Here is a 70,167-nt window from a genome sequence, read left to right as displayed (position 1 = left end):
ATGAGTTTGGAGAAACTGCTTTTCTTTTAACATTCAATCTAGATGAAGTTGCATTTAATTCATAATTTTGCATTTGATATGAGCTAAGAGTTAAAACATACAGATTATCTTTCAATGCACCAGAAGTTATAACACAACCATTTAATTTAATTAAAACATTTTTTTCAAAAGTAAAAATATAATTTTTGCAAACCAACGAAAAAACTGAAATTAAATTGTGCCTAACATTTGGCGCATAAAGACAATCTTCTAAAATAAGACTCCTCCCACTATCAAACTGCATATGAACCACTTCCACTGCTTTAGCTTCCACCTTGGCATTAGATCCCATATGCAAGTATATCTCTCCTTCATTGAGGCTTCTGGACTCCTGGAATCCCTGCAATGAATTACAAATATGATTAGTGGCTCCAGAATCTATGCACCAAGAATCTATAGATTCAACCACATTACATGCCTCAACAATGAATATACCTTTTCCTTTGCCTTGTGTGCGAAGTATTGGGCAGTTAGGTTTCCAGTGACCCGGTTGACCGCAATGGAAGCAATTTCCTTCGCCTTCAACCCGCACTTTCTTCTTTCCCTTATCCTTTTGGATTACTTTGTTTGGCACAACCACAGTTTTGGCACCATCCTTCTTCTTTTTCTTGCCCCTCCTCTTGGGCCTAGAAGTGGATGGTCCAGCAGACTGAGTGTAGTTGATAGATGCACCCTTACTTTTGTTTATCCCTTCAAAGGTTACCAACTCATTCAATAGTTCAGCGAGTGTGTACTCAAGCTTATTCATATAATAATTAACCCTAAAAGAGTTAAATGAGTCTGGCAATGAAGCGATAATCATGTCAACCTGAAGTTCACCATCCAAGTTGCATCCAAGGATCTCCAGTTCATTTAAAAAACCAATCATTTTTAAAGCATGTTCCCGAACTGAAGTACCTTGGACCATCTTAATGGTCATCAAATTTGTCATAGTATTTTGGCGTGCGCTCTTACCAATTTGCCCAAACATTTCCTTAAGGTTAAGCATGATGTCTGCAGAAGTGAGATATTGAAGATGTTGACTTTGGAGTACATTCGAGAGTGAAGCAAGAATGTAGCACCTTGTCATCTCATTTGCTTTATTCCATTTCTTAAATACTTCATGCTCCTCAGGAGGATCCTCAGGCAAAGGTGGAGAATGTCTAGGAGTAGTAAGCACATAATTTAACCCCTCATATGTGAGTACAATATCTAGTTGCCTTTTCCAATCGATATAATTAGGTCCAGTTAAAAAATTAATTTCTTTTAGTATGTTTGCAAGTGGACTGAATGGACTAGTCATGATAAATCTGAAAATAAAAGCATTCATACAATAAATAAAGTGAATAATAATAATCATGCAAGTATAAAATAATTAATTAATTGTGGGTCCCTTAACCACATTGCATGAAAAATCGGACAATCAATATGCCAATAACTTATCCGATTGGCGGAATTCATTATTGCTTATTGAGGAGAACAACTCATTATTTCCATATCTCTTTAGACAATGCCTTATCTATATATGAAATAATTCCCGATTAGATTTAGCCTTTCTAAAATCACCTATTATAGACCACTCCGTTGGGGAGCTAATACTATTGATTTTAGATTGAGTGTATAACATAATTAATGCTCCAACGGAAAAACAAATATTAAATATATTGTCATTAATAGCTTAGACTCTTTAAATCATGCGTAGGGTCTTATTTTTAAAGATTTAACTATAATGGTAATTTAATAAATATATTTTTGTGAGACAACCATTCTTGTAATCTAGACTCTTTAAATCATGCGTGGAGCCTTATTTTTAAAGATCTAATCATAATGGTTATAATTACGAAGGCCATGGGGTAATGTATAAAAAATCCCCGCTCCCACTCAATTTTTAATAATATAAAATTAGGGTTTTCAATTCATGATTTAATGCATGCAAAACGCCTTGATTTTAATCCAATTAAATTTAGAAAATATATGAATTTTAAATGATTCACTAATCTTTAATTTGAGGCAAAAAATAATTTACAAAAATAATTTTTCTGTTTCCCAATAAATGCTCTCAAATTAATTAGCAATCTGATCCAATTTATCTTCATAATTTAATTAATATAAATTAAGCCATTTAATTAAAAATCATGGATCCAATGCATGAATAATTATAATAAGCATTAAATTATTCCATGCATCAAATAATTGACAGAAGCAATATAAATGGCCAATGGATTCAGCTTTTAACATTTAAAAACTATTCTTGTTGTACGGGCGTCCTTCAACTGTCTGTAAACACCCATAGGAAGCTTGTACGCGTCAGGAGAAGCAAATCGCTGCTTGGAACGAGCCCGGAGAACCCCACACGCACTGGCACGCGCCTAGGGCAGGCTGCAAGACTCAGCACGTGCACCCACGCGCCCCCACGCGCCGGCACGCGCTTGGGGCTCGTGGGACGAGCTCTCACGCGCTCCCACGCACCTGGGGCGCGTGGGACGCGCCTCCACGCGCCTTCACGCGCGTGGAAGGCAAGCTGCCTTGGCTGGCGTGTGCAATGCACGCGCCAGCATGTGTATTCTCCTGGCCCGTGTGGAACACGCGCCAGACTCACCATATTGATGCCACACCTGATCCGGGCCTCCTCCGACGCCCCTTCTCGCCGCCGGCGAAGCTCCGGCCACCGGAAAAACGCCGAAAAAATTCCAAAAAATCCCAGACTATTAAATTAAGCCTCAAAAAATTCCCGAAAAATTCGGAAAAATTCTAGAAAATTATTGAAGCATAATTTAACCCTTTCAGACCCTCTTGAAGCTTCATAGCATCCTTTGATGAATATTACATGGCTTTAATAAATACTTACAATTTGAAATATAATGGAAAAATTAAATTACATCATTGAATTTTCAAACGGCTAAAATAAAGCCTTAATTACATTCATCCAAGAATAAAATTACATTTTATATACCTATAAGCTTCATTCATGGCCCAAACACACATCATCATCCATTCACAATTATACATACATCATCATGTATTAATATATATCAACATAATAAATCATACATCAACATATATCAATAATTTTATATATGTATATACGATTTGGATCCATGAATATGATTTTTATAAACACATGTTCTCTAGTAATGAATCAAACCATGTGCTCTGATACCACTGTTAGGAAACGTGCAAGTTTTTAAAACTTTTGAGAGATTTGCAATCACGGATCTTGATTCATCACACAGAGACAAGTTTTATGCAAAGATAAATAAAAAATGATGCATAATTTAATAAACAGATTGAATACTTACATCAAAGGTCTGAGTAAACCTTTTGAACTTTCCTCTAAAGTAAATGTTCTCACTTATTGTAGATCCCTTTAGCAAGATCCTTTCTCCTTCCGTTCGATTATTATCTTCCCTTTAGGAATCACCAATATGCATTGATGAATGACCTTGGAATCTAGGCTGGTGGTAGCCTCCTCTAGAAGAGAAAACAAAACCCTAAAATCTAGAGAGAGAAAGTGTATTCCTTTTTCTTGTTCTCCAAGTCACACCTAAAATATACATGAACTCATATATATATAGGCAAAATAAAAATAAGAATAAGGAAACAATAAATCATTCTCCATCTCTAATTCAACTTTCTCAATCCTAACATGACTCCAATATCAACTTGGGCTATTGGTGAGAATCCTTTTGGGCTTACTATTTTCTTGGCTCCTATAAATTAATAATTGGTCCAGTCCATTAAACCATGGACCCAATTCAATTAATTCATAAATTAATTTCTACTCCACTCAAAGAAATTAATTGCACTCCAATTAAATAGTAAATAACCTCTAAGTCAATGTTGCACTTTGACCCCTCTGTGCTTAATTATTTATCGAATAATTAAAGTCATCAATCCGACAACATAATTAATATAATTATTTTGTTACCTTTGATTATTTCCGGCTCGATCACAATAAAATATTTATTTGACAAAAAATAATAATAATTTATTAAATAAATATATATAGAAAACATTTGTCTAAAACATACGATGGCCTTCGAATTTAATTTATGATCAACCATAATCAAAACAAAATAAATACAAATAGCACTGATACAAATATTGAGAATATAGACCTCTAATTATTAATTACATAACTACCCAAAGTGTCGATCTAAGGATCCCGAGGTATCCGCCGAACAAATCAAAGTAATTATTAATTAATAAAAGAGTCTATACTTCTCTCATGCTTGAGAGTCAAAAGCCATGACTGTGATAAAGAGCAATTGCATACGACATCTCTCGCAATATATCTCAATCTATCGTGGACTCGGTTTAAGTCTTAACTAATTAAATGTCCATCCATAATTACCGACTTTAAACCATTTATGATTACTAATTTATATCATAGTATTAATTGTCATTACATACATATATAAATATATTTTGTAATCAAGCAGACACCATCAATTCCATAAAGAATCGAAAAATAATACATTCCATTCACCAATTGTATAATGCTTTAATAATAATATCCAAATAAGAAATCATGACTTTTATAATCCAAAATTAGAATTTTCTATGTTAGGGCACAAATATCCTAACAGATTGTATATACTCGTTTACCATAAACATTATAGTATATAGATTCAATGATAGAAAAGGCAAGTATGTAATTGAGTAACATCGATGACTACCTAATAATTGTCAAATTGTTTCTTATCTTTGCATTGGGCGGTAGGTGCAGACCTAATGAACTATTTATTGCACAACTGTACATTACTATTTTTTGTTATAAAAAAGTAACTAATCTTCCAATCTTGTAAAAAACAACAATTTTTTCATGATTAATCTCCGATCATTGAATGTTTCATGTAACGAACAAAATGATCCAGTTTCTTTTACTTCTGTTCAACCCACTTATTTTTCATTAAATTGCAGCATCTGATGCAAAAGGATTAACACCCACCTAGTCTTGATGCAACAGAGTTCTTGAACTGCTAACTGATTAGCTCCTGGAAAATCTATAATGTCGAATGCTATAGCTAATGAACAGAATGTTGAATTTTGTTTATTTGTTTAATTTCCACTAAATCAAAGTATTTAACATTTTGCTCATATAATTTATTTCTGTATACCATGAAAGTCTATATAGGCATAAGGTAGTGTAGAATTCAAATTCGGTTCGATTTAGGCTTTGATTCAAATGGATCAAATTAATTATGCAGGATAGGTAATCGACCTGTTTTAATTGAAGCAAACTAAATCATGCAACTGCATCTGGTTGGTCGATCCTTGTTCCACTTGACCCATCTAGTTGACCCAGCTTGCTTAAACTTGCTTCTTTATTCAATGTATTTTTTGCTTTCTGGTGAAAGAGCTCTGGTAGTTTATTAAACCTTTTAGAGTTTAAATAAATTATAAATATATTTTATGTATTAATATTTTGATGTTAGAGATTTCTTTGCTCAATCTTAAGAGAGAAAAGAGAAACATGTTGAAATCCTTTGTTTCCACTTATTTATTTTCACAAGGGGATTCTTTCGAAGAAATGGTTATACCTTTGAGGCAAGTATTTGACTTGTAGAGTTACCGAGTCTAGTTCAAATCTGTTTGCTTTTTCATGTTTTCTTATATTTTGTAGTCAAGGGTATTCTCATTATTTCTATTTTTTTGGGGTGGTGCAAAGATCTAATTAATTTTCATTTGATTAGGTCACTGTATGGTGTCTTTAGAATAGTCTTAATGGTCAAATTTTGTTTTCTGGAATCTTTGTCCTAATAGAAGTAGTAGGACTACGGTAGACTATGAATATGTGTGTGATTTCTCTATTTTATTATGAATTAAAGTTGTAAGAATGTGATTATCCGGCATTTTATGTTTTCAACCTTATCTTAAGGGTTGAGTGTAAAGGAATTCTCCATGAAATTTCTTCTTCTGCTTACCCTTTCACCTTTAATTTGACTCTTAACAGTGAAATATTTGCTGTCTAACATTTCTAGCTACTATATGTTTTATAATATTCTTGCAACTATATGTTTTAGTCCCAACCATAAACCTTTTCTATACCAAGCAATTTCTAGCCCCTTTTGATTAACAAGCCGTACAACTTTTCTTATACCTTTTTCAACCATAAGTACAATATTTCCTCAACTAAGCCGCTAAGCCTATGATTAATTCAGTCTTAGGCTGCATTATCCAGAGTGTAATAGTTCTGCTCTATGCTAACATTGTTTTACAGTGGTCTGCAGCCAGCAAATACTGACTCCTTCCCCTCTCCCCTCCTACCCCCACCCCCTCCCCTTCTCCTTCTCTCTAGTGTTAAGGATAAGCATTCAATTTAAATAAAAGTCTTTTTTACCCTTTTTTTAAAGTTCCTGTTAGTACAGAATCCTAATAAAATTTTAATTATTTTGGATGCAGAAATTGGAATGTCCTCCTAAAGTTAGGACGACTTACTACTGCACTCGTAATGGTATGTATCACTGAGATTTTTATTTTTATTTTTATTTTTAATTACAATTCAACAGTGGCAGAGATGTTTTCTTTATCTAATACACACACAAAACCACACATTTTCTTTATAATTATGAATGTCTTTTTATGTGAACCTCTTGCATAATACATCAGCTTCAGGCCTCTAAGTTGATGAAAACATTAACTCTTAACTCTCTGCAACAGATGGGCAGGTAATGTGAGATATGTCATTGAACACATCTGCTCAATGATTCTTGGCCATTTGTTTGTATGACATTGTCTGGCCGGCCAGTTAAGGAGATCGAATGATTATTGAAACCAATTGGACAGTGGAAAACCTAATTTTGAGTTATAGTGTGGTTTTAGTGTAATGTTGTTAGTTCTTGTTCTTTTTTTTAATTATTGTTTGTGTTTGAAGATTTTGGAAAATGTGTTCATTGCACAAGTATTTTATAACTTTACCTTAATATGGAATGAAGCATTCACATTAATCTTGATATAAAGCTGCACTGAATTTCCTTAAAAATGTTTGGGGGCAAGGATTTGGTAGATTTCTGATAAAACTTAGTCGATTTCCTGTAAAAACCATGCATTTTTACCCTTAATTCTATAATTTTTTCTGTTTTCAACTTTAAATCCATCAGCGAGTCCTAATGTGAAGATATATTGCTGTATTAGTTCTATCGGTATTCAGATATTAGTTACAATTTTCTTATCACACATCTTTAATTTTTTATTTTTTATTTTTTAATTGTTGCGATTCTGTTTGGATATTATTATACTGAGGTTTAAGTATCTTAAATTGTTTGTTCACTGTTGTTGCTTTATTAAAGTCTTTCACATCAAGCTATATTTGGTGTGAGGAACATGCTACTTATCCTAAAAAGAAAAAAGAAAAAGAAAGAAGAATGCAGACATGCTGAGCTTAGTTTGCTGCATTTGGCATGTTATTCTCCTTATGCAAAGTCTGCAAGAAGTCTTTACAATTTTTAAATTTAATACAGCAACTTTGTAACAAGGATTTTTTTGGAGAAATTGAGAAATATAAAAGATGGTTGTACCCTGGTATGATAGCCGATAACTAAGCCAAATTGCTTTTGATGTCTATGTTTTTATTTATTACATCTTGAGAAAATTTTGGGTGGGTTTTTTGTTTTCCTTAATTTTTAGGTCTAATTTGGGGGTTTCAATTTGATGGACTAGTGTTGTTGACCACAACGTTTAGTGCGCTAATTGGCTTTAGTGATTGATAAGGAAAGATATACTCCCTCCCTCTCATAATTTTTTTTCATTTTTAGGATTCCAATTCTTTAAGAGGACATGCATTGATTGTCCACTTTGAAAATTCCGAAATTAACCATTTGAAGTTTAAAAGTTCGTGCAATCATGCAAAAAAAAAAAAAATTGCATGAACATTCCATTATAGGACATTGTTGTAAAATTAGTATTAGAAGTTCATTAAAATATTATGTAACGACCCAAAACTAATACTTTTTAAACAAAAAAAATTCGGCATGACCTTCCCTAAAAATAGGCCTATCACAACCTGTTTAATTGCATTTTTTTAACCTGTCATGGCTTAAATTCCGAATTCACAACAACAAAAGATAATGATACAACCAACTAATCTAGACAATGCTTCAAATTAGGATTATCCATCCATTCATCAACAAGTTGCATACTATCAAATCCCCATCCAAAACATCATCAATACTTTAGTTATATTACATGACAAAGTTCCACAAAATAATTATACATCTTTGCACTTCTAGTGTTTTACAAAATAATGGGGAATATACAAAGATACAAAAGTGGACTTCTAACGCCGTTCAAGCTTGAGGTGGGTTGTCATCCACCAGTTCCTTTCTAAGACCTGAAAAAAATATATATAAATATAGGAGTGAGCATATAGCTCAGCAAGTGACACTTAAGACACAATTCTTGTATCCTAGTGAATCCAAATAAAGCATAGGCCAATGAGAGATTGGGAACATGCATTGAAGGGAAAAAATAATTACAAGTACAAGTCAAATTCAATCACATACAAATGCAAATGGAGTGAGATGCAATGCATGCTAAAGTCACTCCCCATTTTCATTCTCAAAACCATCACGTTCAAAGTTAATGTAACCCCCTTTGGTAACCCCGTCGCGACGAGAGGAGGATTGGCTACCGTCCCTAGGCCCTTGGTGACCCCGTGGCGCCGTCGAGGGGCCCGAATAGCTCAACCACGCTAGGGTACTCTCCTTAGTCCTCCCTAGGCTACATTAACCTCCGGCCCGTTGGTAACCCCGCAGCGACCGGGTTTGTCAAAACTAATTTTTTTCCAAAACATTCATTCCCAAATCCCCATTTTCATTTCAAGACAACCACTTCCCTTTTTCATGCAACCCAATGAGATATAGGCTCATGTCATGATCTCAATATAATGACAAATGGGAACTTAGCACAATAATAAATAAGCATGTTCTCATGGCATCATTATAGCATGTTAGTAACCTTAAAAAAAAAAAAAAATGTAAACAACCATCACATAGACATACTTTTCATTCAACTATGTTATACACATTTACATAACTAGCATGTTGTCAATTAAATCATTTTAATCAAAATCAACAACAATTAAATATGCTATAACACACATAGAGGAGCATGATTCATTATAGAGCAAGATTCCATGGCTTAAGATGTCCCTACCTCACAATCCAAGCCGAAATCCCTAGAATAGGTCCTCCAAATTCGAGCTCCAAGGAAGACTCAAAACTGAAAATTGATAGTATGGATGCGTAGAGCTCGCTACAAGCTTCGTTTCGCCTCAAACGGTTCCTAAATCCGATGAAAGATGATTGAGTAATCAAACCTCAAAGTTTTTGTCTCCAAAATGAAAGAAAAAGAGAAGGAACCGAGAGGGAGAGAGAGCATACGGGAAAGAGAAAGAAAATGAGAAAGAAAAGAAGATTTCTTGGCCAAATAAGTTAGTGGTGGGCCCCACTTGAAATTATTTTCCTTTTCTCTTTATTTTTTTGTCTCTAATTACACCACAAATACACAATTGCACCATACAAATGCTACATCACCACATAAATTAAAATGTAGGAAATGTAACTGGACCCAACCACAAACCCGGATGGTAAAGTGAAAAGACGAAAATGCTCTTGCATTAACGAATTTTCAGAAAATTCTAAAATGCTAAAAATTAGAATTATCACAATCGCCCCAACTTATAAGGATTTCGTCCCCGAAATCAAGACATACCTGAGGAAGAAAACAACGCTGGGTACTTGGACCGAACCTCCTGTTCGAGCTCCCAAGTAGCCTCCTCGACTCCGTGGTGTCTCCAAAGGACTTTCACCATTGGTATCGTCTTGTTCCTCAACACCTTCTGCTGAGTGTTAAGGATCTGAACTGGTCCTTCCTCGTAGGAAACATTCTCATCAATATCCACATCAACCCAACTCAAAATGTGAGATGGATCCGGCTCGTACTTTCGTAACATCGATACATGAAAGACATTGTGAACTCTATCCATCTGTGCTGGTAAAGCAAGTCTGTAGGCAACCTCTCCTACCCGATCCAAAATCTCGAATGGTCCAATAAATCGTGGCGATAACTTGCCACTCTTCCCAAATCTCATCAACCCCTTCCGTGGAGAAACCCGTAGAAAAACGTGGTCTCCCACCTCAAAGGATAACGGTCGTCTCCGCTTATCCGCATAGCTCTTCTGTCGGCTCTGAGCTGTAAGTAACCTCTGTCTTATCAACTTAATCTTCTCAGTAGTCTCGAGTACAATGTCTGGTCCTAAGACGGCTGTCTCGCCTACCTCAGTCCAACAAACAGGAGACCTACAAGGTCTACCATACAACGCCTCAAATGGAGCCATCTGGATGCTCACCTGATAACTGTTGTTGTAGGCAAACTCAATAAGTGGAAGGTGATCCTCTCAACTACCTCCCAAATCAAGTACACATGCCCGAAGCATATCCTCCAAAATTTGGATAGCACGTTCTGACTGACCGTCTGTCTGTGGATGGAATGTCGTACTAAGATGCAACGTTGAACCAAACGTTGCTTGAAGTCCTTCCCAGAACTTCGAAGTGAACTTAGCATCCCTATCTGACACAATGGTTACAGGGACTCCATGTAACCTTACAATCTCTTTCACATAAAATACACCAAGCTTCTCTGCATCGTCTGTTGCCTTAATAGGCAAAAAGTGAGTCGTCTTGGTCAATCTGTCAATGATGACCCATACGAACTCATTGCCCCTTCGTGACCTTGGAAAACCTGTCACAAAATCCATAGCGATATGCTCCCATTTCTATTGCGCTACAGGTAATGGTTGCAACAAACCTGCTGGCCTCTGATGCTCGGCCTTCACCTGTTGACAGGTAAGGCATCTAGCCACAAACTGTGCAACATCATTCTTCATCCCGCTCCACCAATACTGACGTCTCAAATTGTGATACATTTTAGTACCACCTGGATGAACTGCAAAACGGGAAGTGTGAAACTCCCGTAGGACATCCTCACGACATACTGTGGGAACCACCAACAAACCCCTGAACCGTAGACCCCCATCTGCATGCAAGGCCCAATCTTTCACTGTCTCACCACTAGAGATCAAAGCGTGGATGGCATCTAAGTCCGGGTCCTGTCTCTGTGACTCAATCACTCGTACAACAAGAGTAGGCTGAGCCACAAGACTAAATAAAAATGCCGACTCACTGTAACCATCATCATCAAAACATTGTAATCCCATCTCTGCCAGATCTTCAAGCATCTTCCACTTCCGAATAGCTAAACTGGCCAAAGTTCCATGAGATTTTCGGCTTAAGGCATCAGCTACAACATTTGCCTTGCCCGGATGATACTGCAAATCAAAGTTGTAATCTTCTAAGTACTCAACCCATCGTCTCTGTCTGTTGTTCAAGTCCTTTTGGGAAAAAAGGTACTTGAGACTTTTATGATCCGAGTATACCTCGAATCTCTCACCATACAAATAATGTCTCCAACACTTCAAGGCAAATACAACTGCCGCTAACTCCAGATCATGAGTATGGTAGTTAAGCTCGTGAGTCTTCAACTGTCGAGACCCATAAGCCACTACTCTACCATCCTGCATCAACACACATCCCAACCCGTCACGTGAAGCATCACAATAGATCACATAACCCAAGCCTCGCTCAGGTATCACCAACACTGGAGCTGTAGTCAATCTCGTCTTCAACTCTTGAAAAGATGAATCACAGGCCTCATTCCAAACAAACTTGATCCCTTTCCGGGTCAAACGGGTCATAGGAGCTGCCAAACGGGAGAAATCCTTCACAAATCTCCAATAGTAACCCGCTAAACCAAGAAAACTGCGGATCTCAAACACATTCTTGGGTCGCTCCCAAGTCAAAACTGCTTCAACCTTTGATGAATCAATTGATACTCCACCTTCTGAAACAACATGCCCCAAAAACTTCACCTCCTGTAGCCAAAACTCACATTTCTCGTATTTAGCATACAATCGGTGCTCCCGCAAAATCTATAAAACAATACTCAAATGGACCTCGTGATCTTCCCGAGTCCGTGAGTACACAAGAATGTCATCCACGAAAACTACCACAAGCTGGTCCAAGTAATCGTGAAAGACGCGGTTCATCAAGTCCATGAATGCCGCTGGCGTATTAGTCAAGCCAAAAGGTATAACAAGGAACTCATAGTGTCCATACCGTGTACGGAATGCTGTCTTCGGGATATCCTCATCCCTAACCCGCAACTGATAATAACCAGACTTCAAGTCAATCTTCGAGAAACAACTGGCTCCCCTCAACTGATCAAATAAATCATCTATCCTTGGCAAAGGATACTTGTTCTTGATGGTGGCATGATTCAACTTCCGGTAATCAATGCACAACCTCAAAGATCCATCTTTCTTCTTAGCAAATAAGACCGGTGCGCCCTACGATGACACACTCGGTCGGATGAAACCTTTCATCCTCAAATCATCAAGCTGCCTCTTCAATTCTTCCAATTCAACTGGGGCCATTCGATATGGTGCCATAGAAATCGGCGCGGTACCTGGCATCAAATCAATAGAGAACTCCACTCCTCGGTGTGGAGGCAACTCTGTCAAATCCTCCGGAAACACGTCCAGAAAATCACAAACAACCGCAGGATAATCCTCTTTCCCAACATCATCTTCTTCGGCTATAAGGCTATCCAAGAAGTAATCACCATGACTTCGTCCACGAACTCCATAAAACAATGAAATATGGGAATCACTCCGATCTCCCACGAAAAAGAAACAGTCTCCCTCGGGAGTGCAAACTGTAACCCTTCCTCTGTAACAGTCGACCGTGGCATGAAATGAAGCCAACCAATCCATCCCGAGAATGACATCAAAGCTAGTCATCTCCAGGAGGATAAGGTCAAACACGAAAGTCCGCCCGACTATCAGAATGGGACACTCCCGCACAATTCGGCTCAAAGACAATGAAACCCCAACTGGCGTATCAACACTCAACGCACATTCCAAGAAACTAACTTCCAACCCCGATGCAAGTACAAATGATGATGAAATGAAAGAATGAGATGCACCAAAGTTAAATAAAACACGGGCCCAACAACCAAACACTGGAAATATACCTCGAAGAACTGACGGTCCAGAAGATGCATCGGTCTGTGCTAGTGCAAAAACACATCCCTGTGGTACCTGTGCCTGAGGACTGCCAACCTGAACACCTGACTGCTGCACTGACATAGTAGGAGTATCCCTCCTAACTGACCGTGAAACCTGTGAAGACATGGCAGGCTGTGGTGGTGGCGGTCTGAAACCTGACTGAACTGTAGCCGACTGAGACGGCCTCTATCGTGACCCCCTGCCACTACCTGTGCCTGCTCCTTGGCCTGAACAATCACGAATCAAGTGACCCTGCTGGCCACACCCATAACAAGCCTTCGGAGCTGACGAAACTGAAGACGATCTCATCGGACAACTGGACTTGTAATGCCCAGGCTGCTGACACTGATAATAAACAACTGCACTCCTGTCAGATCCAGCTGGCATGGGAGTGGTAGGAGTAGATCTTGTAGACTGTTGTCCCTGAAACTGAGATGAACCACCCTTATTCTTCTTCCAAGAAGATCCCTCTGAAGATAGCCCTGCACCCCTCTTTTGCTTCCATTGTTCTTTTCTTGCATCTTTTTCTTTATTATCAGCCTCCAACATCAAAGCCCTTTCCACTGCTTCAGAATAAATCTTAATGAACTGTGCCATGATCAACGGCCTCATCCGATCATTAAGACCGGAAACAAACTTCCGAGTCTTATTAGCTTCATCTCTCACCACTTCTGGAGCAAAATGGGAGAGTGAGGTGAACTTGTTCTCATACTCCGCCACTGACATGTTCCCTTGAATAAGATTATGAAACTGGTCTTGTAGCTCCCATCTTTTGGAAAGCGGAAAGTACTTTTCATAGAACAGTTCCTTGAACCTATCCCAGCTATTCTCTTCAATCTTGTACTGGTTGGTGACTGACTTCCACCAAATCTTAACATCCTTAGCAAACTTATACGTAGCTAGGATGATCTTTAGATGATCCTCTGTCACATCCATTGAGGTTAGTTGGGTTTCAACTTGATCCAAGTAGTCATCTGTTACCATTGGATCCGCACTGCCCTCAAACACTACTGGCATCAACTGAGAAAACCCTTTTATGATCTTGAGACGCTTCTGAGCTGGCGTCTCCTCAACTTGAACTGTAGGTTGTGGTGCCGACTGCGACTGAGCAGCAATCGTTGCCCTCACGATATTTTGCAACAAACGATTAAACTCCAGTGCCACAGAACCTTTACCCACTTCTACGGGTACGGGTGTTTCAACATTCTCTCTTTTTGGGGGAACAGCTCTTGGGGGAATCAAGTCCCTAAGAAGCATGTTCTCATCATTTAGCTCCTCCGGATTGGAGCTGGAGCTCTCACAAACATCACCCCTTATTGGCCTAGGGCCAACTTCTCTAGGTTCCTCACGCCGTGACATCGTGCTATAAAACGAGAAAACGATTCAAAAACATGACACTAAGGCTGTGGACGACTCAACAAGAATTGATACCGTACAACACTTAGCATGGAAGACTATGCAAGAAACATTTTAACATAAACAAGTAAGCAGTAAGCACATAGGTAGTTAAGCATGCTCATTTAAGTAAAATATCACGTAGCAAGTAGTCAAGTAAGCAACACAAACAACATTCCATGTGACCCTAAGTAGGCCTCTACCCGTCGTCTTAAAGGTTTTCGAACCTTTGCTCTGATACCAAATTTGTAACGACCCAAAACTAATACTTTTTAAACAAAAAAAATTCGGCATGACCTCCCCTAAAAATAGGCCTATCACAACCTGTTTAATTGCATTTTTTTAACCTGTCATGGCTTAAATTCCGAATTCACGGCAACAAAAGATAATGATATAACCAACTAATCTAGACAATGCTTCAAACTAGGATTATCCATCCATTCATCAACAAGTTGCATATTATCAAATCCCCATCCAAAACATCATCAATACTTTAGTTATATTACATGACAAAGTTCCACAAAATAATTATACATCTTTGCATTTCTAGTGTTTTACAAAATAATGGGGAATATACAAAGATACAAAAGTGGACTTCTAACGCCGTTCAAGCTTGAGGTGGGTTGTCATCCACCAGTTCCTTTCCAAGACCTGAAAAAAATATATATAGATATAGGGGTGAGCATATAGCTCAGCAGGTGACACTTAAGACGCAATTCTTGTGTCCTAGTGAATCCAAATAAAGCATAGGCCAATGGGAGATTGGGGACATGCATTGAAGGGGAAAAATAATTACAAGTACAAGTCAAATTCAATCACACACAAATGCAAATAGAGTGAGATGCAATGCATGCTAAAGTCACTCCCCGTTTTCATTCTCAAAACCATCACGTTCAAAGTTAATGTAACACCCTTTGGTAACCCCGCCGCGACGAGAGGAGGATTGGCTACCGTCCCTAGGCCCTTGGTGACCCCGTGGCGCCATCGAGGGGCCCGAATAGCTCAACCACGCTAGGGTACTCTCCCTAGTCCTCCCTAGGCTACATTAACCTTCGGCCCGTTGGTAACCCCGCAGCGACCGGGTTTGTCAAAACCAATTTTTTTCCAAAACATTCATTCCCAAATCCCCATTTTCATTTCAAGACAACCACTTCCCTTTTTCATGCAACCCAATGAGATGTAGGCTCATGTCATGATTTCAATATAATGACAAATGGGAACTTAGCACAATAATAAATAAGCATGTTCTCATGGCATCATTATAGCATGTTAGTAACCTCAAAAAAAAAAAAAAATGTAAACAACCATCACATAGACATACTTTTTCATTCAACCATGTTATACACATTTACATAACTAGCATGTTGTCAATTAAATCATTTTAATCAAAATCAACAACAATTAAACATGCTATAACACACATAAAGGAGCATGATTCATTATAGAGCAAGATTCCATGGCTTAAGATGTCCCTACCTCACAATCCAAGCCGAAATCCCTAGAATAGGTCCTCCAAATTCGAGCTCCAAGGAAGACTCAAAACTGAAAATTGATAGTATGGATGCGTAGAGCTCGCTACAAGCTTCGTTTCGCCTCAAACGGTTCCTAAATCCGATGAAAGATGATTGAGTAATCAAACCTCAAAGTTTTTGTCTCCAAAATGAAAGAAAAAGAGAAGGAACCGAGAGGGAGAGAGAGCATACGGGAAAGAGAAAGAAAATGAGAAAGAAAAGAAGATTTCTTGGCCAAATAAGTTAGTGGTGGGCCCCACTTGAAATTATTTTCCTTTTCTCTTTATTTTTTTGTCTCTAATTACACCACAAATACACAATTGCACCATACAAATGCTACATCACCACATAAATTAAAATGTAGGAAATGTAACTGGACCCAACCACAAACCCGGATGGTAAAGTGAAAAGACGAAAATGCTCTTGCATTAACGAATTTTCAGAAAATTCTAAAATGCTAAAAATTAGAATTATCACATACTAGTTACCAAAACAAATTAAAAGTGCTTTAGTTGGGAATGGTACTTTATAAAATGTATCACCAAACCCCTAGCTTGCCTTTTATTTACAACAATTTTATAACAACTCTAGTGAGAGCGATTTTTTCGGCAAAACTGCAATGCCAAATGGCCCTTGTTCCTTCTATCTTTATATTTCTTTGTCTGTCTACTCATCCCTTCTTCTAGTCTCACCTCTTCTTCTATCTTCTCATCCCAATTTTTATTTTTTATTTTTTTTCTTCTGGTCTTGCATCACGAATTTTTGGTATGGATGAGGTATTTGATTATCTTCTTGTGTAGTGCTCTATCAGTATAATTTTTATTCTTTCATGTCTTCACTTGTGACCAATATTACATGAACTCTTCAAAAGTATGTAAAATACCAATGTCAGACCCCAATACTCGGATATGGCTATGAAAACGCGTCTAATACTTTTGGTGGACATGCACCTCAAAACGTATCCAATGATTCAATTTTATTATATTATTGGTGAAATGTCTATATTATTATTAATTTAGTTTTTATGTGGTTGTTCGAAAATTTGATGTGTATACATACTACCCACACCCGACAAACGTAGTTGAACTGGGAAAAATAAATTATGAGTGGTATGATGGTTTGGTATTTGTATAATCTTTTGGAAAGCGAGTAACTACTGTGGGCATTAAGCAGAATAAGGAGAGAGATGAGTCTCTAAATTTTGGTGTTTGTCCATGACAGGAAATCTTGATTCTTCTGGAGTTGTGGCTTCTAGCTCTTCTTAGTGTTGCAGCAGCTTGTAGCAACATCATTTGACAAGCAAACACAAGGGTAAAATTTTAGTTGGTTGGATTAGAGTCTTCAGATATTGGCACATAAGACCTTGTTTTTATAATTGTGGGATTTGTGAACTCTTTGAATGTTGAAAATTACATGTGATTAATGCAGCACGCGGTGTGCTTCATACGGTAGAAGTTTTATAGTTGATGGAATTTGACTGTTTAAGCGTGTTAATTAATGGGTTGTTTATCTATATGGTTTGATTGGTAGTATTATTGGATACTCCCTCCATTTCAAATACATGACCGCTAGTTCACAAAGCGGTTATGTATTTTGGGACGAAATGATCACCACAATTTTCAAAACGGTCATGTATTTTGAGACAAAGGGAGTATTATTTATTTACAAGTAGTCGGTTTGCTCAAAATTACTTTATCAATGATGATATTTAGCATGTATGGATCACAAGTCTAGTCATACATTTGGCTTATTGTTGCAAATTCATTCCAGTAGTTCAACAGACTCTATTAATTGAAAGGATAGAAAATCAATGTTGGTTTACTTCTTTTAAATGGAGTGGAATTGGGCAAACAGTTGTGGGCAAACAGTTGCCAGTTCAAAATAGCGAACGTCTGCAATTCGGATTCATTTGAGTTTGCAGATTCGGATTTACTTGAGTTTGTATTATGCAAGTAGTATCCCCGTCTAATGCACAATCATAATTACTCTCTCAAAGGGAGAATAATACATATTTTGAATATGGAAATATACATTTGTTGCGACTGCGACTGTCACAACAAATAGGAAAGTTCTTTCAAGAAATATGTATAATTTCAAAGGCTAATTTTTTCAATAATATCTTTTAACAGACCAAAATGGACGAATAGGAAAAAGGTAAGTAATCAAGGGAAAATTCTCCCACCAATCCGGGCGTGCCAGCTGTACCTTGTGGTCATTACATGGATAAACAAGTGTTGCTCCTATATATATATATATATATATATAAGAATTTCAAGAAAGCAGTATTATAAATTAATTGGTTGTATTGCCGTTCTTCTTCAACTTCTTTTCATTCCCCCTTCTCACCATTTCAAGAATCTATTCTTTTCACTCTTGACTTTCCCACCCGAGATGAGAGAAGAAGGGTTCCCACCCGAGAGTGGTACATGAATATAAAAATATATATCCTTGATTATATATTAAAATCACTATGCTTCAGCTTAGAGGTAACAAACTTATTTCTAATTTTAAAAATATTAAGTTTGCTTTCCAACTAAAATGAATAATAATAATAATGGATTTAACCATTAAACTTTTGAATCTCGATCTTTGACAAGTGACTAAGTGAGGTGAGCTTTATTTACTGGAAAAAAAAAAAAAAAAAAAAAAAAAAAAAAAAAAAAGGAAAAGTGAGGTGAGCTTTGGTTTTAAAGTTCCTTTAGTTTAGCATTTCAATAATTTTTTAATTATTTTGGATGTAGAAATTGGAATATCCTCCTAAAGTTAGGAGGAAATTTTTCTGAACCAATCAAGGCACTGACATTTATTTAATTTCAATTCAACACTGGCAAAGAAGTTCTCTTTATCTAATATATATTATTCCAAGATATCTACTATTGTTTGATTGATGTAGTTTACTGCCGTCTCTAAAGCATGAATGTTATTAATTGATTTTGAAAATCTATTTTATTTTTTAGAGTTCAACTTGATATATCATGTTTTTCTCATTTTCTCCATGATTATGAATTTCTTGTATGTGAACCACTGCAGAAGCCACTTCTTCTTAACATATTTTATCCTTTATGGCAATTCTCTTGACGACGACGACGACCAAAAAAAAAAAAATTACAATTTCTATTATTTTGATAACCCATTACTTTATGGCAATTCTTTTGATGTATATGCTTTTATTTGTTGTATCTTGAGAAAATTTTGTGTGGGATTTCTGTTGACCTGATTTATAAGAAGAGGAGGGAGGAATTTCGAGATAGTTTGGGGATGCAGCTATTTTTGCATAGGTTTTGTTCAGATCTCTTGTTCTGGTTTCCTGCTTAGGATTTTTGCAATTAGTTCTTTCTGGTGGTATGTTAATTTGGTTGTTTTAATGAGCTGATTTATAATTCTAGTGCTTGAAGTTTGTTGGATTTACGAAGAAAAAAAAAAAAAAAAATTGAAATCTCAGTGAGTCATTCTCATTTCACACTTTAGAACTGTGAAATCGAACTGGTTCCTAACGGATCGATTTAGTTTCAATTTTTATGAAACTGTTTGGACTAAATAGTTCCAAAATACTTTCAGACTGGTCCGAATTGAACCTTGTGCACCCCTACTTCTTCTACAAGTCTGTTGACTTTTATTTTTTTTTTTCTCTAAAATGTAACAAGTATGAACTGCAATACTGTTTACATGATTCACTTACAAAAATAAACAATCAAGTTATAAATTAACTTATGCTCTCCTCGGTTTTCTTCGGTTCCTGGTCTTCACTTCAAACAATTGCACGTGCTAGTTTTCTTTTTCTTTTTCTTGTTTTTTTTTTTAAAAAAAAAAAACTTTATTTATTGTTTAACTGGGCTTGCTCAAAACAATAGAACAATATCTGAAGACAATTTGGAGGAACGCTATTTGTGAAATTGAAATTGGATTTTTTTCACTTGTGCAAAGGTCATATGGAACAGATGGATTTTGTTGAAAATCTTAACTCCTCAAAATAGGTAAAGTACCTGTCAGGTTCACAATACTTGGCTATGAAAATGCGTCCCAACACTTTTGATTAATTATGCACCTTAAATCTTATGCAATGATTCAATTTTATTATATTATTGTTTTCCGAGTAGTGAAATTTCTATACGAGAGACCCTACCTGATAAAACTCTTTTAAGAAAGGAGACATTAGGAATTTCAGTATTAAAATAAAATATAAATCAAGAGGATAAGAATGAAATGAAAATCCAACTAAACCCAGGCGTGCATATCATCACCCAATATTCAAATATAATATCTTTATATATAAAATAATTAAGTGAATTGCACTAAAAAAAAAAAAAAAAAAGTCCAATATAACCGTCTTGCCAATTCAACATACTTAGAAAATATATTTTAACTGCATAAATGAAATGAATGCCACATACATCTACAAAATTTTCAAATAACTTCAAGAGTTCCCATCTAAACTTCTGATTTATGGTCATTCTTTCCCCTCCCCCCTTCTCTTCTATCCACATAAATTATTCTTTTCTGAATCTTCTCCACAATTCACGCTCACCTCTTTGATATTTTCTTCTCCGTAGAACTGCAGAAAATATCAATGAAATTTAATATGCATCAAATGGTCGATATAAAGAATGGTTTTAGCCGTGAATATGTACGTTTTGAATGAAAATAAAATATATATATATATATATATATATATATATATATATATTTGTGACCAAGAGACTATCTATTTGTCGATCACATCAGTGGTTAGCTAGAAATTGAACTCATGCTTCTTAATGAACTTGAGAGTGTCAGGCATCAATGCCATATACAACAGATATAATGCAGTTGATAAACTAAAATTAGAAACAAAGAAGACAAAAAAGAAGAAACTGTATACCAGAATGACTGAATGTAGCAAAATATATATATATATATATATATATCCCTCTGACTGAATGACACGTAGACTGACCTCATAATTCCATTTCTATCCAGATTCCTTGAAGCAGCCTTTTCCATAATGCTTTTGTAATATTGAGCAAATGCAGTTTTGAGGGTGGATTCAAGCTGCCCATAGATCACTTATTGATGTCAGATGAAGTTACATTTGTCAAATCCTAGAAAATAAAGTGTTGACAGTTGAAAAAGAGCGTAAACCTGAAGAAATAATTCAACAGATTGATGATCTTTTGGTGAAAAAGCAACTTCTTCTCTTTTCTTCTGCACAAACTCAACATTCAGCTCCACCTGCAGACCCATATGGGTTATATTGTGAAATATCATAACCATCCATATGGCAAACACTAGTGGAAATAGCTTTATGCATTCAATAATATATTTACCATTAGGTTCACAATAACCAATACACAAGTAGTATTTTGATATTCATTCATCAGGTGGCAATATGGTGCCTAACTTATCTGGATGACACAACCATTCAAGCATCAAGCCAAACTCAATTTTTTGGCCAACCCCATCTATAAGGTTGGAGCCCACCTTATGAAAAAACATCCTTCGATTTCCCAAGGCTGGTTTTGGGTAGAGATATTCAAATTGGTTTCCTAGTGGACTTCTACTTATTAGCTTTACTGTAGCACAACATAAATATGCTTTCTGAAAAAGGAATTATCTTAGCTCAGGTATCTTAAAACATTTTTTCCAAATAGGTTCTGATATCCAACCTGCAACAACTAAAATTTATTCTTTGTTAAGACGAGCAGGAAAATGCAGGCAGCACACAGATTTACACACTTCCACTAGGACCAAGTCCAAGCTAGTTTAGAGCCTAAACATCAGCTCTATCTCGGGCTTCAACTAAGAACTGGAAAATTGTGCTAGGTTTGCTTCTGATATATGTAAAATTAAAGGGCCTTTAGCCCATTTGCTATCCAAGTAAAAGGAACCTACGCTCAAAGTGGCTCAACCTATGCTCAAAATGGATTCCACGAACAACAATTAGGCTGCCTTGGCTTGCATTGCCTCCAAATGTGGAGGCTGAGAATAGAATTCTTTGTCAAGGAGAAAGATATTCAAAAAAAAAAAAAAAACGGAATTATTCGAAAGTGGCACATACCTGATCAATCAAACGCTTCACCACACGCCGTAAACTTTCAATGGATGTTACTTCATGAAACTTTCTTAAGCGGATGAGTGGAATAGTTGCTAGCTCAGGGAAGGAAATGTGGTAACTCCACTGAGCAAAGTGGACAACGAGAAGTTCAATGGAAGCTAAAACTCTTTCCTCTTGGAAGTCTCTTGATTTTAACCAAAATTTTGGCAACTGCACTACATGTGAATTAGTAGTATTAACTATAATTTGTGGAAGTATTCTTATTTTTACAGAGACGAGAAATAGAAGTGGCAAACTCAAGAATGCTACTAATTTGATTCTGCACTAACCTTTACGGTAGATGAAAAGTTGATGGCCTTTCCTGGTTTCCCAGCCTCCTTCCCAATGTTATATTCCAAAATATCCAAAATTAGTGAAGCAACAGGGATGAAAATTCCACTAGTATTGGAGAGATGATTTAGCCATTGGATGCATCTAAGTCTTAAAGGGAAATATCTCGGCCCAGTAAACAGGCAAGCCACTCCATTTATGAGCTGCACAGTCGTATAAAACAAAGGCTGAAGATCACAATCATGTATGTTGGCCGATATGAACATAACCCACAGATCAATACAGTTAACATACTGCCAACTGCATATCTTCTTAACCGCTTCCTGTCCACAAACATCAACAAAAAGAGCATGGAAGCCCATTCACATCATATTGCATGATTCAAGCAACCATTCATAAGAGAGGTCACTTCATGTACAATCTAAATAAGTAATTTGTTAGATCTCCAAAATTTAATGAAACAAAACAGCAGAGAAAGGCATGCCACACTATATACCTTCTTTGTTTGTAGACCTTGTTGCAGTATCTTAGCAAGTTGCTGGATAGACACAAGAGCCTTGCCGCATGATCTCTGTAAATCTAGAGAGCATACCTCAACAAGGGAGTTCCTCAGGTACTGTATATGTTCAATATTGATGGGTTCCATAAATTTGCAGTGAGCAATATAGGATTTATACATTTTTATTAAACAGATGTCAAAGAACTCTGAGGTAAACACAACAGCCGCATCCCGTATGATGAGGAAGGAACAAGATGAAAGAGCCCCTCTGCCTGTTGCCCACAAGTGAACTGCTATCTACATCAAAATTGTAAGAGTTCAAAAGAATGACCTACCACAACATGAGACTGGCAAATGCATGAAACCAGGGAGACCTCAATCTAAAGTTTCGCATTGAAGTATAGAAGTTTGACCGTTATACAATTCTTTGTGAATAGGTCCAAAAAACTGTCATTATTTCTTACCTTCATAAAATATTATCAATAACTTGATAATATAAATTACATCTAATTTAACTTACAAGAAGAATAATTGAAAATTTCATTGTTCCCAACTCCCCATGAATTCATCTTTATAAATATTATTAACTTCACCATAGCTTCATTGGATAAATTTTATTTTGTATACCCAAAATTTCCCCTTTTTGTGAGGACTTCAACCCTCAACCTTCTAGTTGGAAAGTAGAGGAGACATCATTATAGCTAATATACATTCAAGGATTAATATAAAAGCTATAATTTTACATTCTGGCAATGTATTTCACCTGAGTACGAAAAATGATGAACGAGGTGGAATCATCAAATTTATGGCTGATAGGTATTTCCATTACATATCATTTAGCAAACTAAATATCTTTATTCATCCTACCTCCAATTAATTTCTTTTCCATTGCCTCCATGTTTTTCAAGTTCCATACTGAGTATAATTAATTACTTCAGAGTTTAAAGCATTCTGTTTAAGACTGTTGATTGCATAAGTTGAGATGATTTACTGTTATTGTACAGAACTTTTCAATAAGTTAAATATATTCTTTTTATAAAAAAAATTGTTATAAAATATTATATGCCATAGCCCCCTCAATCAATTGAAAAATTACAGAAATTAAGTTTAAATCCTTGCAGCATATACACATAAATTATAGATAGATTAAAGAGCATTATAACAATATGAAAATTAAATTCATTAAAAAAAAAACCTATGATACAATTAATAAATAAGCAAGAATATTAGAGATTCAAACTGTATATTGCATCTATGAAACCATATATATCGTTGCTTTCAGTATCTTCCCGTGAAATTAAATTACCTTGACGAGTCTACGTAGCAAAGACGGGAAAGCAGCAAAGAATATTATAGAAGCGCTAAGACGAGTCAAGGAGAAAACCAATATCCCAGAGTCAGTCACCTCGTTGAGGAGAAATAATGTACTCCTCAAATATGACTTGAGAAGTGGCCTCAGTGTTTTCCACTTTGAAGTATTCTTCAACTCCAAAATAGTCCCTTTCCTGCAACCGGATGGAGATATTTTTAGAAGCCCCCGAAATATATTATCAGCCTCTCGAAGCATGAACATCAATATATTGCAGAACGTTTCACTGTTCTGAATTCCATGACAAGACCCAGCACCATGGATACTGAGTGATTCAGATCCATAATGGCACGCAGCCCGATACCCATTTAAGAGATTAGTAAGGACAGATTCTCTATCCTCCATCATGACTAATTGACACCAAGAATTAACAGCAGAATTCGTCAATAGTTTTCTCTTTTTTATAACAAAGCCATCTTCATCCACAGACTGGACGCCATGATTACTCATCTCATCTTCATCTGATAACTGTAAAGCAGGTAAAAAAAATACCAATTCATATTCATACAATTTAAAAATAGCTAAGAAATATACTTTGAAAAAAAAAAAAAAAAACCTAAGATATAAAGCAGGTTAGAGATGAGAACTCAAACTGCCAGCCTTGCTGAGATTCCAACAGAAAACAGCATCCATGTGATATATCTAATTTCAGAAACAATATAAAACACATGATACCTTTTTCTTTTTTATTCCAAATCACTGAGATAAAGTTCTGCACAAACAGTGGCGGATCCAGGGGGGGGCTTGGGTGGGCTTGACTCGCTTGAGCCCCCCCCCCCCCCCCCAAAAAAAATTTTTTATTTATTTATTTTAGTATAGGTATATTTAGCCCAATGTTTTAAAAAAGAAAATATTAGTAGTAGTATTAGCCCCCCAATTTTAACCCATCCAAACAAGCCCAATATCTAAGCCACAATTTTAAAACAAAGGCCCAACCAAATAGGCCCAAGCCGAACAAGCCCTAAACAATCACTAAGGCAAAGCACAGAGAACTCCTAAATTCCTAATCTTGCACAAATCAGAGAGCTCACTCCTCTCTCTCTAAAGTCTAACCCTATTTCCACTAAAATTTTCCAACTCTTTAATCTTTCGATTCCTAATTCCCCCTTTTTTAATATTAGCCCCCCTATTAACAATTCTTGGATTCGCCCTTGTGCACAAATATCCTTTACTTCTAAAATTGCATTTCCTATTAGATATTTTGTGTTCAAAATTAGGACGCAGTTCTGAGAATTGAGAAGAATAGAGTTTTTTGTGGCACATACGGCTTAATGTGGAAGCTTATCAGCAAATATAAGGAGAAAATATAAGCCACAATAATATTTGTTCTAAGAGGTCTTACTTAAGTTTCAGTTTAACGATGAAATTCCTATATTTGATGCTTATGAGGTCCATTTTCAGAATACAGGCTGAAGTTCTAACTTAACTTAAGTTTCAGTTATAGATCAGCTATATTATGTTAAACGGGATTCAATTAGGTAAAGTGGATGCATATGCTTACTATCATCAACCAAACAAGTTGCTTGGGATGAAATCCTTTGGATGGATATTAAACATCACCTAAATGCACGGCACAATTTTACGGCATAAAGTGAATTAAGCAAAATAATGTAAAGAAACAACTGAAATCACTAAATCCATCTTTAAAAAAGCATCTTCAGCTTAAGGCCTATTTCACAAAAGGTTAAGCCAGGCAATGGCACTATACAAATATGACTATCCAAGGTCAATGGTGTTAAACACCAAGAAGAATTCTTCATCTCACTCATCGAATTGAAACTCAAGGAGCTTCCTCTTCCCCAAATACAAGTTCTCTTGTAAGCTGTAGGCAGATCAGAAGGATGGTCTTAAAAACCTTCCTAGTCTTAATAGTTTCTGTTTTTAGGTGTCAAGATTTGTGTGTGTTTTAACAAAACCTACAGCTTACAAGGGTCATACACCCAATTGTGTTAACCCACAAACTTGCCTCTACCTTACAAAAGTACATCCAATTGCATCTAGTATGGGGACATATAATTGATCTTATATACTAATGCAAAAATGACAAAAGAGAAGAAACTAAAGTTAATTCACGTCTCTTTCTAAATATTTAACCAAGCATAGCACAATACATTAATTATCCAATTTATCCTTATACACAGTAATACCTGCTATACAATTGAGACATACTACAGAACCATTTTATATCAATTTTTTACTTTTATTTTTTGTTTGGGTAGCAGCTAATTTTTATATCATCTTCAAGATTAACAAAAAAAATTTTGTCAAACTATTGGTTATCAAGACTAAAAGTACTTCTGAACACATAGCTTACCCGATCTTCAGTTCTGAATGCTACAGCACCCCCATTATAGCTTTCTAAGAACTTTGCAAACTCAGGATCCTGAAAATTTTCCAGAAATGTAAATGAATAACAGTAAGGAATAAGTTTAAAAGATAAGGAATGAGGAAGAGAAAATAATTGGACATCAAGCTACATATTAGAGAAAATTGTGGTTGGTATCTATAAAAATTTACATAAAGTCTGGTCAATCTAAACTAATAGGTACCACAAATAAAAAAGAAATATAGAAAGAATCGTGTAGATGCATCTCGATGGTGGTCCCTTTTTCTTTTTCATTTGAAAGCATCTGCTAATCACTATATCACCTGGCAGGCACCATTGAAAATTACTGAAGTTATCCTTTGTTTTCATTTAATTTCTAATCAGGATTTCAATAAGGTCCCTTATCTCAGATTAAGTAAATATGAAACTAAAAGCAGCAAAATGCCAAAATTGTCTAAATTAAGGTCTAGTCTGCTGATGTGTTAAAAATTCAAAGACATTCACATCTGCTCTAGAAAAACTGATCAATATATAGTTATACACTATGTCTCATCTTATCATTATTATTTATACATCAAAAATAAAATAAAATAAAAAATCAATTTTAACGAGTACTGATTATCTTGTCAAACATTTGACTTCAGGGTAACATATTTCTCGTGGTGCCATGACAATGTCTGCAATCAGAAAGGGAGATTGTGTTTCCAACAACATTGTATTAGTTATGTCTCCGTTGCATTTAATATTTCTGGACCATCAAAAATAAATACAGAAATAACCTTTTGAGGATCTTGATATCCAATGTGGTGAACTTGGGAATCACATTCCATGAGAAGACCCAGTAAAAGTAATTTTATAAAGGTAGAAAACCCTAGAATTATTCCCCAAAGGTATTGATCACTAGAAAATTGAGCAACAACTGTATATTATAAATATTACTGCAAATTATATTGATATAATTGTTTATGTGCTAAATGCTAAACAACAAGGATCTTCAAGTATTTCATTATATGACTACATCCAACAATTGAAAAGTAACAGGAATGAACACATGCATTGCCACATTACATAACAAATTCTTTTTCCCTACTCTACTCTTTTGCTGTGATATGTGGTAAAACTAACCGATAATGGAACATCAAGCGAGTTTGGGAGATTAAAGCGATTCAATGTAAATATTAATCCATCAAAAATAATATTTTCTAAATGGAGAAAATAGAAACTAACCTTCTTTTTCAACCTATCCAATTTGTTCTGCTGCGTAGCAAGTTCATCATGAATTTTGCCATTCTGTGCCAACAATGTACTACTCTTGCTGCTGCCTAAATATACGTCAGTCAATTCAAAGAAAAATAAGGATATCGTGCACATATAGTAAAGACGTTGCCAAGAACATATTTCACCTTCCAGAATGCTCTCGCTCCCACTTTCTGCAATGTCTGAACAGCTTGAGTCCTGACCATTAAACCACGAAAGTTTTGGTAAATCCAAAAGAGAAAACAAATGAAAGATCAATGTGAGATGTTTCTAGCATTATCCAATTCAAAAACCTCTGAAAGAAATCCATCACTTTCTGAAACATCTTCGTCCACATTAGTGTCATCTTCACTAAAAATTGCATCAAGAGAAACATCTTTGGTTTCTTCACTTTCAAGGTTTCTGAGATCAATAACGAACATGTGAAGAACTAGCCAAGATTAGTAGATGGGCAATGCCTAATAAATGTTCTTCTACGAGTCTAGATGGCATAGTATGATATTTTCCAAATCCCCACTGAATAGAATCGGCAATGGCAACGGAGGAAGAAACAAAATTATGCAAAGAATAGCTAACGACAATTTGCACTAATGGATACTCATTTTATAAAAAAAGTTTAGTTCAAACTCACAAGTATATAAGATGACCATTAAAAATCTTTTACATATAAGCAAGTTATCTTTTTTTAAAAAAAAATTATTTTTATTTTTAACACCTATAAACAAGTTTTATAGGAAGAAATGAACAAAATATGCACTGGGTGACAGCTATTGCATTATGAACAGTCGAATTCAAATACACAAGTCTCCAATCAAGCCAAAGTAAATTTTAATGAAGATTAGTGCGAGAGATCCAGTGGACAACCCCCTAAAAGCACAAGTTTTTATGTAATCATCGCAAAGCAGACAAAACCTACACAGCAAGCATGCTTTTCAATCCAAGCCCTAGTCGTCATTGATCTGTAAGATCTTTATTCATGTTGGGTGTGGGAAACAATTACATAGAAAATGGCTACTCAGGAAACCGAGGGGGAACAAAAGAAAAAGAAAAGAAACATTCAACATTCAAAAATCAGCTTCTTATCAGGAGTCAACATCAGAATAATGAATAAGCCGGAATTCAAGCAAAGAACAGAGTTTAGATGGATAAATTGATCCAACAAGCACTCTGATGATCACCGAATTGTTTCTAAACATAGGTTATAAACAAGTATCTCAGCAAAAGTACACAGCATATCTCTTTCTCATCTAATTTATTTAGGATAGACTAAAGAAAGAGTGTTAAGTGTCATGCGTTATAACGAAGGGAATGTACCTGTCAGTAATAAAAATAGCTCAAATTTCATTTTGAGTATAAAAATATCATAATTCAGGGTTGTCCATTTAATTTCTCCAAACCAAGCGAATCTTATCAGGACTACAAGAAGATAGATAATCCTACACTCTAACCCACATAAATAGTCCATCTGTGAACAATCTTCCATATCTCAACACAAGCTAATGCCTTTTGTGGGGAACAATGTAAAATACCAAATGTTCCTCACTTTACTGCATCAAAGGAAACCTATTGCTTCTATACATTAAATAAAAAAATAATGTATAATCTCTCTCTCCATTTAAATTTTTCATTCAAGTTTAATATTGATACGAAGAGGCCAAATGATATCCAACTTGGTTGATAGATATTTGGCAAGTAAATTTTTGAACAGTGGATGATAAAGTCAAAGAAATGACAATTCCAACGTACTGACATCTTCAAAGTTGAATTCTAGTAGACTACGTTTTCTCCATTTCACTCAAAACTTCAAACTAGAGAGATAGAGAGAGAGAGTCTAAGTTAAAGACCCGCGTCACCCAGGTTTACAAGCACAACATACATGAAAGCAAGTCAGTTTTGTACCAAGGATATATTCCATGCTAAAAGCTGAGCAAATATAATTCAGGGGCTTAAAGGATGATCCCTAAATTTGGCATACCAAACTTATGGTAGGTGGGAAATCGATAGAAGCATAATAGTTATAAATAGGAGTAATTCCTGAGCCAGATAGATCACCGAGGGATGAAGTAATTATAAATGATTTTTAAAAATTAAATCTAAAAGGAGACACGGTGTAAAATAGGAAAGAAAGCCAGAAAGAATAACGATAACTCATGTGACCGACACCATTTATATAGGATAAAGGGAAGGATGATGAAGGCAAAGACAACCTTTTAGAATTATATTCTCCATCAACTCTGAAAATGAATTTCTGCTAAATATACCCTTCTTTCAAAAGAAGGAAAAAAAAAAATAAAAAAAGAATAATAAAAAAAAAAGAATAGAGAGTTTAAGAAAAGGCATTTCCTTCATTCAACAACTGTATGGATGACATCTAGCTACAAGAAATTTCAAATAAGAGAACAATTAGAAAAGTTAAAATTTAAGCCCTGATTACCTATTTAAAGGCATGTAGAGTGAATCCCCTTCATTCAAAAGAAAAAAGGAAAAGAGGGTTTAAAAGAAAAGGTATTTCCTTCATACGACAACTGTATGGGGACATCTAAGTACAAGAAAATTCAAATGAGAGAACAATAAGAGAAGGAAAATTTTAATCCCTGTTTACCTATTTAAAGGCATGTAGAGTGAACTGGACAAAACGACTTAACAAGGAGGATACCCCATTGAATGCATAACAGAAACTACAATGACAAATTGAAGACAGGGAAGTATTGGAAAAACTGAATATAAAAAGCAATGGTTTTACACGATTAAACCATGAAGAGCTGCATTAAGTTCACCTCTTTACCTTGTTTTAGAGATCTCTGCTGTATCCTCCACTCGGTCTTCAACAGTATCCTGCTCATTTTCTGCAGCAAATGAATTGAAAGATAATTATTGTGTTAGAGAAAATAGAAAAGCCCAACTTATCACAAACTTACTCACACTCAAAGCTTAAGCTTGAAAATAAAACATGATTATTATGGTCAAATGCAAAATAGGAGGCTAAAAAGTATTAACCTACTAACCGAAAATATCTCCTTCCCTATTTTCCAAATATTTAAGAGACTAAAAAAAGGTTTGTCAGTGGCATATAGATATAATGCCCCAAAGTAAACAAGTAAAAACTAAACACTCTCTAACTCTAACACCAGCTTTATGCATGAAAGGAATCGATCAAAATTTTACTTGCTACACTTATGACTTAACTGTCAAACTGTTAATAGGACGCATTTCATATATTGCACTAAATCTAGTACATATTTGGATTGGATAATCCAATTATTACAACTACTTATCCAAATTTAGCATGAAGTACCACATGATGATTACAGTAATAAGTGTATGCAATCAAGAGAGCTAATAGCCTAATAAATTCTTGTTTTTTTCTAATGACAAATGGACTCAAGCATGTGCACAAGATGCAAGTGAGTGTCTAGGTATATAACCATTCAGGTTTCATATTCTATACGTTGGGAAAGATGAAGAATTGATATAAAACATGCTTTGTTCGGCACTCATGCTTCCTCGTTCTAAATATAATTTTATATAGAATCAGATTAACTAAATGTCCTCAAGAACTTCTAAAAAAATTAGGAAATCAATCTCCCTCTCTGTCTGCCCAGGTGATTTTGTTCATCTCTCTCTCTCCCCAATCGATTCTGTTTAAACAACATCGATGTCCAACATTCCAAGACATGCCATGTCCAGCATTAGTACTTCGAATATCTTGAGATGTCCATATGACATTGATTTTTTCTTGTCTTTTGACTGTTCCACCATAACAGAGATTTTACAAGTTTATGAAGTGTGAACATATTTGAACCCATTTGTCTTTATCATGGATTCGACAATCCTAGATAGCATATTGTGTTTAAGCTAAATATAAAAATAAAAAATTACAGTTGAGCAATGTGAAACACAAAAATGGTTTCATATGTAAAAATACACACACTTACTTGAAGAAGATCTCTTCTTGAAGAAAGCCTTTGTCTTCCGCCTTTGTTTTAAAACAGACTGAAGATTCTTCTTTGCAAACTTCCTCGCCTTTTTTCCAAGCTTCCCCATTTCTTAAGCTGAGTGAAGAAACAAAAGCAATTCTAAACCACCACCACACAAATTCGAAATCGATTACTGTAATACAATTAAGAGATAGAGGGTGAGGAAGCTGACCAGCGACTGCGAGGAGAGACCCTTGCCAAAAACCTAAAACCCGACGTGGAGAACAGAATACGGAGGAGCAAAGTGTAGAGTGAGAAAGTTTTAGGGTTTAAGAAGATGTCACTCTCTCTCTTCCTTTTTAATCTAACAGAAGATAAAATGACAGAAGTTTGTGAGAGAATAGCCCAACTACCTACAAGCCCTAAACAAACTTTCTAACTTATTTATTTGTAGAGGCTCTTGTAAGTAATTGGGCTGAGCAATTTTTTTCCTAGGGCTTAGCTATGTCTCAAGCCTCATCTAACCCTTTTGACAGTTGGGTTGGGCCTTGGGCTGTGTTTTCATAGGCTAAGGCCTGTTGCCCCCTTTATATGTTCTATGTTACATCAATATATTTTGATTTAACTTTTATATATATATATATATATATATATTTTTTGGATGGTAAAACACACACACTTTTTTGTTCACGCGGGCTCAAACCCCTCCCCACTTCTTTAAAAATGGGGAGGTTATACCATTGGGCCAAAGGCCCTTTGGTAACTTTTATATATTTTGTGGCTACATAAGTAATACAAAATAAAGTTATTGTCTCTTGATCCTATTATATAGTTCAAAATAGTTTTATTTTCCGGTAAGGTAAATTCGATTGAAGTAATACAAATATAAAGTTCTCGCCTCTAGATCCTATTATCCTATTATATAGTTCAAAATATTTTTACTTTCGGGTAGAGTAAATTCCATTGAAATAATTAAAAACGAACAGCTAAATTTAAAAAAGGACATAGTAAATGATAGGAAATAATGAAAAAATAATAATAATTTAAGGTGTCAGGAGACATCTCTATAGTCTATGGATTAAAGGCAAGAATGAGAATGGTGATGGACCGATGATAAGCTAAATTAGATAAGGAGAGAAAAAATAAAGTATGCAAGGCTTGTTGGGCCAAACAGTCAGCCCAACTAGTATATACAGTATACAATCCCAGCCCAACTGAATGGATGGTGAGTGTCAGAGAGTGTAGGAACAAATGGATATCCGATTTCTTGTCATTTAAAAAATATATATTTATTTTACTTTTTCAGTTTAACAATTTGTTGACATGTCTGGTTATTTGATAATTTCAACTTCAATTTCAACCGAACCAGTTTTGAACCACTTAAAATTATTTAATTACGTACCTAAAATCACCGTCTAAAATTATATAATTACGTAACTGAAATTACTAATAAAGAATTGTGACATAGCATCCATAATTTATAATCATTCAACTACTTTTATATGAGTATAAATAAAAAATAAAATGATATTTGATGTCATGATCACATTATACCTAAATAGATTAAAAAAAATAAAAAATCAAATCGAATTAGTCTGCGTATCATTTTCCAACTATTAGACTTTTCTTAGAAATAACCAAAGATGCATGTGTTGCCTTACAGGGCTATATACCCATTAAAATTTCAACATATTGATTGATATATATATATATATATATATATATGTACACACATCTCGCTATGTTATCATCTAGCAACATCGCATGTGGCATTGGTGTGGATGAAAATGCGGTGTCTAAATTACAGCTACATATGGACAAACCACTACCGAAGCCCTCCAATTAAGGGTGATAAAAGCCCAAGTATAGAAAGGAGTCTTCACAAACTTCAAAATCTACTTTCGTTATAGATCCATTTTCATTTATATGTTCTTGCAACAAATTATAATATACTTCTATAATTCTCACATATAAATAATTGCAGAGTATATATTTATAAGATAAGATAAAAATAAGTAAGGTAAAAAATAAGCTTGTTGCTATCTATTGGAGCATGTCAAAAAAACCGATTCCTGCATTACTCGTGAACACTACTACTCCCAGAATCTTGATCAACTTCAACTAATTCTTCCGGGATGAATATTGGTATGCACCTATATATATAGTAGTATATATATACATCTTTTGTATCAATATATATATATATATATATATATATAAAAGATGTAGAGTCACACCCATCAATCACAGGAAAAAAAAAAAAATCATCCTAGGAGTTCCAATTCATGTCGGGTAGCTGATAAGGTTGTCTCAAATCGCCATCACCAAGTGATGAGCCAAGAAGTGCATTTGGATATAAAGAAGAAGTTTGTGGCAGCTGATTGAGCAGAGAGACATAGGAGTCATTTCCAGTAGTCGTCCCATTGCTTGTGTTGTAGTGATGATCAGCATGATATCGCTTCCCCAACGACGATCCAACGGACCCCATTTCATTCCATTGTTGAGATGGGAGTGATCGTTTCACACTGGAGCAGACCATGGCCGCACTCGAAGAAGCCAATTGTGACATGGAGCTATCAAATAAATTGTCTTCATTCTTGAGCAATATTGCCCCATCATTCATAGCCCTTGAAGTTTGATTTTGATGCTCGTCCATATTTGAATTCGACATTAGCATATCATCCATGGAATCATCCCCGTCCAGCTCCATCACTCTGTTCGAATTGTTTTTCTTGTAAATCCGGCATAACACCCAATCATCAAGCTACATACACAAGAATATATATATATATATATATATATATATATATATATATAATCAATCATATAATAGCATATCAAATTTAATTTTAAAAGCTTATAGGTATGTACCCGCAAAGAGTTGTTTTTGGTGGGAGGAGGTTTGGTGGTTGAACTGTGATCCACAAGTCTATACTCATGCATGATCCAATTGGTTTTGATCCCTTTAGGAGGCTTTCCACAGTAGAAAACAAGTGCTTTTTTCACACCAACCTTGTGAGTTCCATTAGACGTTAGTATGGGCTTATCTGTGCCCGTAGCTTTCCAGTACCCGGAAGTGGCCGCCCGATTAGGCCTAGCCCCATTCGGGTACTTCCGGTCTCTAGGACTGAAAAAATACCACTCTTGTTCACCAAATGTCGCCTTACCTATATATCACAATAAATCAAATTAATCACCACATATTCAAATTAATTAAGACATGAATGAAATTCATACTTGGAAGCTCCCATGGATCGAACTTGTAGAGATCAATTTCGGCAATGATTGTAACAGGTAAGGGGACGGAAGCGGCCTTGTTTTTGAGGTAATGGACTACGAGCTCTTCGTCGGTGGGGTGGAATCGGAAACCTGGTGGCAGATGAGGGTGTTGATTGGCCGACGATGAATCCGGGATCTCCATCACTCCACCTAATTTTTAGATTCTAGTCCCATACAGTGTATATATATGTTTGTATGTGTATTAAAATATGGCAAATTAATGTTACATGGAACAGACAAATATATTTGGAAGAGCAGGGGTGGGGGAGGGCGAGTGTATGGTTGTACAGTACATTGTACCGAACACCCACCAGTTGTTATGTGACACTTGCCAGTCACTTGACCTGGGGTTTGGGGACACGTGTTGGGTTGGAATGTATGGGGACCACTTCCACGCACTAGGCAACCAATTGGAACAAACTGTAAGCTTTTGATGTCATGCATTTCTTATGTAACAGACAAACCCCTCAATCCAAGAAAACAAAATTTCTCCCGCTCAGGATATTTTTTATTTATTTATTTTTGTTAAAAATTAATTTTTTTTTAGTAATGGTTTACGAGTCTATGACTAATTTTTAAAAGATGTTAATGTTGTGTTTGGAAGTATCCAATTAGTATCTTAGATTTGGAATTTGAAAAAATTTAATAAAAATTTTGAACTAAATTCCCTTCTATCAAAAATCCAAACATAACATTAATGTTATATATTGGAAAATGTTTAAATATATGAAATTAAAGAATGTTAGAGAATTATTATTATTATTATTATTTTCGGAGCGGGATATAATCACCTAATTTGTTCCGTGTACAATTTTAATTCTTTTAATTTATTCCCGGGAAAATAAATAAAAATCTTGCAACATCATGGTAAAGGCATACCAATTTTAGTGCTGGTGTGAGCTGGTAGATGCTCTGAATTTAGGGAAGTTAGGATTAGAAAAAACTAAAGCGCGCGCATATATATATATATATATATATATATATATATATATATATATATATATATTTGATAGTTTGTCTTGTATGAACAAATAGAGATTTGGTGTGAATTTGGGTGTGTGGATGCAAAGAATATGGAAATTCATGTATGATGGTTGTTACAGGACTAATGATGATGAGGTCGATGGATCACAGTTGTTGAAACACTGGATTGAAAACCAATGTCACCATTATTCTATAGGCTGTTGAATCCCGCATGGATGCCAAGAATCAATACATTCCACCATGTATAATGCAATAACAATTGCATCAACAGTCTATCGCATTTTGAAAAAGTAGGCAACAGATTAGGGTAAATTGTAATGTTAAACAATTAAATTAATTGTGTGTTCAGTTGCATAGAATTAAAGTTTTGAAATTGAAATTGGTGAAATTTGAAAAAAAATAATTAAAAAAATTGAGCCAAAATTTTTTCAAATTCCACAAATTTTAATTCTAAAGCTCTAATTTTATGGAACCAAACACACTTTAAATTAAAGTTCTGAAGTGTAACAAATACATTTTATTAAAAGTAATACGACTGTCATCCTTCCTTTCACTTGTGCCTTGTGCTTTCTTAGTTTGTAATCCTAATACTACAAAACTTTTTCTGAACCTTAATTTCTATAAAAGGAATAGTTACATTTTAGACCAAATGAACCATATAAGTAAAATTAAACTGTGCGAAAGGGCCATATTTAGATATTTCATAGTCAAAAGGGATGCAAAGCATGTGGCGAAATGATCTTCATATTTAATTTCATGAGTTTAGTAAACCTAACTTACCCTTTTATCTTCTAACTATTGAGATGGGAAGAAGTAAGTAATTCATGTGTGTCATGTATATTATTTTTTTATTTTCATCTTAACTTTAAGAAATGACTAAAGTTGTAAGTCACTTGGGGCATTGTATCACATTTATCAAATTTAAGGTTACACTTCCCTTAAGTGTAAATAATTTCTTGGAGTCATGCTCATGAGTGAAAGTCTCAATTTTACTCGGCCTGCGTGGAGGGGCGCTTTGCACAGTGTCTTGGGATTAGTCAGGAAAATGCCCTAATGTGCGTGGAGGGACACTTTGCGCGGTGTCTATGTTATGTTCTTAGAGACCTTAATAACAATTTAAAATATCAAAAGGCTTGTAAAGGAATTAAGTTGTTCAAACTTGTATTTTAAGTTCGTTTAAGAAACAAATTTGAACAACCTATAATCAACTCCAACTCATTAGACTCATGAACATGTTCATGAATAGGTTCAATAAGGCTCATTAATATGAAACATTTATTAGAAAATGCTTATAGTTATTTTTTCGTGTTAACAATTTTTATCTCAAGCTGGAGTTTGATATCGAGATCAAATTGAAAGTGACTAAACAAATCAAACAAGATGAGTTCAAGCTCAATGAACAATGTTGAGCTTGTTGGTAAAGTATATGTTTCATGTGACATTTAAGATATAACAAACCTTATACTAATATGTCATGAGATAATTAACAATATGCTAAGAAATCTTTAATTAAATATGCAACTCTATATTTAATTAAATATGCAAAATAAATTAATAAAATCATAATAATCAATAAAGAACCTGAACCGAGGCTAGTATTGGATACTATGTCCTTAAGACAGATTCGCCCTGCTATGGTGCTAACGGACTCAGTGGCGTCTATTTCCCAGGATACAACGGTCTACATCCATCAGTAGCAGCACTACAAACTCGTGGATACGGCGAACCTTCTCTGTGTAATACTCTTTCTGACTCAAAAATGCATCTATACTATATAAATGCTGAATTGGGTGCAATTCGAATCAAATGGTTCGGACCAATCTTAATATGGCTCAATGAAATTGGATTAGGGTCTAAGTGGTTCGGACCACTTAACCTATGGTTTGAACCCACTTGGGTTAGATTCAAGTCTAGAGAAGGAGATAGAAGAAAATGAAAAAAATGAAAAATAACCTGCAAATGATCCAAAGGGGGGTATTTATAGAAACAGAAATGCCTTTTCGGATTGGGTGCATCTCTTCATCATTAGACACAACCATTGCAATAGGTTGCAATGGTTCACATGGTGTCTGTTCACCAATAGACACATTCATTTCAATAGGTTGCAATGGTTCACATGGTGTTTGTTCACCACTCGACACATCTATTCCAATAAGTTGCAATGGTTCACATGGTGTCTGTTCACCAATAGACACATCCATTCCAATAGGTTGCAATTTGCCTTTTCGAGTGGGTGCAACCATGGGTTATGATGGTTCAGAAAAAGGTGTAACCCTTTGAAAAAATTAAAAAGTGGTTTTTTTATTTAAAAGGTGTAACCCTTTAGAAAAACTAAAATATGATTTTTTAATTTAAAAGGTGTAACCTTTTAGAAAAACTAAAAAGTAGTTTTTTTAATTAAAAAAGACCAACTACCCAAAAAACCCACCCATTTGTGAAACCCATTTAAATAAGCCCAGTCTAAAATTAGGCCCAATCCAAAATTCCAAAAAAGAATAATCTGGACTTTACAATTAGGCCCAAGCCCAAGCCCAAATCCTAAACTCAGCTTATTTAAATTTCAATTTGTTTCAACATTTTTTTTTTCATGTGGGACAAACACTTCCCACATTTTGCATACCCATTTAAGCTTATCAAAACACCACACTTTGGAGCTAATTTCTCATTCATCCGGAAACGGATTTCAAAAAGTAAATATACCACGTTCATTTCCTTGCGGAGAGAAACGCGCTTGTCTAGAGATCCGTAAAAAATATTAGCGGAATCTATTTCAAAGCTCATCCAAAGTTTATGTTTTTAATGCTCCCGTTTCCAACAAGCTGAGATTGTATAGTACTCTTATATGGCTCGACTTAAGTTTGTATGGTCGAAAATTTGAGTCTCCTCAGCTTGCTTGTAACCCTAACTAAAATAGGGAACTTTTAAACACCTTTGCACAGATTTGAATTGTGAACTTGTGCACAAATAAAATAAAATAAAATAAAATAAAGTATATATAAAAGTGTTTCCATCATTTCAAAATATATATACATATATATGTGTGTAAATATCAATGATAGTAAGAATAAAACCATGGGAGGTGATAAATGTATTTGTTTTAAACGTGAAATGAGATTATGTACCTTTTCTATTTTTTGGCTTTCATATTGCAATCAACAATAGTCACTTGAGAACTATACAAAAATGATTGCAGTTATGGAAGTTATGCATTCTACTGTGAATAGAAATTAATGGAGAAGATATTCTATGAATATGTTCAATCTTCAAGTTGGAAACTAATATTATCATTGTGAAGTTTAAAGATCTTCTAGTATAACATTGTTGGGAACAGTGTGACCCAAAAAATTATACAAGGGGAGGCGTCCTTGAATGACAATAGGAAATACATATATTTTTTTCAAGTAATCATAATAACCAAAAGAATTTAACATTAATTGATATTTTCATTGAGTATATTTACAAATGTTCTTAACAAGTTTTTATATAATAACTCCATTATCTATGTGTAGATAATCACGCGATGTCACTCTCCGTGTGGCATTCTCTGTTAATGAGGTACACCTAGCCAACCTGACCAACTCTGATCGGACCATCTCTAGTCTTACTTGGCACCTCCCTGATGAGGCCAATAGTCTCGAGCTACTGAGTTTGAAATAGCAAATGCTGCAAGGGCAAGGGGTCATTACCCTTCGCTCTCCTGTGGAGGTACCCTACTCCAGTCGGACAGGTCTCTCCATCCCATCCCTGAAGCTCCCTTTTGTTACTTATTTATCTAAGAGATTTCCTACCTCGGGCACCCTTGCAGAAAGAGTGCTTGAGACACAGGCAAGGAAGGAAAGTTCGAGGCCCCAGAAGGTAGGCCCTCAAGAAGTCTTTCTTTCTTCTCTCTGATTTCAGAAATTTGAGAAACAGTGGACATGCAGTTGGAATTCAAGGGACCGCCTTGACTTGAGGTTTACACAAAGGGGGAAAAAATGTTTATTACCATCGACCGAGTTCTTAAAATAGGCATGAGCAGTGCATTAAATGCCTTGGTTCATTGACAAGACTTGCATTAAATAGGATATGATTACTACCTCGATTAGAGCCATAACCTACCTCGGGTCAACTGCTGGTGTCCTATCGTCAGGAGATAAAACCCTCGGTCCATCGGGTAAGGGAAAACTTACCCTCATGACCAAAGGTCTTTTACCAAGTGAAAGAGTAGTATAAATAAAAACGGTAATTAGCCATTAAACACGCACCAAACCGCTAGCAAACATATATAGCTCAAGAGCTCGAGCTACCCAGGGTACTAAACAATTGCCTTATCTTTCTTAATCTCTTAAAGGAGAATCCCATTGTATAGCTTGATTTTCTTATTGGATATCGATCTCAGCATTCTTAACACGTGTGGAACAATCTCCTTATATTATCACGAATAATCATCTACACTATGCTACCAAATAACGCATCTATTGATTTCTCATTCAATTGACCAGTTAATTGTTTACAACATTCATAGCAAAAAAAATGCACTAAAAAGATAAAACTAAAAAAGAGAAAACAAAAGAGGCAGAGAGTCGATTACCATTAATGTGGGGACATAAAGAGTGAGAAAACAAGAGAGAGAGAGAGACTGTACTACTTTACTTTCTTTAAGATTCAAAAATAAATATGGTGGGAAGATTATATAGTGGGGTATTTTTAGAACTTGAATGGGGCATTTGAAGGGGAGGAAAAACTGGTTGTTGGGATTGTAAGTATGCTTGGATGGGGTCATACTGGATTGGGGACATGTCTATGACATGTTGGGGAATTGTGGTTAGGGCTGAAAACTGGTTTGTAATTAATGGAGATGGACTAGCACACATAGCTTCTTCATCTTCCTCGACTTTATCATACCCGGTTTTTTTGGAAGGGTTCTGAGAAGAGGATGATTGTGCATATGCATCTTTTGTTTTGTGGGGTTTTGTGCTTGCAACTGAGGCTCCTCTACCTATCTTGGGAGGCATGGTAACCGCCCTTAAGCTCCTGCTTTTCCCTGCAAAAATTCCCTGGTGAGAAAATCAAGAAGAGAATTGTTTTCTCCTTTTATATATTCAATATTAAAGTCAAATACAGAAAGAATAGCTTGCCATCTGGCAAAAATTTGTTTTGAGGCTATGTTATGAACATCTTTCTTTAAAACAGTTTTTGCAGATTGGCAGTCAACACGAACTAAAAATTTTTGATTTAGTAAGTCACTTTGAAATTTAAAATGCATAAAACTATAGATAAAATTTCCTTTTTGACTGTAGAGTAATTTTGTTGTGCTTGGTTCCATGTGCCAGAGGCGAACTGAACTAGTTGTTCCTTGTCACCTGTTTTTTGTTTTAGGATACCTCCATATCCTAATTCAGAGGCATCAGTTTCCACAATTTTGAAGGCTTCTGGATCAGCAATAGATAGGCAAGGAAGGTTTTTTCCTTCACTTTTAAGGATTCTGACTGTTTTTGTATGCTCATCGGACCATGAGGGAGGGGACTTTTTTAATCTTTGGCGTAGTGGAGTACAAAGAAGAGAAAGATCCTTGAAAAACTCAGAGAGATAATTTAGGCATCCTAAAAATCTTTGAAACTGGGTTTTGTCTTTAATTTCATCAGGGAATTTATCAGCAAATTGAATGGATTTGTTGATTGGGATGACAGTTCCTTGGTGGATCTGGAAACCTAAGAACCTAATCTTGGTCTGAAACAAAGTTAACTTTGATAAAGAAAGGACTAATCCATTATGCTTGATAGTTTGAGTAAATACATTGAGATGTTTCCAATGAGCATCTATAGAAGAAGAAAATATTAGTATATCATCAATATAAACAATTGAAAATTTCGTAAGATGAATAAAAATATCATTCATAATTTTTTGGAATTCTGAAGGGGCATTTTTTAATCCGAAAGGCATCACATTCCATTCGTAATGGCCAAAAGGAATCGTGAAAGCTGTTTTGTATCTATCTTTTTCAGCAATTTGGATTTGCCAAAATCCTGACTTGAGATCAAACTTTAAAAAAACGGTTGCATGAACGAGACGTTGGATTAAGTCATTTTTATTGGGCAGGGGATACCCGATCCATTGAAGAACTTCATTGAGGGGCTTGTAATTGATGACTAATCTGGGAACACCTCTTTCTATTTTAGCATTCTTTTGGACATAGAAAGAGCCACAGCTCCATGGGGAACGGCTTTTTCAGATGAGGGATTTGTTCAATAATTCCTGTACTTTCTTCATACAGTAATCAAGAAGTTCTTGACTCATTTGGCTAGGACGGGCTTTGGTAGAAATATCCTTTTCATTGAAAGATTTTTCATAAGGTAATTCAACAATGTGTTGTCTTCTGTGCCAAAAAGCGTTTGGGAGATCAAAGCAAACCTGACTTTCAAGTCTTAATCTGTACCTTTGAATAGAGTCTTGGAGATTTTTTTAACTGAGTCGTTCATCAATCTGTTTGAAGATTAGTTCTTGTTTGAGAAAGTCTAAATGCTTTGTTTTGCTTTCAATCCTATTGACAGCAAGGACCTGAGTAACATAAGAATCCTTAATGGTATTGAGATCCTTGGTGTCTATAGGATAAGCAAAAGGAAAGCAAATTTCTTGTCCAACTAGACTTGTTGAAATGCCTTGGCTATCAACTTTGAACGGGTAAAGAAGAGAAATAAATGGAGTTCCCAAAATAACAGGGGTATTGAGGTATTTGATAAGGATGAAAGGTGTTTTAATACAAAGACCCTGATTACAAACATGGGCTTTGGTTAACTTGTACTGAACAGTGAGTCGTGAACTATTAGCACCTTGAAGCCGTTCTTTGGTTTTCTCAAAGTATTTCGTAGGGACAAGTCCTTTATTGATACAATTGAGATCAGCACCGAAGTCAATGAGAGCCACTGTATGAATGGTATAGTCTTTGTTGATGACAATTTTTAGATTAACATGCCATTTCTGAAATATTTTCTAGATCAGAAGGTTGATGTAAGTCTCCTTGTCCTTGGTGGGATTTTCAGAAACTTGTTGTTCAAGTTTTGCAGAGGACTTAGGTAGTAAGGCGTCTATCTGGGATTGTTGGAAAAGAATTTGGCTTCTAAGGGTAAGAATATCATGAGTAGTGGAATCTTTCAAATCCTTGCCCTCTTGCTTTAGGAGTGAAATCTCTTGCTTGGTTTGTTTGATTTCTTTATGGAGATCTTGAATTATAATTGGCATCTGGGGTTGTGTACCAAATCTTTCGAAGATATCAGTAAGGTTGTAAGTATTTGGTATAACAACGGGAGCTTTGTCATTTTTTTGGCCAATGCTGTTGGTGAATTTAATCAAGCGTTCCTTGCGTTGATCAAGATCTTCTATTTTGTCAATGAGTTCCAACATGAATTCTTGATCCTTAGTAATCATACAGATGCATTTGGTTTTGATAGGTTTGTCATCCAAAGATGGGTTGGAAGAATCAGAATCATAATCTGTATCAGCATGATAGTCATCTTCTTGAATACCATTGATATCATGTTCGGATTCTTCATCTGAAGAGTTTAAAAGAATTTGCATCAGTTGGCTCCTGACGGTTTTAGGGACATCGAGCTCATTGATCTTCTGTTTGGCTCTGCAATTGCGTTTATAGTGACCCATGTAATACCCCGTATTTTATTAAAGAGTTTAGTTTATTTAAATTCATTTATGTGTGGATTTCTTTAGCTATTATTGTGCATGCTACATTGTTATATTAAGTTCATTTAATGGTGCATGTAAATTAATTGTATATGTTAAAATAGTAAATTTATTCATTTAATTGTGCATGTATTATTATTAATAATTTTATTTGTTGATTATGTTTAATTAAGCATTATTAGTTAATTAAAGTATTATATTTATGTTATAAAGTATTATGATGATATAATGTATTCTTATGTAATAATAATAATTATTATAATAGTTATTAATAATAATAATAATATAATAATATTAATTATAATAGTTTATTAATAATAATAATAATAGTTATAATAACAATAATAGTATTAAATCATAAGTCATGATGAAATTAGAGATTAGGATAGGATTTCATTAATATTTATAGGTAAGACTTGAAGCCATATGGTTGGGAATGTGGTGAGTTTAATGTAAAAAAATAGATATTTGTAATATTTAAATTATATAAGTTATTTATATATAGAAGTTAGCCCTTTAGTTGAGGATTCACATAAGTTGAAGAAGGAAATAATAAAAGTGAGTTCTTGTATAAGACCGAAAGGAAAAGAGAGAAAGAAAGGAGCCTGGACCGGTGTAGGGAATTTACCCGATTACGCGCAACCGGCAGATTTATTTTAAATCCAAAAAGGCAAGTTATTATCTATTTTTCCCCTTTGAATTAATAAATTAATTGTTTAGTTTATTTGTATGCATAGAGCCAAGGTTAGTAGATTAATAAATTATAAATTTTATCTTATTAAATTAATGAAATTTTAATTATATAGGATGGTATATATTTATTTAATATCCTATGAAATTAATAACAGCCGAAAATAATTAAATAAGGCTTTAGGGATTTTTCTAGAATTTTCTAGATTTTTTCGGGGCTTTTCTGCAATTTCCGGCGACCTTCCGGCGAGTTTTCCGGTCGCCGGCAATGGGGGAGATGACCGGAGTGATCCGGTGTGATGCGGCGCACCATAGGAGGGTATGCGCGCGCATCTGGACCATTAAACAGCAACGATTGATCCGGTGCACCGCGGTACACCCGGATCCGTGAGCGTTGGATGGAGGGAAGGTAGGTGGATTGATCCTGTGTGGCGCGCATGTAGGAAAGATGATGCAGCCAACCAACCGGAGGTCGCCGCGTCAGCAAGGAACCATTAGTGCGCGCGTGGCAGCGCGTGCGCGCGCGTGACTGATTCCAGACGCGCGTGGGAGCGCGTGCACGAGCGTGGAACTCTCCAAACGCGCGTGCAAGCGCGTGTGAGCGCGTGGGAGAGTGGGAAAGCTTGGCGGCGCGTGTGGGGAGCTCTGGGAGGCGCGTGGGGGCGCGTGAAGGGCCTCTGCAGCTACTGAAAAAGTCCAGAATACCCCTAGGGACTGTGTTGTCATTACCAGGACCTTCACTATACATTTTGGGGCATCGGGTTGGCATTTTTGGAATTAACGAGACATTATATTATTATTTTATTTCTCGTTAACTATTATAATGGTCCGATTAATATTTCTAAATATTAATTGTATCAATTAAAGGGCGAATCGCTAGTAAACGTATGTAATTAAGTTAAACGACTATAAATGGTATTATTATTTTATTAAACTGTAATAAACCATTAATGTTAAGTTAATTAGTGCTTGGTTTCATTCATATAAATGATCCATTATATATTATGGAATAGTTATACTATTAATCGTATATAAACCATGATTATTATGCTGCGTGCATTTCAGGGAATAAATGGACTGTTTCAATTATGTCGCATTTATATTACATGGATGTGTTACCATATAGAACCATGTGAGCTGGCTAATAAGTTTAGACTCATTTATACCTTAGGCATTCGTTGCTATAGACAGATGTGTGGCTGTCGGGGTATGTGGTTCAATATTATTGGCATGTGTTGCCTAATTGACATGCTCAGTATGTTTAGTAATATTATTGGCATGTGTTGCCTAATTTATATGCTCAGTATATTCATCAGTACTTTGAGAGGTGTTATCACTGTGTAGTTCGTTATAGTCTGGGTTGTCAGTATCGTGCACCATGTATAATAGCTGATTTTCCGGGTAGGGAAAGGCGACACTTAACCACCTAGTGTGAGTCTAAGTGATCACCGTCTATTCTGGTTGAGGTCATATTATACATTGGATGGTTTCCTTAGGATGTATACAGATATAGTACTCATCCGGATATAAATGATTAATTTATTTGATTCTCTGATTTGGGTCATAGTAGAGAGGACTTGCTCGTGGGGTTGACCCACCATTGTTGTTATTTCAGGATGCGGTCAGTACCCGTTCCAAGGTTGAGGTTAGCAGTGAGGGACCACCATCCGAACTCATCTACTCTTACGATCCAGTTCAGGGTAAAAGTTTTACGTATTACTTCAGTTTCAGTTTTTATTTACTTTTGACGTTGAACTCTCAGGTTTATATTTAGGGATCCTTAACATAGGATTTCCAAGTTGTAATGGAGTACTGTATTTAAATAAATGATGGATGGATGTTGTATTATTTAGTGTTCCTTTCCTGTCTAAATTCTTTTATTATCATCATTTTGTATTCCATGCTTCTATATTGCCAATTGTTTTTGATATCCCTCGTTTTTCATGTATAAGCCTGATCAACTTATGCGTGGAAAATGTGGGGGTGTTACAACCCATCTTGCCACACTTTGTAACGACCCGCTCCACCACATGGTATGATATTGTCCGCTTTGGGCCTGAGCCCGCACGGTTTTGTTGTTGGGCTTCACCCCAAAAGGCCTCATACCAATTGGAGGTGACACACTTACATATAAGCACTTCACCTTTCCTCTACCCAGGCGATGTGGGACTGTGCACCCGTAACTCGCCAGTGTGGTAGCCTGACAGTATCTCTCGCACCCGCCCACGGCACACCCGCCCACAAGGTCTTCACAATCCACCCCCCTTGGAGGCCCGACGCCCTCGTCGGCACACTTCCGGCTGGGTTAGGCTCTGATACCATTTGTAACGACCCGCTCCACCACATGGTATGATATTGTCCGCTTTGGACCTGAGCCCGCACGGTTTTACTGTTGGGCCTCATACCAATTGGAGGTGACACACTTACATATAAGCACTTCACCTTTTCTCTACCCAAGCGATGTGGGACTGTGCACCCGTAGCTCGCCAGTGTGGTAGCCTGACAGTGTCTCTCGCACCCACCCACGGCACACCTGCCCACAAGGTATTCTGTGTTCATTATAAAATATTAATTGTTTGATATTCCCTCGGGTTTGGGCCTGGGCCTGATCAACCCGTGTCTCGGATCCGAGGGGTATCACAGTTGGTATCAGAGCACTCCAAGTTCAAGTGTCTCTAGGATGTTTTCGTATTAAGTCTTCCGCGTAGCGTTTTCTCTTGAATAGAGCTTAAGTTAGGATTCATTGTATTCCTTATGGTTCGTATAGAAAGGGTACTAACGTCTGTCTTTTCGTGTTAACAGATGGTTAACGCTAGAAATGGACAGAACATGCAAGGAACTAGGAAGGAAAGGAGAACGGCACGTAGGCAACAATATCTCCTACGACGTCAGCAAATGGAGGAAGAGCAGCAAAGGCTTGGGTTTCAAGATGACATGGATCAGTTTCAGGAGGAACAGGAGAATGTTCAACAGACTCTGGACCAGGTCAGAGATCCAGAGATTCCTCCTCACTTCAATGACCTCGTTGCTCGGGCTATAGAGGCTGGGGTAACAGCTGCACTTTGGAATTAGCCTCAGGTACAGCCGGCACCTGTACCAGCACCAGTGGTTCAGACGGATTCTTGGGGAAAGGCTAGGAGCTCTTTCACAAAGGGGAGTCCACTTGTGTTCTCAGGCTCAACCGATGCGAGAGCAGCTCACCAGTAGAAACAGGACATTGAGCGTCATCTTCGTTTGGTTCAGTGCACGGAGGTTCAGAAGCAGATGCTTGCTACTTTCAAGCTAGTTGGGGATGCACTACAGTGGTGGGAGTCAGTTACCACCTCAGAGGAGAGGATGACATTGTCTTATGATGAGTTCAGTCCTCGCTTTGATGAAAAATATTTTTCCTATGCAATCAGGGCAGCTATGAAGACCGAGTTTCTAAGTCTGCAGCAGGAAAACATGACAGTGGCGGAGTATGAGCAACAGTTCACACGCTTGTCTCTCTTTGCACCGGAAGAGGTGGATACAGAGGAGAAGAAGCGCAACAGTTTTGTCAAGGGACTGATGTGGTCTATCAAGAGAGCTATTACAGGTAGTCCAGCCTATACTACCTATGCTCAGGTGGTAGACGCCGCTCTACAACAGTATCAGTTGACTGTGGACATCAGACAGACTCGTGGTGAGAAACGGGGAGATAAAGATTCTACTAATCAGTCAGCTGAAAAGGGGAATGGCAATGGTCACCGGCAGAATGACAAAGGCAAGTTCCAAGGACAACAGCCTTGGAAGAAGCACAAAGGTGGTTCAGATGCTCACCGGAATGGGGCACCTATTCAGAGGCAACAGAATGGGGGACCATAGGCAGGACAGGGTCAGCCACAGGCTAACCGACAGAGGAGGCCATTTGGTACTTTCCAGGGTAGTTGTTACACTTGTGAAGAGTATGGTCATATCACCAGGTAGTGTCCTAAAGCAGGACAAGGACAGGGACAGAGACAGTATGTGCAGCAGGAACAGAGGGCGCCAGTGCCTCTACCAGCTCCACAGGTTCCACGGATTCAGGGACAGACACATCTGGCTTTACCGGCACCGCCGCAGACTCAGGGACAGGCACCACAGCAGTTGCACTATGGCAGGGTGTATAACCCCATGCCACAGGATGTTCAGGCACCTCAGACTATTGGGGGTAAGTTTCTTATTCATGGTTTGCATTGACGTGTTTTATTTGATACGGATGCTACACACTCATTTGTAGCTAGAACTTTTGTTGCTTTGCCTGGGATGAGGACGAGGGTATGCACTAGACCTCGGGGTATTTCTACACCATTGGGTGATACAGCTATTATACATGAGAGTGATGGGCCTGTGACACTTGATATTGGCAGACTCAGATTTCTAGCCAATCTATTGGTCCTGGACATGCACACTTATGATGTGATACTTGGGATGGATTGGTTGTCTCACTACCATGCCCAAGTTGTTTGTTTTGATAGATCTATTATTTTTACCATACCTAATCAGGATATGTATGTAGTAGCTATGCCACGTTCTAAAAGAGGCGGTAGTACCTATTTGTTCCATGTGGAGGAGGAAAATGAGGAGGGGATTACTGTGTCATTGGATAACATACCGATTGTACAGGATTTCCTGGATGTATTTCAGGAGATTCCAGGGTTGCCACCTAGTCGCGAGATCGATTTTGTGATAGACTTAGCTCCAAGCACTGCGCCTATTGCTAGGGCACCCTATAGGATGGCACCAGTAGAGATGAGAGAGCTGAGGGATCAAATTCAGCAGTTACTCAGTCAGGGTTTTATTCGTAGGAGTACATCACCTTGGGGAGCACCGATTCTGTTTGTAAAAAAGAAGGATGGTTCGCTTCGTCTATGTATAGATTACAGAGAGTTGAACAAGGTTACGATTCGTAACAAGTATCATTTGCCCAGGATTGATGACTTGTTTGATCAGTTAAGGGGAGCCACATTTTTCTCCAAGATTGATCTACGTTCTGGGTATCATCAGCTGAGGGTCAGGGAGCAAGATGTTCCTAAGACAGCATTTCTCACGCGATATGGTTCTTATGAGTTTCGAGTTATGCCGTTTGGGACGACTAATGCACCTGCAGTATTCATGGACTTAATGAATAGAGTCTTCCGGGCTTATTTGGATCAGTTTGTTATTGTCTTTATTGATGACATCTTGATCTATTCTCGGTTGGAGGACGATCATGCTAGACATCTTCGCATAATCTTACAGACGCTTCGTGAGCACCAGTTATATGCCAAGTTCGAGAGGTGGGAATTTTGGCAGCGGGGGGTGAAATTTCTGGGTCACGTGGTGTCAGAAAAGGGGATAGCAGTGGATCCGGCCAAGGTTTCAGCGGTGGTTGAGCGGGAACAGCCTACATCACCTACTGAGATTCAGAGTTTTCTCGGTCTGGCAGGATATTACAGGAGATTCATCCAGGGGTTCTCCAAGATAGCAGGACCACTCACTCATCTGACCAAGAAGGCTGTACAGTTCGTGTGGGATGAACACTGTCAGCGAGCTTTTGATGAGCTGAAAAGGAAGCTGACTTTTGCACCTGTTCTGGCTACTCCACAGAGTGGGATAGAGTATCTTGTTTACACGGATGCTTCGTTGCAGGGTCTTGGATGTGTATTGATGCAGGAGGAGTGACTGATTTCTTATGGATCTCGAAAACTTAAGCCTCATGAGCTTAATTATCCAACACATGATTTGGAGTTGGCAGCAGTGGTCTTTGCCTTGCGTATTTGGAGGCATTATCTGTTGGGTGAGTCCTTCAGATTATTCAGTGATCACAAGAGTCTGCAGTACTTGTTCACTCAGTGGGAGCTAAATATGAGACAGCGCAGGTGGTTGGAGTTTGTAAAAGACTATCATTTTTCTATACAGTACCATTCAGGGAAAGCGAATGTAGTGGCGGATGCACTCAGTCGCCGACCTGTTGGTAGTCTTTCTGCTCTATTCACTACTGAGTGGAATGCTTTAAAGAGTGTGGATGAGTTATCGGATGCTTTTATGGCTTGCATGGTGGTTACACCTTCCATCATTCGCAAGGTTTTACAAACATAACTCACCGATCAGCAGTGTGTCGATAAGGTCGCAAAGATAGCTTCCGGAGAGGTTCCATTCTACTATGTTGGGGCTGATGGAGGTTTAAGGTACAAGGGACGGTTAGTGGTACCTTCTGCTGATAATTTGAGGAAGGATGTGATGACTGAGACTCATCACTCTGAATTCTCTGTTCATCCCGGAGGCGATAAGATGTATCAAGATATGAAGCGACAGTTTTGGTGGGCAGGTATGAAGAGGGACATTGCTCTTTTTGTTTCTCAATGTAGTACTTATCAGATGGTTAAGATTGATCATCAGAGGCCGCCAGGAGCTCTACAGCCACTACCAATTTCGGAGTGGAAATGGGAGAGCATATCTATGGATTTTGTGGAAGGGTTGCCAAATTCTTTCAAGGGGCATAATTCCATATCGGTCATTGTGGATAGGTTGACCAAGTCAGCTCATTTCTTGCCTATTTGCACTAACTACACTTCGGAGCAGTTGGCGAGGCTTTACATTTCAAAGATTGTGAAGTTACATGGCATTCCATTGTCTATTATATCGGACAGGGATTCGAGCTTTGTATCTGGATTTTGGAAGAGTTTTCAGCAGGCTTTAGGTACGGAGTTACACCTTAATACTGCTTATCATCCTTAGATTGACGGACAAACTGAGAGGGTGAATCAGATTATGGAAGATATGCTTCGGTCGTGTGTTCTGGATTTCAAGGGCCACTGGGAGGAATATTTGCCACTTGTGGAGTTTGCTTATAACAATAGTTTCCAGAAAACTATTGGTATGGCACCATTTAAGGCATTGTACGGTTTACCGTGTCGGTCACCTGTTTGTTGGATGGAGGTTGGAGAGAATCGATTCTTAGGTCCTGAGTTCATCAAGGATACCTCTGAAAAGATTGCTCTTATTCGAGATCGTATGCGTACTGCCCAAAGTAGGCAGAAGAGCTATGCTGATCGTCGTACTCAGGCTTTGGAGTTTCAGGTTGGGGATCAGGTTTTACTCAAAGTGTCTCCTATGAAGGGTGTTATGCGCTTTGGGAAGAAAGGGAAGTTGTCACCGCGATTTGTTGGTCCATTCATGATTACGGATCGAATTGGAGCTGTTGCTTATCGGTTGGCACTTCCGGATACTTTGGATCGCGTCCACAACGTGTTTCATGTTTCCATGTTGTGGAAATTTCTTCGAGATGAGGATCGGTATCAGCATATCGATGTTGGGGAGATTGCGTTGCAGCCGGATGTAACTTATTTAGAGCCACCGTGTCGTATTGTCGACCGACGAGATCAGATTTTGAGTTCGGGAATAGTGTTTCGTACCCGTGAACAGTAACCGGGTTTTGGAACTCGCCAGGATTTTTTTAAGAAGGCGACGTTGAAACTTTGAACAAAAGTTTCTGAGGCAAGATTCTATCCTTACTCTTTCCCTTAGGCTTCATACTCTTTGCACTCTTAAATGATTCCAGGATTAATGAAGATTAAACCAAACTAAAATGATATCTGTTTTGCTATGAAACTGGTAGTTACAGTAGTGTTGTATGCTTGTTCAACCTAGACTAAGCATGTTTGTGGATGCATTGTGGTTCTGTGGTTCACGTTTTTCCTTACCACTGCTAGTATAAATTATTGGAAGGATGGGTCTAGATGATAGCTATCTTAACTTCTGTAATAGCAACTGTTGGAACTTAAATACTAGGAGGATTTGAGTTTAACGCTAGATCGGTTTTGTGGAACACTATAATTTGAGCATGTCTACATACATACTGTGAATATTGTTTTGATGCTTACATTATCACAGTTAGTATCAACTGTGGAGGTTAGGATTTTGTGATACATACCCTACATATCTGTATGTCATTTGTAAGGTGTTAAATGGAAGTTTTAATTAATTCTGTCTTTATATCAGACTAAAGGGAACAACTTAAATTGGGCATGTATATGTTGTTGTTGTGACCCTGTTTATCAATGCTTATTTTATCACTGCTAACATTGAATGTTGGATGTTGGAATTTAGTTGATATATACTTGATTTATTGGTATTATTGACTACTGGAGGATTGGAAAGTAGGCACCGGTATGGGACGGTGGCATACTAAGGATGGGTTTGGTTTTTAAAACAATACCATTACCCACCTACTTGGAATAAGGATGGGATTAACTAAAAGTTAAGTCCCGTGGATTTGTATTGTCATGGCAACTACTTGTTGAGCGGCAATACCAGGGATTTTGGATGGATTTTATATATGTACTGTTATGGTGCATCGGTATGAGCTTGAGCCTCAGGACCGATGGCTAGGGAGCGTAAATGCATCGGGATGTGTAGCTGGTTGCGATGGTTGGAGGTGTACCCTGTTTAGGTATAGGTACATATGCCCACTTCGTGTGCGTTTTAGCATGTTACCTCTATTCAGGTTGAGACCGGCCTGTAGTCCAGTGAGAGTCCTTTAGTGTGACTATATATATATTTACGGACTATCAGCTATTGTTGAATTGTTTAGGATGTACATGCGTATCGGGCCTCTGTTTGGATTGTAGTAGTATAGAACTTGCGCGTGGGCCTGACCCACTTCTATTTTTCAGGTACACGACAGTTCCAGGCTTAGACGTGTTCGTGCTGAGCAGAGGTCTCTATTCACTCTTCCGACGATGTAGGGCTCTCTTTATAGTTTTATTTCTGGACGTTTATTACAGTTGTTCTATCTTCCGTTTGGATGTTTAATAGAGGTCCACTAGAGATGGATTCCCAAGTTGTAAACTGATGGAGTTTTGGAGTTTGGGTTTGATGGATTTTAATAATTATAATATTTTGTGGATTCTATTTTTAGTTCCTTCCAGCTTTAATTTCATTTCTTAATTTATTTTGTATTCCGTGTTCATTATAAAATATTAATTGTTTGATATTCCCTCGGGTTTGGGCCTGGGTCTGATTAACCCGTGTCTCGGATCCGAGGGGTATCACACACTTGAAGCATTTTATATCTGCTTTTGAGGTGGCAGGTTTCTTTTGAAAATGTTTTAGAGGAGGGGCATTTTTCTGTCTATTTTTCTCAGAGGAGAGATATTTATCTGCAAAGGAGGGTTTGCTCTTGTTATATCGTGACCTATTTTCGTATCTCTTGGGAAAAGGCTTTCGGTAACGGGTGTGGCTTTTTCGTTTGGAAGGAGGGGTTAGGTTTTTGAAGCCGAATTGTTGGCAAAAAAGTTCCTAATTCCTTTCGACTAGTGGCATTCTCATGTTTGATTTGCTGTTGGAGTTTGAAATCGGTGCAGAGAGCAATTCCTTCAGCTGTGATGGTACTGATGATGTCACCATAGGTGAGGGAGTCATAAGAAATATGGCCATTGTGTTTTGATTTGAAATGCTTGCAAATTCTCTCAGCAAAAAGATTGGGGAGTTCAGCAATAAACTTTTCTTTCCAAAAGGCTTGGTTACAATCAGTCCTGGTGAGGACCTTTGAGAGGAAGACATCCTTGTACCACTTGAAATCCTGAAGTTTGCGACATCGAAGGTTGGCTAGAATTTCTGAGGTCTCGTCTCTAACAATTGAGAGGTCACCGAGGAACTGTTTGGCGATAGAGAAAATGAGAGTAGCAACTGCATCTTCTATATCTGCACCTTCTTCTGTTTTGATAATTGTTCCTTCAGGAGTTGTTTTGACAGAGTTAAGAATGGATTGTCGTTTATCTGGAGTGAGGATGTTGTCCCACCATCCTTTGAGTTGGCCTCTGAATCCTCCTATTAGGAGTTGTGCTATAGCATGATCAGAAGAGTCATTCTTGGTTTTGTAAGCAGTGCTGACCATTGTCATTTCTTGAAGTGTATTGAGAATGTGATACTCAGTTTTGCCATCTATGTTCCATTCATAAATGGTACCACCATGATAAGCAGCTTGAGAAAACTGGCCTCGTTCTTCGATCTGGAGGTCAGGGAAAGTTGGCCTGGGATAATAATTTCGAGAAAAAGTTGGTTCTAAAGTATTGACATGTTGGTTCTGGAAGACCTCAATAATTTCATCAATTTCAGTATCAGTACCAATTTCTTGGTTAAGAGTATTGATGGCTCTAAGAGGTCTTTCAGGCATATCAGGAATCGTAGTTGTGGAGGTCATAAGGGATTCGATACGCTTAATCCTGTCCTGTGCTTCTTCAATGGCACTACGTTTTGATAGTTGTTTAGACAAGTGTAAGGGGATTTCATGGGGTATGAAAGGGGGAGCATTATCAGATTGAATAGGGATAATTTGTTCTTTCTGAAGCAAGGTTTCCACACGAGAAAGCTGATCGCCAAGTGTCTGGAGGTGTTGGTTTGTGTAGTTATTTTGTTCCATGATGCTTCGGACATCACGGGTCGTGGATGTGGTATTGTCATTGGCGACTGCCTTTGTCTTGAAAAGAGAAGCAGTAAGTGTGACTGTTCCTGACGCCTTTGTCTTGAATTCGATTGCCTCAGCTGAGGGATGGATGGCTTCAAGAGCCTCACCACGTGATGTTTGCCAGTTAATAGTGGATTTGGTTGTGACATTTAAGGATTTGATTGTAGAGAAAGGAAAATTAATATTGTTGTCAAGACAATATTTTTCAAACCATGTGAAGAAAGGGGCTGAGAACTTGTGTTGTATGCAGAAAGCATACCACTTTTCTCTAATAAGGATGGTTTTTTGAGCTGAAAAGGTTTGGAAATAGCATTGTCTTTTGGAATCATTAATCGCATAGTAGAAATCTTTGCGTAAGAAGTCTTTATCGATCTCATAAACCTTTTCGATCATGTAAAGCTGATGAACCTGATGATCGTGATCTTCAAATTGAGAATCATTTGGGGATGGAGGGGAATCATGATGATCTTCGTTTAGGGGAGGGTTTTGCAGACCTTTGTTTTGAGAACTAATTTGGGTAGGTAAAGGATTGCTGCGAAGAGGATGGATGTCTTCTTCCTCAGTCTGTATGCTAACATTATCCTGGTAAACTGGGTTAGCAACTTCTTTGTTTTTGACACCAACGAGGTTTGGATACCTTGTAGGCATTCCTGAAAATGATTTTCGGGAAGGGGCTTTTGAATAGTTTGAGGAAGTAGCATGAGAAAAAGAGGATCTAGGTCTTTCTATTTCTTGGATAGAAGGTCTAGATCTTTCTATTTCTTGGATAGTAAGTCTATTGGGCCTGTTAGAATTAAATCTAACCTTTACCGTGCCATCAGAAAATTGAGATATTTGTTCCAAATTTTTATTCTCGATCTTTGAAGGAGGAGCTGCATGCTCGAGAGTCCACTCTCCCGGAAAGGTGACTTCATTCCAGGTGATGGTCCTCGGAACATAAGTTTGTGAATTTTCGTCACTAGCATGAAGAAGAAGGGTTTCTCCTTTGGGAGACTCACGAATAGCATGGGGGCTGACTTGGGTTGTATAGACTTTCTAGTGGATTCTATAGACAACATTGAAGGGTATGGCTCCATCCATCATTTTATAACTACTACTTGAAACATTGAGGGTTAAAGTATGGAGGATTGTTGGATCATCAAGAGCTACTGAATAATTTGGAAAACAATTGAAGTATTGTGGGCCATCAAAAAGACTAGTTTGGCAAACTCCCAACAAAGAGGTTTCAAAATCGAGATGCCTACAATCCCTTAGAGTAAGCATGATAGTAGTGCTAAGTCCCCTTGAGGTAAGAGGTTTAACTGCAACTTGGACAAGCCCTATATGTAGGAATTTGTACTTCTTTTTGTGTTCTACTATGGCTCTTTTTTACAAAAGTTGGATGACTTCAAAAAGGTTTTTGAGAGAAATAGTTTGTTCAACAATTTTGATGGAGTATCCTATTTTGAGGTTGAAAGTCGAAGATTTGTAAATATCCCTAATGGGAACCTTGGGTATATTCCAAGTATCCCACTGATCATTCTGACCACTATCAATATGTTGTTCTTCTTGGTTAACTATCACTCTTTCTCCAAGAGGAGCTGATGATGTCGAAGACATGCTACGGTTGAAAAAACTCATTGAACCTTACCTAAATGATCGTCCGTCCGACCAACCCAAAGCGGCACACCTAGCCTAAACAGGATCCAGGTCCGGAAACAGAAATAAAGAAAGGTTAAATGGGCTTAATCACCACCTGATGGCTCTGATACCATAAACACCCAGGATAAATAACTGATAATGAACTATGAGAGAAACAGAATATTGAAAAGGTTAAATAATCAACGAAATAATGAAATAAAATATGGAAATATGCAAGTTAACATTAAACAACAGAATATGAATAACTTTGAAGAACTTTTGATTAAAACATGGAACTTACAACTTTGATCTTTGAATACAACACTTTTGTTCTGAGCCGAGCTCCTTTGATGAAGTAAAACTAAAAACTTAAACTTAAAAATTACAATTTGAACTGAGAACTTTTGAAACGGAAACTAAAATCTAAACTTGAAAAATGAGCCTCCCTCTAATGTCTTGAGGAGCTGTTATTTATAGGGCCTTGAAGGAGCCTTGGGGAGCTTTGGATTCCTTGGTGATAAGGATGTAGCAGGAAGCCATGTGCAAAGCCTGAAAGGCTGATTTGAGGTGATGTCTTTTGAATGATGCTGGAGGCCATGTGCAAAGCCTGAAAGGCTGAATTGAGGTGATAGCCACTGACTTATCTTGGATTCCTTTTTTTGAAATGCTTGTCTGTCATGAACACCGAAAGGTGCTAAAAGCCTGAAAATGGAGAACTGTTGAATAAAATTTTAAATTGTAGATTTTGCATTTTTTTTTTTTTTTTGTCGTTATGCAGCGGCATTGAATGACCGAGGTCAGAAGTTTTTTTGAAATGAAATGATGATTTTTGAGAATATTGTTTACTGGAGTTGTTGGGTAAAAATACCAAAACAGTTATCTTCATTGGGTTGGGCCAGATCTGTTTGGGAACCATGGAAAGAACCTGAGCCTTCACTTCTGTTGGAGCCCAATTTTGAGAAGGCTATGGGATTGACTTGGGCTAAAGCTTCCATGAGGAAGGCTTTATACTTATCTTGGGATTTTGCTGAAGAAAGGTTTGCTTGGGCCTGGCTTTTGGATAGGAGGAAAGCCGAAGACTCTCCTAAGCCAGAACATGATATTGCAGGGTGCTTTGAGAACCATTCTGAAATTGCTTCTGGAGTAACATCTTTGATAGAGAATTGGTCCCACCATTTGACTTTGAAAATCCTTCCTAGAAGAGCTTCCATTAGAAGGGGTTTTGAGGATTTGGAATTACCATAGAACTATCCATGACAATGCGAAATTTGCAAAAAATAAGAATGATTTGGGAAATTCGGAAAGCTCAGGAGGAGCTTGGAATTTTTCATTGAAAATTGAAAATCCCTTGGACACTGTTTCAGGGATGATTTATTGGCAGGGACCAAACATATGCCACCAGTCAATGAACCATCTGGGGACATTTAGATTGAAATTCTTTTGGAAAAGGATAAGCCAGGAATGGCTATAATCCTGATTTTGGAAATAAAAGGTATTGTACCAGGCATCCTGATAGTCCCAGTAATTGAAAGTTTGAGGGTTGCGAGGCTGAGAAAATTGCCTCAGAGCATTGATGTTTTTACCCCAGGCTACCGGAGTAAGGACTTTTTGAATGGTACATGTGGTGTGAGAAATGAAAGACTCATCACCTGGTTTTAAATGAGTTCGAATTTTGATGGAATCAGTGTCCACTAAAATAAACTCATAAAAATTTTGTGTTTTCCGAAAATCTGATGTTGGATAATGAAAACCTTTGACAAAATGATTTTGAGAAAGTAAAACTGGGTTTTGGTTAAAAAGTTCTTTTTCAACCACACAAATGGTTGATGAATTTGGTTTTTGAAAATAACGAGATTTTTTGAGAGTGGGATTTGTTGACCACCACTTGCTGTGAAACAGATCTTAAGAAAATTTGTTTATCTGATGCTGAAGAAATTGCAGCATAAGTTTTTTGAAGGGGAGGAAAAACTGGTTGTTGGGATTGTAAGTATGCTTGGATGGGGTCATACTGGATTGGGGACATGTCTGTGACATGTTAGGGAATTGTGGTTAGGGCTGAAAACTGGTTTGTAATTAATGGAGATGGACTAGCACACATAGCTTCTTCATCTTCCTCGACTTTATCATACCAGGTTTTTTTTGAAGGGTTTTGAGAAGAGGATGATTGTGCATATGCATCTTTTGTTTTGTGGGGTTTTGTGCTTGCAACTAAGGCTCCTCTACCTGTCTTGGGAGGCATGGTAACTGTAACGACCCGCCCCACCACATGATATGATATTGTCCGCTTTGGGCCTGATCAACCCGTGTCTCGGATCCGAGGGGTATCACAGTTGGTATCAGAGCCTGACCCAGCCGGAAGTGTGCCGATGAGGACGTCGGGCCTCGAAGAGGGGTGGATTGTGATGACCTTGTGGGCGGGTGCGAGAGACACTGTCAGGCTACCACACTGGCGAGCTACTGGTGTACAGTCCCACATCGCCTGGGTAGAGGAAAGGTGAAGTGCTTATATGTAAGTGCTTCATCTCCAATTGGTATGAGGCCTTTTGGGGTGAAGCCCAAGAGCAAAACCGTGCGGGCTCAGGCCCAAAGCAGACAATATCATATCATGTGGTGGGGCGGGTCGTTACAAATGGTATCAGAGCCTGACCCAGCCGGAAGTGTGCCGACGAGGACGTCGGGCCTCCAAGGGGGGTGGATTGTGATGACCTTGTGGGCGGGTGTGCCGTGGGCGGGTGCAAGAGACACTGTCAGGCTACCACACTGGCGAGCTACGGGTGCACAAGTCCCACATCGCCTGGGTAGAGGAAAGGTGAAGTGCTTATATGTAAGTGTGTCACCTCCAATTGGTATGAGGCCTTTTGGGGTGAAACCTAAGAGTAAAACCGTGCGGGCTCAGGCCCAAAGCGAACAATATTATACCATGTGGTGGAGTGAGTCGTTACAAATGGTATCAGAGCCTGACCCAGCCGGAAGTGTGCCGACGAGGACGTCGGGCCTCTAAGAGGGGTGGATTGCGATGACCTTGTGGGCGGGTGTGCCGTGGGCGGGTGCTAGAGACACTGTCAGGCTACCACACTGGCGAGCTACTGGTGTACAGTCCCACATCGCCTGGGTAGAGGAAAGGTGAAGTGCTTATATGTAAGTGTATCATCTCCAATTGGTATGAGGCCTTTTGGGGTGAAGCCCAAGAGCAAAACCGTGCGGGCTCAGGCCCAAAGCGGACAATATCATATCATGTGGTGGGGCGGGTCGTTACAGTAACTGCCCTTAAGCTCCTGCTTTTCTCTGCAAAAATTTCCTGATGAGAAAATCAGGAAGAGAATTGTTTTCTCCTTTTATATATTCATTATCAAAGTCAAATACAGAAAGAATAGCTTGCCATCTGGCAAAAATTTGTTTTGAGGCTATGTTACGAACATCTTTCTTTAAAACAATTTTTGCAGATTGGCAGTCAACATGAACTAAAAAATTTTGATTTAGTAAGTCACTTTGAAATTTTGAAATGCATAAAACTATAGATAAAATTTCCTTTTTGACTGTAGAGTAATTTTGTTGTGCTTGGTTCCATGTGCCAGAGGCGAACTGAACTAGTTGTTCCTTGTCACCTGTTTTTTGTTTTCGGAAAATACAAAATTTTTATGAGTTTATTTTAGTGGACACAGATTCCATCAAAATTCGAACTCATTCAAAACCAGGTGATGAGTCTTTCATTTCTCACACCACATGTACCATTCAAAAAGTCCTTACTCCGGCAGCCTGGGGTAAAAACATCAATGCTCCGAGGCAATTTTCTCAGCCTCGCAACCCTCAAACTTTCAATTACTGGGATTATCAGGATGCCTGGTACAATACCTTTTATTTCCAAAATCAGGATTATAGCCATTCCTGGCTTATCCTTTTCCAAAAGAATTTCAATCTAAATGTCCCCAGATGGTTCATTGAATGGTGGCATATGTTTGGTCCCTGCCAAGAAATAATCCCTAAAACGGTGTCCAAGGGATTTTCAATTTTCAATGAAAAATTCCAAGCTCCTCCTGAGCTTTTCGAATTTCCCAAATCATTCTTATTTTTTGCAAATTTCGCATTGTCATGGATAGTTCTATGACAATTCCAAATCCTCAAAACCCCTTCTAATCTTTCTCTTCTAGGAAGGATTTTCAAAGTCAAATGATAGGACCAATTCTCTATCAAAGATGTTACTCCAGAAGCAATTTCAGAATGGTTCTCAAAGTACCCTGCAATATCATGTTCTGGCTTAGGAGAGTCTTCGGCTTTCCTCCTATCCAAAAACCAGGCCCAAGCAAACCTTTCTTCAGCAAAATCCCAAGATGAGTATGAAGCCTTCCTCATGGAAGTTTTAGCCCAAGTCAATCCCATAGCCTTCTCAAAATTGGGCTCCAACAGAAGTGAAGGCTCAGGTTCTTTCCATGGTTCCCAAACAGATCTGGCCCAACCCAATGAAGATGACTGTTTTGGTATTTTTACCCAACAGCTACAGTAAACAATATTCTCAAAAATCATTATTTCATTTCAAAAAAGCTTCTGACCTCGGTCATTCAATGCCGCTGCATAGCGACAAAAAAAAAAAAAAAAAGAAAAAGAAAAAAAAGAAGGCAAAATTATCATTTTATAACCACTACTTGAAACATTGAGGGTTAAAGTATCATTTAGTAAACTAGAAAACACTATAGAGTGAGCCCTATCTCATGTCAGAGCGCTGAGGTGAATACCAAAGTTAGTGCTAGAATAATTATAGAGTGTTGAGATGGTTTTAAAATAATTGTGGAGTGACATAGAGTTAGAAAATTCAAGAAATATTGAGATTTCTAGTGTTTAGAATAATTGTAATACATTCTAGGCCTTCTTTAGCTAAGATAATGATTCTATGTACAGGAGTGTGAAATTGAAATAACATAGTAGGGTGATCATGTATGTATTTAGTAATTAATGTGAAAATTTAATTGCACGGGATTTGACAATAATTTTCAAATCTTAATTTGAAAAATTTTAAACTCATATCTGAGTCACTAAATTAAAATGATTAATATCTAATAATAACTAATAAATTAGTAGTAAAACAAGAGAGAAGTTCTCACCTAGCAAACCTTTCTTCAGCAAAATCCCAAGATGAGTATGAAGCCTTCCTCATGGAAGCTTTAGCCCAAGTCAATCCCATAGCCTTCTCAAAATTGGGCTCCAACAGAAGTGAAGGCTCAGGTTCTTTCCATGGTTCCCAAACAGATCTGGCCCAACCCAATGAAGATGACTGTTTTGGTATTTTTACCCAACAGCTACAGTAAACAATATTCTCAAAAATCATTATTTCATTTCAAAAAAGCTTCTGACCTCGGTCATTCAATGCCGCTGCATAGCGACAAAAAAAAAAAAAAAAGAAAAAGAAAAAAAAGAAGGCAAAATTATCATTTTATAACCACTACTTGAAACATTGAGGGTTAAAGTATCATTTAGTAAACTAGAAAACACTATAGAGTGAGCCCTATCTCATGTCAGAGCGCTGAGGTGAATACCAAAGTTAGTGCTAGAATAATTATAGAGTGTTGAGATGGTTTTAAAATAATTGTGGAGTGACATAGAGTTAGAAAATTCAAGAAATATTGAGATTTCTAGTGTTTAGAATAATTGTAATACATTCTAGGCCTTCTTTAGCTAAGATAATGATTCTATGTACAGGAGTGTGAAATTGAAATAACATAGTAGGGTGATCATGTATGTATTTAGTAATTAATGTGAAAATTTAATTGCACGGGATATGACAATAATTTTCAAATCTTAATTTGAAAAATTTTAAACTCATATCTGAGTCACTAAATTAAAATGATTAATATCTAATAATAACTAATAAATTAGTAGTAAAACAAGAGAGAAGTTCTCACCTAGCAAAGGTAAATAGTAAATGAAAAGAAAATATAGTACGTTTTAAGGACAAAATATAAACTGAAATTAAATATAAAATAAAATTGTATTCTTTTTTAATGTTAAATTATATTATTGTTCTTGATTTAATTCATAAGAATGAAATATTATGGATATTTATGTTATTATATTTAAAAAATAATAATAATAAAAGTGCATGTCAAAAGAAAAAAAAAAAAAAAACAGAATATTTACCGATCTCCCTAAAACTTTAATAGTGGGGTTTCAAATACTTTAGTAGATTAGTGTGCTTTCAGCCATTACTTTGAACTAATCAAAACCAGAAGGGATTGAATTTACATGTAGGGTCTAAGATTCATGGCTTTTTTTCTGAAGAACAAATTAAAAACAAAAATCGTTAGTTGATGATGAAAGGCGAAAATGCTTAGAAACAATTAAAATCAATTCAAATTTATTACGCGAGTAAATCAGAATGATAAAAAGACGTGTTCGATGTTCTTGTTGTCCAGTTATCCTCTTTCAATTGGATGAATGTGGAACTGCTTCCGAACTTTGCCATGCATGCATGCTTGATGTTGGTACCGAATGTAATTTTGAAATTTAAATGTCGTTTTAGTTAGGCTTCTGGGCACAATGATATTGTCAATTCTGATCTTCTCTGAAAATATAAATATTTTTTTTTTCTTTTGTCCTCTAGCTAGCTACCAATTGGCAATGTGCTTATACACTTCACACGTCACGGCGGCTAGCTACATACGCGCCATAATCATCATCAATTTAGGTCACAAGAAAAGAAGACCTAAAATCCAACAAAGAAAAATTAATAAAAGGTTTTTTTTTTTTTTTTTTTTAAAAAAAACAGCTTTAGTAATCTCTGTACTCTCTTCCTCATCCTCATTTAATAAGATTTTTTTCTTTTATATATATATATATATATATATATATATAAGCTTTAAAAATATGTAATTTTCCAATATACCTTATGAGCAAGTTGACAGATTCTGATAAAATTTCTGAAATAGTATCTAACTATACCGTACGGTATATATGAGCCACCACAACAAACCAATTCAAACACAATGATGCCGTTAGGCTTATCTTAAAACTGCATACAAGATTCTCAAATCTCAAATTCTAAATGCTGATGATGTGGTGTCCAACATAAGCCGCCATGCTTGGCACTATTCCACGTGGCAATTGATAAAACATGGATGGGACCTAGAAAATTAGAAATTATTTTGTCCTAATTTGAAAGGGTTAGGCACATCAACACGCAAGCAATTTGTGGAATTAAAGGCCCTTGGGGTCAATGATGTGGTTGGCTACGATGATAAAGAAAAATATATTTTCTTCACATTTATTTCCCAATTAAGTATCTACCTATTTGTCTATTATTTTATTTATATATATTTTTTTTCTTCTTAAAAAAGTATATCGATCTCATAGTGTAATTCGAAAGCAAGTGAGATTTCTACCAACATCGCTATGTCCTTGGACATTTATTTTTCCATTTAAAAACTTAATTATTTATGCATTTAATTAAGGGATGGGGTGTTGCTTTGTTTGTTAAGTAAGTTCTTTTTTTTTTTTTTTTTTTTTTTTTTTTTTTTCTTCAATGACCCTATAACATATACACCATTCAAGTCAAGAGTATGATTCGAAAATAAGACCTCAAAGACTTACCTTTCGGATCCCTACCAACGCCGTTATGCCCCTAAATATGAGGGTACTACTTTGTTTGTTGATATTTATATAAGATAATTAACACATAAATAATCTATATATGTTACTAAATTGGTTGTTGTTAATTAACTAGTATTATTATTATTTTTTACTTGAAAATTTCTAATTTGCTACCTTTTTTACAATAAAAATTTGAAGCAAGAAATTATAACCCCATTCTCATCCCAATCACTAAAGAGGACGACATGAATGAAAACATATCATTATTGATTTAATTTAAGTCTATAATCAAAATGTTTAAGAATTTTCTTCTACTTTCCTTTAATTTGTGGTTTTGCTAAGATATGTTACACTAATTGGCTAAACTTGTCACCACGTACAAAGATAAATTATTACATGGTCCACAATTAATTTTAGCCCACTAAAAAAAAATTATTATCACTATTAGTCCATTTAAAAAAATATTAGGCCGTATGTGTGAGAGTCAAGTCTCTAAATTTGGTTCCGAAGTCCAGCAAATTACAACAATTTTTTTTTTCTTTCTTTCTATAGCTTGTTCTATGATTTCTACCCTAAGTCAAAAAAATAACGGGTATATATCACTTTCTAAGAATAAAGGTAGAAATGAATAAAAGATAGGGTTGCTTAATAAATAGAGGTTAAGAGTTGTTATCAAAGACAATGCAGTCGCCAAACATGGTGAAGCATATGGATTAAATATAGCTTACGCAAATGGGTGCTTTGATCTAAATCTAGAAACATGTCATTTTTCTTATAGAGTCCACAAATTATTGGCTCCGGTATTATTGACTCTCTTGATAATTCACCTAATTATCTTAACATTACAAGAAAAATCTCCACAAATTAAATTATACGTAGTACTTTCTCTAACCATTGAAATTGATATGAAAACAAGTGAAAAGACCACAAATAAAATGGCATGATTTGGGCTTTGCTTTATCTCGTTAATATGGGACTCAACAGGCCCGCTTAGTAATCTTTATCAGAGAAGATACGGCCCAATATTCCTTCTATCCATCTCCAATACGGCCCAATATTCCTTGTATCAATGCGGCCCAATATTCCTTGCATCCATCCCCAATCTTCGGCTTAAAAACAAGTAGGAGGATTTTTTTTTTTTTTTAATGTCGTCTTATAAACTTCTCCAATGTTTCATTCATATATAAGAATTTTCTGAAAAGTTTTATACTTCCAAAATGCTCTAAAAACAATTTAAACCAGTTTCTCTTTAATTTTTCCAAAGTTGTATTCGGATTCTGAAATGAAATTTTCAGAGATGAGTTTTCCACCATCGATCAAATAAAGTTTTCTGACTAAATGAATCATATGTCCATAAGAAGAGAGAGATTACATTTAATCCCTTGCTTTTGGGTGACGAGAGTTTTGACTACATCTTTCCATGGCAAAGTTTTCTGAAGCAACATTGCATTTAATCCCTTTCTAATTTTCTCTCCCATGGAAAGATGTAGTCAAAACTCTCGTCACCCAAAAGCAAATATGTTCTGAGCACTAAAAATTTGCCATGGTAGTCATTATTATTATTATAATTATTATTATTATATAGTAGATTTCAAAATGTATAAAATCTTTGACATGCACTTTGCCCATATTTTGGTTCGGTTGAAAACTTAATCAAACAGTCAAATGTTTTACCAATAAAGTTTTCGAGGAAATGTCTTCAAACTATCGCGAACATGTGGTCTTCTTCTGATCAATTAATGGCGGTCTGGCAAGACTTTATCAATGAATCTAGGATGCCAAATAAAGTATATATACTTTTATTTGAAGATGAAGAATTAAGTGTCACCATAAAGAATATGCAAGTGTATATAATATATATATAGAGATAGAGAGTGTGTCAAGCCTCGTTAAGTGTTATGAACTTCTAATTTGTGATAGGTGGTGGTCTCTCAAAAGAGCTTTTGCTAGCTTGGACAGTTAATGGATCCAACTCCGCGTATTTGTTAGTCAAATCTAAGTCTTTTTTATAAATATTATTTTCAAGACAGAAAATTAAGTACATTTTATTCATCTGAACTTTTATGTGGCGGTGTCTAATTTTTTGGTAGTATTCTGATCGATGAAACCCTCGTGAAGCAAAAAAAGGAAACTAGTCAATTTGTTCCACAATCCGATCCCTCCTTCATTTGGAGAGGTTCTCATATATATATATATATATATAATAGCTGCTTTGTTCCACAATCTGAGTCTTTCATCTTCAGGCTTGCAAACCTTACACCAAGAGATTGGGGTTTTCTGAGAATTTTGTCCATTTGGCAAATTATCTTGATTGAAGAATGAAGATATTAGACCAATACATAGCTTTAGAACCTGCAAATGATAGATACGACCATGTAGTCTTGACCAATAACAAACTCTCGTGCAACTAAATATATTTGCTTTATTCAATTTTTTTATTGTGTGGCAATTTATTATTAGTTGGGATTAGGGACGAACCTATTATGAGTCTGTCGTTGACCGGGACTACATGTTCCCATACCGTGTAATAATTCCTCCAACTAGAGTGTAGAGGCTTTAAGAGTCTAGATCATCATCAATGTTCAAAGAATTACCATCGATCCATTTATTGGCATCACAGCTAAAAATACTTGCAATTACTTGGTCGTTCATTCATTGGCTTTATTCGTCTCTAAAAACACGAGAATATCTAATCAAGCATTAGAATCCATAGCCCACAATGACAAGTTGAAACTTGAAAGGCTCAATTCTAGATCTGTCGTTATGGATCATAATGGACATATACTAAAGTTTCTATCATAAGTTAAAAAAAAAAAAAAACTGGGAAAAAAATCATGATGCTGTTTATTTTGGCCCGTTTGCTTGGAACTTTATGTTTGAACTATGCATCAATACTACTTTGTATACATTAATTCCTATATACGTACTTCTTCACTTCCATTCAATGTCAGACGAAGGGATGTGTGTGTGTGAGAAAGAGAGATTACTGAAAAATCTGCACACGTAGATTACAAATACAGTACTCCATAGATCTTACAATCTTATTGAAGCCCAAACTCTTTGATTGGGTTATAAAGAACTATAAATCTGTTAGCAAATAGCCTTTTTTATTTTCTTCTCTACAATAATCTACACAACTAATTAATTTCTTTATTTACCCAAAAAAAAAAAAAAAAAAAAAAACTAATAAATTTCCTTGTCGGTACGTTATTTACCCAAAAAAAACATTAACAAATGAATAAACGATTAATTAATGGGACGCGTAAATTGTTTATTTAAGTCATACGAGTTGGTGTATCAGCTAGCTTTTGTTCATTTTCATTGATATATCCTGCAGCAGACATCTTCAACAAATTACGGTGCTTTTGGCTCCGCCTAGTCTCTCTCCTTCTACCTCAATCAAGTTCTTCATCACCGCATCTGAAGCACTCCTCATAAGATCCGAAAAATCACTGCATATGTACCAAACATATATGGAATTAATATTAATAAAACATTTTTAAATATATATAATAATCGAAGTAAGAAATTAAAATGTTTGAAGAAAATAAATACAAACATACCCTTTTGACGAGTCGAATGTTAGTCCAACCGTGTACTTGGCCTCCTCAAGAGACCGGTTAAACTTTCGAAGATCATCATCTGAACACAATTCATGGCACTTCACCCGAAGCTCGGACGGCTTTACATTGCAAAAAATTGGTATCACCTTTTTCTTGGACTTCATGATGAGGGACAACTCATGAAGACAGAAGTATGAATCACAATACCGTGGCGAAAACACTGCGATCCCAACCTTGCAGCCACGAATGGCCGCGTCTATTTTTTCGAACAACTTGTCACCCGGCTTCATGTTCTTGCTGTCCAAAAATGGACGAAGATTTTGCCGGGAAAGTTCATCATAGAGCAACCCTGCAACATTTTTCTTAGTATCGATACCACGATGGTTGATGAAGATATCACATGGTGGTAATTGTTTAGTTGTTCGGATTTGGTTCCGGTGACGGAGAATTTGCCGGCACACGTTCTTGACTGCTGATGAACTTTGCATGGCTTAATGAAGAAGCTCAATATTATTTTTGCTTTTCACTTGTAAAATTACTGTTTTGCCTTTAATTCTAATGTTTGTGTGTGTGTGTATATATAGTTAACGTAGATATATATGATATGCTATGCAATGCTAAATTATCAATATGTGTGTGTTTTGTGATGTGATGGGGGATTGGGAATTTATAGTAGTTTTATTAGAGGTTTTGATTAATGACCGATTCAGTTTGATTTTCAAGGAGAGAATTCTACAATTCAAGAAATCAGATTGGACTCTAGGAAAATAACTTGTATTTGAATTGACAAGACGTACGTATGATCCAAAAGAGTAAAAGGGTTTGAATATTTTGACTATCTAGGCGTTATGAGGGACAGTTTAATCCTTCAAATACGTTTATAACATTTATTTATCATAAACCTATTGTCACTTTTAATTAACTAAATTTTGATTGCTCTAATTTTTAATTCAAAGATTATTTTACAACCTTTACTGTGTTTTTTCTAAATAACTATACTAATTTTGTGATTGAGTTTCAAGATTTTTTCCCAATAACCTTCTCATTTTTTTTCAAAATTTTAGAGTTATAGAGAAAAAGGCTTATTTTCTATTAATCAATGAGTGATGATCAATAAACTTTTATCCTCAAACTTCTGTATGTCTTACCATCCATACGTGCTCACAAGTTATGTAGCAAATTTTAATTGCATTTTGTACTATTTTGATTAACATCAAGTTTCTATAAAAAATTACATAAAATACATAGTACTAAGTAAAAAAGTATAATTTAGGTTCGGACTAATCTTATTTTCTATTTAATAAATGAGTGATGATAAAAATATAATTTATACTAATTTTTTCTGAGTGTGTTACACCGCGATCGTGATCGATACTGCGACTGTGATCGATACTGCACATCATAATCTAATCTTAATAATATATATATACACACACATATATAGTACACTAATAATTTCATGTTTATCTAATCAAATTAATTATGTGTAATTAATCTTTTGGTGGTATAGAAATGCCGATAGACCAACTAATTTAACTCAAAAAAAAAATAATTTAACATTTCCATGGGGATTGCCCTTCATTACCTAAAATTAGAAATTATTTCCATGAGGATTGCCTAAAATTAGAAAGAAGAAAAAGAAATGTTGGTGGGAGAGAAGCGTAGTATGAATTCTCTGCACTCGTAATGGACAACGTGGTCTTGACCTGCTTAAATGAATAAGCTGGGGGTGAAGCCTCTCTCCAATTACTAGCGCTAATGTGGAACAAAAATTCAAAATAGAAGACACATGGTCGTCCATTGAGCTGACAAAACATAATCGACTTTTTCTTGTTGGGTCATCGTTGTATTGTTTGTTTGGTGTCCAAGAAAATTAAAAGCCAATAATAGACAACTCAAACACCATATCTCTGGTTGGTTGATCAATTGCAAAGAAATTTACTAGTGTTTCTTACCAAAATAGATCGACCTCTGACCGATTCAACACTCGCCCGCCAAGTACTGCATGTGTTCAGAAGCGGAGTCATGATTTTAGTTTAGAGACATAGTGTTAAGAAAAAATATATATATTTAAAGGAGTAGAAGGAAAAAAAATAAGAAAAATAAATAAATAAGAAAAATGACAATTTAAAAATAAAATAAAATTTAATTTAACATGAAAAATTTAACTATTTTTAAGGAATTTGAAGAGTAAATTAGAAAAAAAAAAAATAATAATAAGAGATAATTTTAAAAACTAATAATTTTAGGGAGGCAGCACATAAAAAATTCCACATATATACATATCATATATTGCCTCTCACCTAAGGGACGGAGCATAAAATTTTTTAGGGGTATCATTATGCACTGAATGTATAGAGAGAGAGATGGATATATATAGAGAAATCGATATTTTTGGAATGAGATAAATTAATAAATTACATATATATAATATAATAATAATAAAATTAAGAATTATTTTTTTTAATAAAACATTTAAGTTGTATACAAGGAAATGAGAAATTTCAGGAGGGAGTTTTTTTAGACATTTATAAAAATATATTTTTTTAG

General features: G+C 36.4%; 3 protein-coding genes and 1 long non-coding RNA gene across 5 annotated transcripts; all 4 read right to left on the bottom strand.

Annotated features, from left to right (window-relative positions):
* Positions 1–14,953: 14,953 nt before the first annotated feature.
* On the bottom strand, positions 14,954–16,465 carry LOC132269814 (uncharacterized). The gene is made up of 2 exons (XR_009469546.1): positions 16,016–16,465; positions 14,954–15,190 (listed from the first exon to the last, which is right to left on the bottom strand). It is a non-coding gene; the product is annotated as an uncharacterized LOC132269814 (long non-coding RNA).
* A 3,795-nt stretch (positions 16,466–20,260) lies between these two features.
* On the bottom strand, positions 20,261–32,174 carry LOC132266232 (protein REBELOTE). Its single transcript, XM_059767087.1, has 14 exons — positions 32,012–32,174; positions 31,798–31,914; positions 30,648–30,708; positions 28,156–28,264; positions 28,009–28,060; positions 27,833–27,927; positions 26,594–26,662; positions 24,217–24,747; positions 22,908–23,207; positions 22,411–22,734; positions 22,085–22,291; positions 21,169–21,258; positions 20,984–21,078; positions 20,261–20,602 (listed from the first exon to the last, which is right to left on the bottom strand). The coding sequence occupies exons 2-14, from the start codon at positions 31,904–31,906 to the stop codon at positions 20,572–20,574; spliced, it is 2,073 nt and encodes a 690-aa protein (XP_059623070.1). The 5' UTR covers positions 31,907–31,914; positions 32,012–32,174; the 3' UTR covers positions 20,261–20,571.
* A 1,613-nt stretch (positions 32,175–33,787) lies between these two features.
* On the bottom strand, positions 33,788–35,292 carry LOC132266218 (NAC transcription factor 25-like). Of its 2 annotated transcripts, none has more exons than XM_059767079.1 (3): positions 35,017–35,292; positions 34,651–34,946; positions 33,788–34,510 (listed from the first exon to the last, which is right to left on the bottom strand). In XM_059767079.1, exons 1-3 carry the CDS (start codon positions 35,198–35,200, stop codon positions 34,049–34,051), a joined length of 942 nt encoding a protein of 313 aa, XP_059623062.1. In that variant the 5' UTR covers positions 35,201–35,292; the 3' UTR covers positions 33,788–34,048. The 2 variants fall into 2 exon arrangements, with proteins under 2 accessions (XP_059623062.1, XP_059623056.1); XM_059767073.1 differs by having other exon boundaries at positions 33,788–34,543; positions 35,017–35,290.
* Positions 35,293–66,740: 31,448 nt separating this feature from the next.
* Positions 66,741–68,105, bottom strand: LOC132281600 (probable 2' cyclic ADP-D-ribose synthase BdTIR). Its single transcript, XM_059783295.1, has 2 exons — positions 67,618–68,105; positions 66,741–67,506 (listed from the first exon to the last, which is right to left on the bottom strand). The coding sequence occupies exons 1-2, from the start codon at positions 68,103–68,105 to the stop codon at positions 67,401–67,403; spliced, it is 594 nt and encodes a 197-aa protein (XP_059639278.1). The 3' UTR covers positions 66,741–67,400.
* Between the last annotated feature and the right edge of the window lie 2,062 nt (positions 68,106–70,167).

The sequence above is a fragment of the Cornus florida genome, unplaced genomic scaffold, assembly GCF_030987335.1.
Source record: "Cornus florida cultivar Cherokee Brave unplaced genomic scaffold, ASM3098733v1 CherokeeBrave_3.0.0_Hap2_Chr01, whole genome shotgun sequence".
NCBI lineage: Eukaryota > Viridiplantae > Streptophyta > Magnoliopsida > Cornales > Cornaceae > Cornus > Cornus florida.
This window is presented reverse-complemented; position numbering and strand designations above follow the sequence as displayed.

Bases quoted from the DNA above. Each gene is read 5' to 3' on its own strand.
- LOC132266232 (XM_059767087.1), bottom strand. From the start codon at position 31,906: ATGGGGAAGCTTGGAAAAAAGGCGAGGAAGTTTGCAAAGAAGAATCTT. The intron at 30,709-31,797 runs GTAAGTGTGTGT...CATTTGCTGCAG, and splicing joins CAAGAAGAGATCTTCTTCAA to AAAATGAGCAGGATACTGTT. The intron at 21,259-22,084 runs GTATGTGCCACT...ATGGGTCTGCAG, and splicing joins TGAAGCGTTTGATTGATCAG to GTGGAGCTGAATGTTGAGTT.
- LOC132266218 (XM_059767073.1), bottom strand. From the start codon at position 35,200: ATGGAGATCCCGGATTCATCGTCGGCCAATCAACACCCTCATCTGCCA. The intron at 34,947-35,016 runs GTATGAATTTCA...TGTGATATATAG, and splicing joins CGATCCATGGGAGCTTCCAA to GTAAGGCGACATTTGGTGAA. The intron at 34,544-34,650 runs GTACATACCTAT...TTGTGTATGTAG, and splicing joins CCAAAAACAACTCTTTGCGG to CTTGATGATTGGGTGTTATG.
- LOC132281600 (XM_059783295.1), bottom strand. From the start codon at position 68,105: ATGCAAAGTTCATCAGCAGTCAAGAACGTGTGCCGGCAAATTCTCCGT. The intron at 67,507-67,617 runs GTATGTTTGTAT...GTACATATGCAG, and splicing joins ACATTCGACTCGTCAAAAGG to TGATTTTTCGGATCTTATGA.